Genomic DNA, 68,019 nt, shown 5'->3' with positions numbered 1-68,019 from the left:
AGACCTTTAAACAGGTCAACATTCACAAAACCATGGGGCCAGATGGATTACCAGGATGTGTACTCTGAGCATGCGCGGACCAACTGGTGTCTTCTGACATTTTCAACCTTTCCCTGACCAAGTCTGTAATATCTAAATTTTTCAAGCAGACCACCATAGTCCCTGTGCCCAAGGAAGCGAAGGTAACCTGCCTAAATGATTACCGCCCCGTAGCACTCACGTCTGTAGCCATGAAGTCCTTTGAAAGGCTGGTCATGGTTCACATCAACAGCATCCTCCTGAAAACCCTGGACCCACTGCAATTCACATACCGCCCCAACAGATCCACAGATGACGCAATCTCAATTGCACACCACACTGCCCTTTCTCAACTGAACAAAAGGAACACCTATGTGAGAATGCTGTTCATTGACTACAGCTCAGCATTCAACACCATAGTGCCCACGAAGCTCATCACTAAGCTAAGGACCCTGGGACTAAACACCTCCCTCTGCAACTGGATCCTGGACTTTCTAATGGGCAGCCCCCAGGTGGAAAGGGTAGGCAACAACATGTCTGCCAAGCTGATCCTCAACACTGGGGCCCCTCAGGGGTGTGTACTTAGTCCCCTCCTGTACTCCCTGTTCACCCACGACTGCGTGGCCAAACACGACTCCAACACCATCATTAAGTTTGCTGACAACACAACAGTGGTAGGCCTGATCACCGACAATGATGAGACAGCCTATAGGGAGGAGGTCAGAGACCTGGCAGTGTGGTGCCAGGAAAACAACCTCTCCCTCAATGTGAGCAAGACAACGGAGCTGATCGTGGACTACAGGAAAAGGCGGCCGAACTGGCCCCCATTTACATTGATGGGGCTGTAATAGAGCGGGTCGAGAGTTTCAAGTTCCTTGGTGTCCAAATCACCAACGAACTATCATGGTCTAACACACCAAGACAGTCGTGAAGAGGGCACGACGAGACCTTTTCCACCTCAGGAGACTGAAAAGATTTGGCATGGGTCCCCAGATCCTCAAAATGTTCTACAGCTGAACCATCGAGAGTATCGTGACCGGTTGCATCACCGCCTGGTATGGCAACTGCTTGACATCTGACCGTAAGGCAAAACAGAGAGGTAGTGCGTACGGCCCAGATTCCTGACAACCAGGACCTACATATATACTAGGCGGTGTCAGAGGAAAGCCCAAAAAATTGTTAGACTCCAGTCACCCAATTCATAGACTGCTTTCTCTGCTACCGATCGGCAAGCGGTACCGGAGCGCCAATACTAGGACCAAAAGGCTCCTTAACAGCTTCTACCCCCAAATCATAAGACTGCTGAACAATTAATCTAATGGCCACCAGACTATTTACATTGACCCCTCCCCCCCATTTATTTTGTACACTGCTGCTACTCACTGTTTATTATCTATGAATAGTCACTTCACTCCTACCTCCGTACAAATTACCTTGACTAACCTGTACCCCTGCACATTGACTCGGTACCGGTACCCCCTGTATATAGCCTCGATATTGTTATTTAATTGTGTTACTTTTTATAATTTTTTTCCTTTCGTTTTTTGGTAAATATCTTCCTAACTCTTTCTTGAACTGAACTGTTCGATAAGTGCTTGTAAGTAAGCATTTCACGGTAAGGTCTGCACCTGTTGTGTTCATCGCATGTGACAAAGTTTTATTTGATTTGATTTAGTTGGAGGCAGAATGCATCAGAGTAGGATTCTATTGCATTGACATGAACGACTCAGCCGGTACCTTCAGACCGGTGCGGCATAACCAATCTGAGCTTCAGAATTCCTACAGTATATGCAAATAGACCATTGCCATGTGTCATTTGGTCTGATCTGGATAGTGTTTACAGCTGTGGTTGTGAGTAGATGTGCTTGTTTTGAGATCAAAGCAAGAGCTGCATATAGCCACGTGTGCACATTTAGTTCATATCCTTTGCTAGTTAGTGAGTTATTAGCCCAGTCAAAGATCATTTGTAGTCAGCAATAGGGAAGGGACTGCGTCCTACAAGAGCACAAAATGTGTACATGTCTAGACATCTTTGAAAGCGAGTAAGGTAAAGAGGTTTTTTTATGTCTTATGTCTTAAAGAGGAAGTGTTGTATTTTGAGCCTGGCTTGAATAAAGTAAGTAGCCATTAGGCAGAGGGTAGCATCATTTGTCTGATTCTCTGTAATAGTGCTATGGGAAAAATAATACATTTTATTTTTTAAAGTGGTTTCGTTCATCAAACAACACAACATAATTTTCCGTCACCTCCGTGTCTGAAGGCCAAGTGGATAAACAGGATAATGTCAAGCCCTGCATGTTTTTTTCAAAAGTCTCATGGAATGTAGGCCTACATTAAACACCACACATTGGCTGCTACTGTAGCCTGAATGATAGAACAGCTATTTCCATGTTATATTGTTATGGGATGCATTTTCTCCATTGTTTTTTAGGGTAAACCACTCTGGTAGGACTACAGTGCCTTTGGAAAGTTTTCAGACCCCTTGACTTTTTCCACATTTTGTTACTATACAGCCTTACTCAAAAAAATGTTTTTTTCTTCAGCAATTTACACACAATACCCCATAATGACAAAGCGAAAACAGGTTTTTAGAAATGTTTGCATATTTACAATAAAAAAATGGATACCTTATTTACGTTCAGTACCAGTCAAACGTTTGGACACACCTACTCATTCAAGGATTTTGCAGAATTTTTTACTGTTTTCTACATTGTAGAATAATAGTGAAGACATCACACCTATGAAATAACACATATGGAACCATACATTAAACCAAAGAAGTGTTCAAAAAAATAAATACAATTATATTTGAGATTCTTCAAAGTAGCCACCCTTTGCCTTGATGACAGCTTTGCACACTCTTGGCATTCTCTCAACCAGCTTCATGAGGTAGTCACTTGGAATGCATTTAAATTAACAGGTGTGCCTTGTTAAAAGTCAATTTTTGGAATTCTTTCCTTAATGCATTTGAGCCCATCAGTTGTTGTGACAATGTAGGGGGGTATACAGAATATAGCCCTATTTGGAAAAAGACCAAGTCCATATTATGGCAAGAACAGCTCAAATATGCGATGAGAAATGACAGTCCATCATTACTTTAAGAAATGAAGGTCAGTCAATACGGAATAGTTTAAGAACTATGAACGTTTTTTCAAGTGCAGTCGCAAAAACCATCAAGCGCTATGATGAAACTGGCTCTCATGAGGACCGCCACAGGAAATGAAGACCCAGAGTTACCTCTGCTGCAGAGGATAAGTTCATTAGAGTTACAAGCCTCAGAAAATGCAGCCCAAATAAATGCTTCACAGAGTTAAAGTAACAGCCACATCTCAACATCAACTGTTCAGAGGAGACTGAGTGAATCAGGCCTTGGTGGTCGAATTGCTGCAAAGAAACCACTACTAAAGGACATCAATAAGAAGAAGAGACTTGCTTGTGCCAAGAAACACGAGCAATGGACATTAGACCGGTGGGAAATCTGTCCTTTGGTCTGATCTCCGCATGTGTGCTTCCCACCGTGAAGCATGGAGGAGGAGGTGTGATGGTGTGGGGGTGCTTTGCTGGTAACACTGTGAGTGATTTATTTAGAATTCAAGGCACACTTAACCAGCATGGCTACCACAGCATTCTGCAGCGACACACCGTCCCATCTGGTTTGCGCTTAGTGGGACTATCATTTGTTTTTCAACAGGACAATGACACAACACACCTCCAGGCCGTGTAAGGGCTATTTGACCAAGAAGTAGAGTGATGGAGTGCTGCATCAGATGACCTGGCCTCCACAATCACCAGATCTCAACCCAATTCGGGATAGTTTGGGATGAGTTGGAATGCAGAGTGAAGGAAAAGCAGCCAACAAGTGCTCAGCATAATGTGGGAACTTCTTCAAGACTATTGGAAAAGCATTCCAGGTGAAACTAATTGAGAGAATGCAAAGAGTGTGCAAAACTAATATCAAGGCAAAGGGTGGCTACATTGAAGAATCTAAAAGATAAAATATATTAGATTTTTTTTAAAGGTTTTTGGTTACTACATCATCTGTTATTTCATAGTTTTGATTACTAAACTATTATTAATTAAGAAAAACCCTTGAATGAGTAGATGTATCCAAACTTTTGACTGGTACTGTAAGATTTCAGACCCTTTGCTATGCGACTCAGGTGCATCCTGTTTCCATTGATCATTCTTGAGATCTTTCTACAACTTGATTGGAGTCCACCAGTGGTAAATTCAATTGATTCGACATGATTTGGAAAGGCACACATATGTCTATATAAAGTCCCACAGTTGACAGTGCATGTCAGAGTAAAAACCAAGCCATGAGGTCGAAGGAATTGTCCAAGACAGGATTGTGACAGGTGACCAAAAACCCAATGGTCACTCTGACAGAGCTCTAGAGTTTCTCTGTGTAGATGGGAGAACCTTCCAGAAGGACAACCATCTCTGCAGCACTCCACCAATCAGGCCTTAATGGTAGAGTGAACAGACAGAAGCCGCTCCTCAGTAAAAGGCACATGACCACCTGCTTGAGATTTGCCTAAAGGGACCTACAGACTGTCAGACCATGAGAAACAAGATTCTGATGAAACCAAGATTGAACTCTTTGGCTTGAATGCCAAGCGTCATGTCTGGAGGAAACCTGGCACCATCCCTACGGTGAAGCATTGTTTTGGCAGCATCATGCTGTGGGGATGTTTTTCAGGGGCAGGGACTGGGAGACTATTCTGGACTGAGGCAAAGATGAACAGAGCAAAGTACAGAGAGATCCTTGATGAAAACCTGCTCCAGAGCGCTCAGGACCTCAGACTGGGGCGAAGGTTCACCTTCCCACAGGACAATGACCCTAAGCACACAGTCAAGACAACGCAGGTGTGGCTAAGGGACAAGTCTCTGAATGTACTTGAGTGGCCTAGCCAGAGCCCAGACTTGAACATGATCTAACATCTCTGGACTGACCTGAAAATAGCTGTGCAGCAACGCTCCCCATCCAATCTGACAGACCTTGAGAAGATCTGCAGAGAAGAATGGGAGAAACTCTCCAAATACAGGTGACCCAAGGTTTTAGCGTCATACCCAAGAAGACTCTATGCTCTTATCGCTACCAATGTTGCTTCAACAAAGTACTGTGTAAAAGGTCTGAATAATTATGTAAAGGTTATTTTTCAGTTTTAATATTTGAGAAATTAGCAAACATTTCTCAAAACCAGTTTTTGCTTTTCATTTTGGGGTATTGTGTGTAGATTGATGAGAGAAAAAACGATTTAATCTATTTTAGAATAAGGCTGTAACGCAGCAAAATGTGGAAAAGGTCAAGGGGTCTGAATACTTTACGAAGGTACTGTACACTATTTTTTTACATTTATTTTTATTTATTTAACCTTTATTTAACCAGGTAGGCAAGTTGAGAACAAGTTCTCATTTACAATTGCGACCTGGCCAAGATAAAGGAAAGCAGTTTGACACATACAACAACACAGAGTTACACATGGAGTAAAACAAACTTACAGTCAATAATACAGTAGAAAAATAAGTCTATATACAATGTGAGCAAATGAGGTGAGATAAGGGAGGAAAAGGCAAAAAAGGCCATGGTGGCAAAGTAAATAATAGTATAGCAAGTAAAACACTGGAATGGTAGATTTGTAGTGGAAGAAAGTCATAGTAGAAATATAAATAATGGGGTGCAAAGGAGCAAAATAAATAAATACAGTAGGGGAAGCAGATGTTTGGGCTAAATTATAGATGGGCTATGTACAGGTGCAGTGATCTGTGAGTTGCTCTGACAGCTGGTGTTTAAAGCTAGTGAGGGAGATGTGTTTTGAGTTTCAGAGATTTTTGTAGTCCGTTCCAGTCATTGGCAGCAGAGAACTGGAAGGAGAGACGGCCAAAGGAGGAATTGGCTTTGGGGGTGACCAGAGAGATATACCTGTTGGAGCGCGTGCTACAGGTGGGTGCTGCTATGGTGACCAGTGAGCTGAGATAAGGGGGGACTTTACCTAGCAGGGTCTTGTAGATGACCTGGAGCCAGTGGGTTTGGCGGCGAGTATGAAGCGAGGGCCAGCCAACGAGAGCGTACAGGTCACAGTGGTGGGTAGTATATGGGGCTTTGGTGACAAAATGGATGGCACTGTGATAGACTGCATCTAGTTTATTGAGTAGGGTATTGGAGGCTATTTTGTAAATGACATCGCCAAAGTCGAGGATCGGTAGGATGGTCAGTTTTACGAGGGTATGTTTGGCAGCATGAGTGAAGGATGTGAAATAGGAAGCCAATTCTAGATTTAACTTTGGATTGGAGATGTTTGATGTGAGTCTGGAAGGAGAGCTTACAGTCTAACCAGACACCTAGGTATTTGTAGTTGTCCACATATTCAAAGTCAGAACCATCGAGAGTAGTGATGCTGGACGGGCGGGCAGGTGCGGGCAGCGATCGGTTGAAGAGCATACATTTAGTTTTACTTGTATTTAAGAGCAGTTGGAGGCCACGGAAGGAGAGTTGTATGGCATTGATGTTCGTCTGGAGGGTTGTTAACACAGTGTCCAAAGAAGGGCCAGAAGTATACAGAATGGTGTCGTGTGCGTAGAGGTGGATCACAGACTCACCAGCAGCAAGAGCGACATCATTGATGTATACAGAGAAGAGTGTTGGCCCAAGAATTGAACCCGGTGGCACCCCCATAGAGACTACCAGAGGCCCGGACAACAGGCCATCCAATTTGACACGTTGGACTCTGTCAGAGAAGTAGTTGGTGAACCAGGCGAGGCAATCATTTGAGAAACCAAGGCTATTGAGTCTGCCGATGAGGATGTGGTGATTGACAGAGTCGAAAGCCTTGGCCAGGTCAATGAATACGGCAGCACAGTATTGTTTCTTATCGATGGCGGTTACGATATCGTTTAGGACCTTGAGCGTGGCTGAGGTGCACCCATGACCAGCTCTGAAACCAGATTGCATAGCGGAAAAGGTGCGGTGGGATTCGAAATGGTCGGTAATCTGTTTGTTGACTTGGCTTTCGAAGACCTTAGAAAGGCAGGGTATGATAGATATAGGTCTGTAGCAGTTTGGGTCAAGAGTGTCCCCTCCTTTGAAGAGGGGGATGACAGCAGCTGCTTTCCAATCTTTTGGAATCTCAGACGACACGAAAGAGAGGTTGAACAGGCTAGTAATAGGGGTTGCAACAATTTCGGCAGATAATTTTAGAAAGAAAGGGTCCAGATTGTCTCGCCCGGCTGATTTGTAGGGGTCCAGATTTTGCAGCTCTTTCAGAACATCAGCTGACTGGATTTGGGAGAAGGAGAAATGGGGAAGGCTTGGGCGTGTAGCTATGGGGGGTGCAGTGCTGTTGACCGCGGTAGGGGTAGCCAGGTGGAAAGCATGGCCAGCTGTAGAAAAATGCTTATTGAAATTCTCAATTATAGTGGATTTATCGGAGGTGACAGAGTTTCCTATCCTCAGTGCAGTGGGCAGCTGGGAGGAGGTGTTCTTATTCTCCATGGACTTTACAGTGTCCCAGAACTTTTTTGAGTTTGTGTTGCAGGAAGCAAATTTCTGCTTGAAAAAGCTAGACTTGGCTTTTCTAACTGCCTGTGTATATTGGTTTCTAACTTCCTTGAAAAGTTGCATATCACGGGGGCTGTTCGATGCTAATGCAGAACGCCACAGGATGTTTCTGTTTTGGCAGTCAGGTCTGGAGAGAGCCAAGGGCTATATGTGTTCCTGGTTCTAAATTTCTTGAATGGGGCATGCTTATTTAAGATGGTGAGGAAGGCATTTAAAAAAAATAACCAGGCATCCTCTACTGACGGGATGAGGTCAATATCCTTCCAGGATACCCGGGCCAGGTCGATTAGAAAGGCTTGCTCGCGGAAATGTTTCAGGGAGCGTTTGACAGTGATGAGTGGAGTTCGTTTGACCGCTGACCCATTACGGATGCAGGCAATGAGGCAGTGATCGCTGAGATCTTGGTTGAAAACAGTAGAGATGTATTTAGAGGGCAAGTTGGTTAGGATGATATCTATGAGGGTGCCGGTGTTTACGGCTTTGGGGTGGTACCTGGTATGTTCATTGATAATTTGTGTGAGATTGAGGGCATCAAGCTTAGATTGTAGGATGGCTGGGGTGTTAAGCATGTCCCAGTTTAGGTCACCTAGCAGCATGAGCTCTGAAGATAGATGGGGGGCAATCAGTTCACATATGGTGCCCAGAGCACAGCTGGGGCAGAGGGTGGTCTATAGCAGGCGGCAACGGTGAGAGACTTGTTTTTAGAGAGATGGATTTTTAAAAGTAGAAGTTCAGATTGTTTGGGTACAGACCTGGATAGTAGGACAGAACTCTGCAGGCTATCTCTGCAGTAGATTGCAACACCGCCCCCTTTGGACGTTCTATCTTGTCTGAAAATGTTGTAGTTAGGGATGAAGATTTCAGAGTTTTTGGTAGACTTCCTAAGCCAGGATTCAGACACGGCTAGGACATCCGGGTTGGCAGAGTGTGCTAAAGCAGTGAATAAAACAAACTTAGGGAGAAGGCTTCTAATGTTAACATGCATGAAACCAAGGCTATTACGGTTACAGAAGTCATCAAAAGAGCCTGGGGAATAGGAGTGGAGCTAGGCACTGCGGGGCCTGGATTCACCTCTACATCACCAGAAGAGCAGAGGAGGAGTAGGATAAGGGTACGGCTAAAAACTATGAGAATTGGTCTTCTATGACGTCCAGAATAGAGAGTAAAAGGAGCAGGTTTCTGGGGGCGATAAAATAGCTTCAAGGTATAATGTACAGACAAAGTTATGGTAGGATGTGAATACAGTGGAGGCAAACCTAGGCATTTAGTGATGATGATGAGAGATATTGTCTCTAGAAACATCACTGAAACCAGAAGGTGTCATAGCATGTGTGGGTGGTGGAACTGAAAGGTTGGATAAGGTATAATGAGCAGGGCTAGAGGCTCTACAGTGAAATAAGCCAATAAACACTAACCAGAACAGCAATGGACAAGGCGTATTGACATTAAGGAGCGGCATGTTTAGTCAAGTGATCATAAGGGTCCCGTGAGATTCAGACAGCTAGCTGGGCCATAGGTAGCAGCTATCTGGCGGAAGATCGAGGGAGGTCTGTTTTTAGCCACCTTGTGCGTTTCCGTCGGTAGATTAGTGGGGTTCCGTGTGGTAGGAGGGACCAGTCCAATTGCCAAAATAGTTATAGTTATAGTAGCCCAAGAAAATTGTCCGATAGACCTATTCAGATAGCAGCCGATAGGATAGCTAACGATTAGCGGGCCGCTGATGGGCGTTCAGGTTACGTCGCAACGGAGGGGCCAGTTAGATAACTCCCTCGGGCAGATAACGTCGGTAGTCCAGCCGTGAAGGCCCGATGGGGCTCCGCATCGGCAGTAAAACGGGTCCGGATAGGTGACTGTAGCCCAGGAGTGGCTAATGGAACTCTTCAGCTGGCTAGCTCCGGAATAATTGATGTTAGCTCCGGGACCGACATTAGCCAATAGTCACTCGGGTTGCAGCTAGCTAGCTGCAACATCCAGGTGTAAATGTCCAGAGCCTGCGGTAGAAATTTGGGGATATGGAGAAAAAATAGGTCCGGTATGCTCTGGTCTGAGTCGCGCTGTACAAAACTGGCAATAGCTTTTCGAGCTAAAGGATAGCTGATGACCGCCAACTGTGGCTAGCTGAACTCCAACGTTAGCCAGTGAACTGGCTAACCTCTGGCTAGCTTCTGTTGTGGATTTCAGATTTGAGGTAAATAATATATTTTTTTTTAATTGGTGAGGCGGGTAGCAGGAGAGTGTTTTGAAGTTTAGTATTTTAGAATAAAATATATTAAAAGATATGCGAAGAAAATATGTATATATATACATGGGACACGACAAGACGAAAAGACAAAGACGTCTGACTGCTACGCCCTCTTGGATAAGATATTATGATAAAATAGCCACAGTAGCCTACTTCCCCACTGTTAAAACTGTAAGTTAAAGTATTTACAGCCTCAGTGTTCACAGTAAACGCGCTCTGGAAGTTGCATAGAATTTTCACAACGTTCAAGTTTGCGCTCAGCAGACCTGACATTTGCTCAGTGCCATGAAAAATTGGAGCGAACATTGCTCCATACACCACTTTTTCCCCGTACAAGATTGGGTAAATTTTTCATCCCTTAAAGAGGTCTGTTGTTTTGGAACGTTCTCCCAGACCACCTCAAGAACTGAAACTACGTCAACTCCTTCAAATACAAAATAAAACAAATATCAACTGGACACTCATACAATGACTCGTCCCAATAATTGTCTGCCTACAGTATCTGTCACTGTTGATTAAGCGTTTGACCTAAATCTTTTATTTGTACATGCAATTCTTTCTTTTTTCTTGCAGCATACACATGACATTGTTTTCTTGCTGCATAAACATAAGTGTTTTTGACTGAATACAGGCAGGGTTTGACCCTGATATACATAGGAATACATTCAGGTAGGATTAGAAATAACCTCTCAGTCCAGTGAAATACATCAATCACATACCCATAATCTGTAATATACACAATTATTGCCAAGAAGCCATTGATTTATGGTACCTACCTACTCACTAATTAAATCACAAACTAGGAAAACCTTTCTTTTTATAATATGTTGATTACTTTAATTACAGCAGCTCTTAAAAATAGATTAAATGAAAAAACATTTCCTTGAGCCCACAGGACCTTCAGCCAGACATGACAGTCATGAGGAATATAGGGCTGCAGCATATGTCACCAATTGAGGAATGTGGGCACGTCCTACAGGAGAAAGATATGGTTAAGATTCAATGAATAAATAATGTCTACTTCTGCTTAAAGCAAGATATGTAATCAGACCCTTTTGGCAACACGCATGAGCAGATACAAGTTACTTAAATTACTTTTAACCAACTTTCTTGGATGAAAATAATTTAGTCGGCCTGTGTGTTATTCTGTCAGCATGTTCCCAAAAATGACCATTCTGTTGGGTTTAGGCAATACATTTGGTTGATCCAGTGCTATCCGGGATCCTTGGGATATCCCTACCCTAAACCCTAACCTTAACCCCTGCCTTAACTTAACCATAACCCTTACCTAACCCTAAACATTTTACATTTGAACTTCAATGGGGGGTTGGGACATTCCGAGGATTCTGAGTAGCTGGGACCATTAAAATATGATTTCAAAGTGGCAATCAGCAGTTGAAACAATAACAAAGCATTTTCCCAGCCACTGTTTCGCTAAAAAGCTGAGGGATGGGCCTGGAGAAACCACTCTCAAATTCATAGACAGAGGACTGGCCATCCATGATATCACAATGATAGTTTTAATCATGTTTTGAGGCTATAAAGTGTTTGTTTACTTTTACTTTGTTTACAAACATGGTAAACAATCTTATATTTTGGGTTCTGATGGGGTACGACAGTTGAACCAATCTAATGAGGCATTTATAAGTTATATTCTTCAAGAATCAATGGGTACCTATCGTTAATTCTATATGTCAGAAAATGGATGTAGCAACTGCAGATTTCCCCTTAAAGTGCTACTAAAAGAGTTCCTTCACATTTGACTCATTAGAGGGAGGCTAATTCAAAGCCTGTTCACTAGCTCTCTCGTTAGCCTTGTTTACAAAATCAAATCATGAAGCTTTGCTATGATTCATTAAGAGTTCATGTTGAGTCTCCTGGCTTACACATTACTCACTTTGATCTTTAGGTGATTGTCTGGTGATTCCCGTCCCCCCTCTTGATGAAAGATCAAAATCCAACCGAAAGAAAAACACTGTGATTTTGAAGTGAAACACTGTGTGGCATTAAACATTGTCTGCAGATATCTGGCATTGCACATACTGTATAAACACAATTATTATGACATAAGTGGCAGGCCACCAGCTCCCTTGCTAGTTGTATTGCAGTCCCAGTCCCATACAGGGGGAGGCAGGGAGATGGTTGAGCAGAGATGGACAGGGACAGCTGTGATAAAGGAGAAATGTGGCACACTTAGGGGATTAGACTGACCTCCCAAGGTTTGCTTTCATTGGCTGGTCAGAAGTCAGACAGACAGGCCGGTTGGGCAGGGGAGACAGGCATACTAGCAGGCAGACAGTAACCCAGACCGACAGACAGACACATAGACACATAGACAGACAGACACATAGACACATAGACAGACAGACAGATAGACAGACAGACACATAGACACATAGACAGACAGACACATAGACACACAGACAGGCAGGGGAGGACACATAGAGGCCTAACCTACTCCCAAACCGAGAATGAACTTGTTTTAAGAGGCCTATCATATTGAGAATACTCAGTCAGGAGCACCAGTCTGCTGCTTCTATTTACTGTCAGGCTTCAGGCCGATTTGGCTTACTTCATGGGTAGATAAATAGGCCTGCTATCTGCTTAAATCTGGAAGAGCAGAGTCAGACAGGTATTTTAAAATGGGGGGGAAGTGGGATGTAAGGTGAGGCTTCTCCTCATACATACAGTCTGCAGCAATAGACCACAATAAATCACACTCCCTTGTGCATTCATTATTTAGTCAATAATGTGTTGAATGAAAACCCCCTTGTTTATTAGTCATCCGACAAATGTACAGTGCGTTCGGAAAATAATTCAGACCCCTTGACTTTTTCCACATTTTGTTACGTTACAGCCTTATTCTAAAATGGATGAAATTATATGCGCTCAGGACCTCAGAATGAAGCGAAGGTTCACCTACCAACAGGACAACGACCCTAAGCACACAGACAAGGCAATGCAGCACTGGCTTTGGGAAAAGTCTCTGAATGTCCTTGCGTGGCCCAGCCAGAGCCCAGACTTGAACCTGATCAAAAATCTCTGGAGAGACCTGAAAATAGCTATGCTCCCCATCCAACCTGACAGAGCTTGAGAGGATCTGCAGAGAATAATGGGAGAAGGCTTGTAGTTTCATACCCAAGAAGACTCAAGGCTGTAATTGCTGCCAAAGTTGCTTCAACAAAGTACAGGCAGGATACAACTGGTAGCCAGCCAGCCTGACAAAGATATTACCTCAGCTTTCTAATGTGCTCGCCTGAAGCACCATCAATCAGATCTGAATTACTAGCATTCCATTCCATTTAACTTGGTTATCTGCATGCTCAGACTACAACAACACAGTGGAAAGAAATGAATGCACCCTTCAACATACAGGACCAAGTGGATCATATACGATTTCAGTGGGTACAAATTGCACTGCAAAAGTGGCTACAGAAAGGTTGCTGTAGTAGCGACACCGCCATATTTGTCCATCAGCTTCAATGGTCCAGCCCTCGAAGGATGTCCGACAGGGGGGAGTTGTAGAGGAGCGTCAACTTCACACCATAGAAATAGAATGAATAGAATGGACGCCCCTGTTCAAGTCAATGATGGCATAAACGGTAGACCGGCAACCATTTTGAGTGTACCAATGTCAGGAATGAAAATCGGGAAGTGTACCGTTTGATCTGTGCTGTGATTTGTTGAGTCAACTCAACTGACATTACAAAAAATGTGTTTACCAGTCAAATTGCCAGGGTTAGAGATTCCAATTCTATTCCTTCTATTTCTATGCTTCACACATCTTCGCCAGACAGATGTCAACCACAAGGAGAATATGCAAGGACCCCTTTTCACTGGCCAGACAACACAGGAAGAGGGGGGCCACTCACAGCAAGTTCCTAGCAGAAGTCGTCTTCCCCCTTATGCCTATTTCACACCTACCAGCATAGGATAATGTCCAGGACAATCAGCCTTATTAAACCAAACGGTAGTCAGACAGGAGACACAAACAGTGCAGGGTCCTCGATGAAGATGACTACGGCTCAGCCAAGGAGATTCTCTATTGGAATCCATGGACTGCACACAAAGTGCCTAAAAAAAAATAAAAAATCCTCAGGCAAACAGTGTAAACGGACTGAAAATGACAGGGTTAAAAGTGTTGAGATATGTGTGCAATAAGACAGTTTTAGAATGTGTGTTGTGATGTTTTTCTGCCCTTAAAGAATTTATGAAAGTGTACAAAGTACTCTCGCTGTCACGTCCTGACCATAGTAAGATGTTATTTTCTATGGTAGAGTAGGTCAGGGCGTGACAGGGGGTGTTTTGTGTTTTTCTATGTTTTGTAGTTCTATGTTGTTTTCTTTTGGGATGATCTCCAATTAGAGGCAGCTGGTCCTCGTTGTCTCTAATTGGAGATCATACTTAAGTAGGTTTTTTTTCTCCACCTTTGTTAGGGGGTAGTTGTCTTATGTTTAGTTTCTGTACCTGACAGAACTGTTGGCTGTTTGTTATTTTTTCTTTTGTGTTCTGAGTTAAAATAAATATTCATCATGAGCAATCAACACACTGCGCTTTGGTCCCCTCTCTACGACTGCCGTTACACTCGCATTCATGTGAACATCTATGAACTCTAAAATGACACAGAACCATGCAGGCGATGAATGGTAGAGGACTCCGTCACTTGAACCAATCGCAGCTCTCCTGACCGGAGACCTCACCTCTTCCTGTCCCAGGACTATAAACTGAACGTGTGAACACCAGTCCTTGTGTTCAGGATCGGTGACCAGACGTGGTTGTGGTCATTAAGAACGATTTTTGGCTACCTACCAGAGAAGCCTTGGGGAAACTGGACTTCTGAATACCTTTGTTTTGGACTCTGCTTGCATGGCGAGTTCTCTGAAGACCATTGGTATACGCCGTCCAACAAAATACTTACTTGCAGGTTCCTTCTCAACAATGCGACAACAATAAAAAATAATGCAAGTTAACAATACGAACATAAAATAAATAGCGATTTGACTGCGATGTACCTGTTACTCTATTAGGCTATAATTTTTCTCTTAGAAATACCTGTCTTTGTTAGTTTTAGGACTTTCAAATAATCATCCTGCTTTTATCCTTTTAATCAAAATGCTGTAAAATAGGCAAAACCTTTTAACCTTCATCCTATTCCCTTTCTATTCTGAATTGTTTACACTACCATTTTGCAACAAAATCTTTGCTATTTATTCATCCTATAAGATTCATTGCTTTGTCCTGGTTATTTCTTAAATCTTTGTTTAATAAAGAATCTACTCTTCTCAGACTGCATCGCCCTTTCATTTAAATAACTCAATTGCCTTTGAAATGATAATTGTAGTTACAATTATAACTCTTTAGTTTTTTGTTGACTAAGAATTAACAAGTAGTTCCCCAAATTAGACTTTATCACATTAAGACCATTCCTCTACACCCCTCAAACTCAACTCTGGACCTCAAAGTCAGTTCCACTGCATTTTCATTGTTCCCCTCTAATCAGGGACTGATTTAGACCTGGGTCACCTGGTGTGTGCTATTAATTCAGGTAGAACAGAACCTCGTAGGGTAAGAGTTGAGTACCCCTGCTCTACACTATTCTTTGTGCAATTGTCTATGACTGTTTTAATGGGAACAGACTTACTGTATATATAACTGTGGGGAAGTGGGTGAAACATTTGTCTTTGGTCATCACTACACCTTCGGAGACCGCCGCTCCAGGGACCCCCTTGGACAAATTTGAATTGAGAGAAGAGCAAATACAATTGTGGCCATGCATTCCCGGGGGCACAGAGCACAGTTGCTAGCGATGGCATGATCATTATAGTTATCGGTGCCCTGCAGGCTGGATGCCGTCTGCAAGCTATTTGTGGCTTTGTGTGTCTATAAATGGAAGCCAGCGCTGCTCAGCACTTATCACAGGGTAATACATGTTAGGACTCCATATGGAAAAGTTGCCTTAACTGAATTATAGTGTGTAGCCGAATGGACCTCTGTAACCCTGAGAGCATTTCACCTTTACCTGGACATAAACAATGCCAAGATGTGGAGAAGAGTGACAGCTCAAATGACAGCCAGGGAAAGGTAAGAAGGGAATCAATATACTTCGGTAAAGAACAAAGGAAGTAGCAGCTTAGTCATATTGAAGAGGTTTTACATATTAAGGCTAGTATATGTAACACCTAGTAGTGTGTAAGGTGTTTCCCTTACAAAAAAGACTGCAGTTTTGAAACAGCAGTAAAAGTGCAGTAACTGCAATCGACTGTGGTATTTTGGGCGCAGTAATTGCAGCATACTGTAGTTATATTGCACTCTAACTGCACTTATACTGCACTGTGACTGCAATCTTTTTTCTTAAGGGTTGTGCTGCCAATGACCTTGGTTGAAACCCCCCCCCCCCCATGCACTTTCATTTGAACTCTCATTTGTGACACACAGCATACTGCTTTGTTTGGGGAAGACTTAAGTTCAAGTTTTATTGTCACATGCGAAGTACAGTGAAAGGCTTACCTTGAAAGCTCTAACCAACAGTGCAGTAATCAATATCAAAATAGTACAACTAATAAAAACCAAATATATATATATATATATAGTACCAGTCAAAAGTTTGAACACCTAATCATTCCAGTTTTTACATTTTTTTAAAACTATTTTCTACATTGTACACTGCTCAAAAAAATAAAGGGAACACTTAAACAACACAATGTAACTCCAAGTCAATCACACTTCTGTGAAATCAAACTGTCCACTTAGGAAGCAACACTGATTGACAATAAATTTCACATGCTGTTGTGCAAATGGAATAGACAACAGGTGGAAATTATAGGCAATTAGCAAGACACCCCCAATAAAGGAGTGGTTCTGCAGGTGGTGACCACAGACCACTTCTCAGTTCCTATGCTTCCTGGCTGATGTTTTGGTCACTTTTGAATGCTGGCGGTGCTTTCACTCTAGTGGTAGCATGAGACGGAGTCTACAACCCACACAAGTGGCTCAGGTAGTGCAGCCCATCCAGGATGGCACATCAATGCAAGCTGTGGCAAGAAGGTTTGCTGTGTCTGTCAGCGTAGTGTCCAGAGCATGGAGGCGCTACCAGGAGACAGGCCAATACATCAGGAGACGTGGAGGAGGCCGTAGGAGGGCAACAACCCAGCAGCAGGACCGCTACCTCCGCGTTTGTGCAAGGAGGAGCAGGAGGAGCACTGCCAGAGCCCTGCAAAATGACCTCCAGCAGGCTACAAACGTGCATGTGTCTGCTCAAACGGTCAGAAACAGACTCCATGAGGGTGGTATGAGGGCCCGACGTCCACAGGTGAGGGTTGTGCTTACAGCCCAACACCGTGCAGGACGTTTGGCATTTGCCAGAGAACACCAAGATTTGCAAATTCGCCACTGGCGCCCTGTGCTCTTCACAGATGAAAGCAGGTTCACACTGAGCACATGACAGACTTGACAGAGTCTGGAGATGCCGTGGAGAACGTTCTGCTGCCTGCAACATCCTCCAGCATGACCGGTTTGGCGGTGGGTCAGTCATGGTGTGGGGTGGCATTTCTTTAGGGGGCCTCACAGCCCTCCATGTGCTCGCCAGAGGTAGCCTGACTGCCATTAGGTACCGAGATCAGATCCTAAGACCCCTTGTGAGACCATATGCTGGTGTGGTTGGCCCTGGGTTCCTCCTAATGCAAGACAATGCTAGACCTCATGTGGTTGAAGTGTGTCAGCAGTTCCTGCAAGAGGAAGGCATTGATGCTATGGACTGGCCCGCCCGTTCCCCAGACCTGAATCCAATTGAGCACATCTGGGACATCATGTCTCGCTCCATCCACCAACGCCACGTTGCACCACAGACTGTCCAGGAGTTGGCGGATGCTTTAGTCCAGGTCTGGGAGGAGATCCCTCAGGAGACCATCTGCCACCTCATCAGGAGCATGCCCAGGCGTTGTAGGGAGGTCATACAGGCACGTGGAGGCCACACACACTACTGAGCCTCATTTTGACTTGTTTTAAGGACATTACATCAAAGTCGGATCAGCCTGTAGTGTGGTTTTCCACTTTAATTTTGAGTGTGACTCCAAATCCAGACCTCCATGGGTTGATAAATTGGATTTCCATTGATTATTTTTGTGTGATTTTGATGTCAGCACATTCAACTATGTAAAGAAAAAAGTATTTAATAAGATTATTTCTTTCATTCAAATCTAGGATGTGTTGTTTAAGTGTTCCCTTTATTTTTTTGAGCAGTGTAGATACTTTTGTACCTGTTTCCTCCAGTATCTTCACAAGGTCCTTTGCTGTTGTTCTGGGATTGATTTGCACTTTTCGCACCAAAGTACGTTCATCTCTAGGAGACAGAACGCGTCTCCTTCCTGAGCGGTATGACGGCTGCGTGGCCCCATGGTGTTTATACTTGCGTACTATTTTTTGTACAGATGAACGTGGTACCTTCAGGCAGTTGGAAATTGCCCCCAAGGATGAACCAGACTTGTGGAGGTCTACATTTTTTATTCCTGAGGTCTTGGCTGATTTATTTTGATTTTCCCATGATGTCAGGTAAAGTGATGTGGACAGCGAGGAACTTGAAACTCTTGACCCTCTCCACTCTGACGTGGAGGGAGAGGTTGTTGTCCTGGCACAACACTGCCAGGTCTCTGATCTCCTCCCTGTATGATGTCTCGCTGTTGGTGATCAGGCTTACCACCGTCCTCCGTCGTGTTGTCAGCAAACTTGATGGAGTTGGAATCACGCGTGGCCACACAGTCCTGGGTGAACAGGGAGTACAGGTGGTGACTAAGCACACACCCCTGAGGGGCCCCCGTGTTGAGGATCAGCGTGGCAGATGTGTTGTTACCTATTCTTACCACCTGGGGGCGGCCTGTCAGGAAGTCCAGGATCCAGTTGCAGAGGGAGGTGTTTTGTTCCAGAGTCCTTAACTTGATGAGCTTTTTAGGGCACTATAGTGTTGAACACTGAGCTGTAGTCGATGAACAGCATCATCACATTGGTAATCCTCTTTTCTAGGTGGAAGAGGGCAGAGTGGAGTGTGATTGAGATTGCGTCTTCTGTGGATCTGTTGGGGTGGTATACGAATTAGAGTAGGTCTAGGGTGTCTGAAATGAAGATGATATGTGCCATGACCAGCCTTACAAAGCACTTCATTATTACAGATGTGAGTGCTACAGGGCGGTAGTCATTGTGGCAGGATGCAATAGAGTTTTTGGGGACAGGAATGATGGTAGTCAGCTTGAAACGTGGGGATTACAGAGGAGAGGTTGAAAATGTCAGTGCATTTGTCAGCTCTGCGTGCACACAGGTTATTGCTGTATAGTACATTTTATGATACATTTCATCTAGTCTTCACTATCTAGTCGCCGTATCACAACAGAAAGAATCATGCTACACATTAGCAACTTCTTCAGTGATTTACTACTGCTACCGCTAACTTTTTTAACTACAAAACACAGAAACTGTCACGTTGGTATAAGGGATCGGGAGACAGGTGCAGGAATGCGTAAGTTATTTTTTATTTCTTTACCCAAACTACAGTGTGCCGTGTAAAGGCACAGGGACTAAGACCAAACAAACACGTATACAAAACACAGGGTTGAAACCCAAACAAAAGAGCGAGGAGTACCTCGAGTAAATAACACAAGCGCACAATGATACCACACGGGACGAGACCCAGAATCATCTGCGCAATACACACAGCACGAAATCCAAAACAACACAGCACAGGTACTCACACAACCAACGGACATTGGAACAATAATCGACAGGCAATGGTGAACAAAGGGCAGACTTATACAATTACTAATCAAATGGGAATAGGGACCAGGTGTGCGTAATGACAGTTCCGGAGGGATCCGTGACAGAAACACGCCATTTTCACATATGTTGATGTTGGGGTGATGCTGGAGATGATGTTAAGAGTTAGCATTTCATTAGCTGTCAGAAATTAAATACATGAATTACTTTTATATAATTGAATGGAATTCAACTGCTTGTGAATTTCATTAGCCTAACTGTTGTTCATTACTTTGCTTTAAATTAAAGTAGTACGGTCGGAATTCCTCTCTCAGCTGTGTACATTTGAGGCTACAGATCAGGAAGAATTGGTAGAACAATATTCGTACTCCTGTCAGCATGTGTCTACAGTAAGAGATATTGATTCAAACCAGATGGAACAATTTGTGCTGTAAAGAACTATACTTACTGAAGGCCTGTTCACTAGTAGATGCTGAATTGCGCTTTGAGAGAAACATGTCTCAAAAGTCCAAAAAAGATGATTGCCTTTACTTCTGCCTCACTTGAATATTGAATAGATCTTTATTGAGTTGTGCCTCCTATACCACAGTCTGCATGCTGGGGACAGCCAGTTTCTACTTGGCACAGATGCTGTATAGAAAGTAATTTATCTATTATGTTGGCATCACGTGTTGGGAGCTCAGCATTCTAATGTGTTTGGTCCATGTAATGTCTTACTATGTCACATCATAACTTTATGGGACCCTAAATGGAATGTCAACCAACGGTCTCCGTGACATTGAGAGGTAATCTAAATGTCTAGTGTGCTACTGCCTTACACACCAGATCACAGAGACGTTTTCTCTAAAATAGGAACGCTTTTTCTTGCCGAAGAAAGTGATTGTCTAGAGCGCATACAAACCCTATATCCACCATGTTATGACAGACAGACTGGTCTCAGCAGCGTATTTACGGAGCAGCTGGCAGATGGTTATATTTGTATATTTACTTTTGAAGGAGGGGCAGTGTTTGGATGTAATTAAACTCTTGACGAAGTGACACACCCACTTGTTTATGTTCTAGCCTCAATGGAGATGCCAAATCCCCTGAAACTAGAAATTGCTTAGCGGTCCATAATGTAGATCTACAATTCTGGGTTAAATAATCTCCAAGCAATTCCATGTAAGTACACTTTTCTCTGTGGTCTTGATCTTGAAATGTTTAGAGTAAAGTGAACATCCAGTCAATAGTGGGTGTATGTGTGACTCTATCTATAACGGACACCAACAGGGGTGGTCTGTTTCTGGGAATGATCTATTACTGTTTCTTGTTGGTGTTTGGTATTGGTCAGGGTATGTGCCATGAATTCTCTGGAGAAATACCTGTGTGAGCGCAGGCCCAGTGAAATGACTGGCTGTATTGCCCCACAGTGGGGGAAATATGATCTGTGAGGACGGTATGACCGTGGCAATACTCCCAGCAATTAAACCTTCAAGAGGAGCCCTAACTGGCAAGTAGGAAATGCCTGCCTTAACCTTTAAATCATTTATTTACCCGCTGTTGTGACTACAGAGGAAATAGAGAGACAGGGGCTAACATGTGAGAACACACAGTTAAAATAAAATGTAAGGTTCCTAGGATAAAGCATACATGCTTTTTGGCTGAGACTACTGTTTACATATTATTTGATACGATGTGAAGAAACTTAAACCCCGGAACAGACACATACACACACGATAACATACACACACGATAACACACACACACGATAACACACACACACGATAACACACACACACGATAACATACACACACGATAACACGCACACACGATAACACACACACGATAACACACACACACGATAACACACACACACGATAACATACACACTATAGATATTGATTTTGTGTTGTCGATATTTGGTAGTATAGTAGTGGCCTGAGGGCACACCCTTAGTGTCTTGTGAAATCTGTTGTGAATGTATTGTAATGTTTTTAAAATGGTACAACTGCCTTAATTTTGCTGGACCACAGGAAGAGTAGCTGCTGCCTTGCTATTGGCGATCCATAATAAATACAATACACATTCACCTGCTTTTGGTAAAAATCCATATGCGACCTGAATGGTTGGGATGAATCCAGACATGAAAACGTATTTAGCCATTCTCCATATGGACCTCAATGATAAAAGTTTAGTGGATTTGATGAATGTGGTGGCAAATGTTATTGTAGTGATTCAAATTGATAAAAATGGTGGGAAATGTAACTGAACATTTAAAATGTACTTTAAATATTCCAAGGTCATGAGACAAAAGAAACGATTGAATGGTTCTTCTTTTATATGATTTACACTGTTTTAATTAATTTGGTGCTGAATTTATCAATTCAGTTATCAATTAGTCCTCCGTTATCTATTTGATTCAATAATAATTTACACCACTCATAGAACAGTTGGCCAACAACATAAGAAGAAACCCTTACCACAGAGCTAGACATTAGGTTAGGGGGCTAGACATTAGATTAGGGGCCTAGACATTAGATTAAGGGCCTAGACATTAGATTAGGGGGCTAGATATTAGATTAGGGGCCTAGACATTAGATTAAGGGCCTAGACATTAGATTAGGGGCCTAGACATTAGATTAGGGGGCTAGACATTAGATTAGGGGCCTAGACATTAGATTAAGGGCCTAGACATTAGATTAGGGGCCTAGACATTAGATTAGGGGCCTAGACATTAAATTAAGGGCCTAGACATTAGATTAGGGGGCTAGATATTAGATTGGGGCAGTTACTAGCCATACAAATGTGTAATTAAAGTTAGCATTCAACGTGTCTTTTTTCAATAAAAGTTCTTCATTAGTATGACTTGCAGGCATTTGGCTGAAATGATAGGTGGCAGGAGTTCTGAGAAGCTTTGTTATTGTTTCTACTGCTGATTGCTCCTTTAAGGTTTGGGATAGGGTTAAAATCAGTGGAGGCTGCTGAAGGGAGGACGGCTCATAATAATGGCTGGACAGAGTGAATGGAATGGCAACAAACACATGGAAACCATATGTTTGATGTATTTGATACCATTCCACTTATTCCCCTCCAACCATTACCATGAGCCCGTTCTCCCCAATTAAGGTGCCAACCTCCTGTGGAACAACTCAACGGTTAAATTTAGGCATAAATTCTGATTGGTTAAGTTAAAGGGTAAGGTTTAGGGTAAGGTTAAAATGGTCCCTAGTACTGGTGATTAACCCCACGATCCTCGGAGGCTGCAGAGCCTTCTTGATGGCAGCCTACGTAATGGTGACAGCGCTCACCATTGCCCCTAGTGGCAGGTATTGAAGGCATCTCTCGACGTCCTGGGGAGCTGGATGAACGTTAAATACTGCATTGGATCTTGTGTGACCTGGCTGGTTGAAATGGCTGATTGTGGCTTTAAACCCCTAATTTTCTCTCCCTTTCTGACAGTGACTGAAGTGTAATCATCAAGTAATGCTACAAGTAATGGCCCCATTTAAGAGATGATAGCAACATGTCTTTTGACATCTGTATTTGCCACTCACACTCAGTTTTAAGTGCATTTGTGGAGCTAAGGCTTTTGATGGAGTAGCTGGCCTCTAGAATCTAGATTGCTGTAATAAAAGTGAGGTAGAAAACCATGATCATGAGCGTTACTATCAAGACCACGGCTTCTTTTCACAATCACAACAACTTATCTTTGTTTTTAAAAGGGGAATGATTGGGCCTCCCAAGTGGCGCAGCGGTCTAAGGCACTGCATCGCAGCACTAGAGGCATCACTACAGACCTGGGTTTGATCCTGGGCTGTATCACAACTGAGTCCCATAGGGCAGCGCACAATTGGCCCAGCGTCATCCGGGCTAGGGGAGGGTTTGGCAGGGGGGCTTTACTTGGCTCATTGCGCTCTTGCGACTCCTTGTGGCGGGCCGGGCGCCTGCAGGCTGCCACAGTCATCAGTTGAGCAGTGTTTCCTCGGACACATTGGTGCGGGCAGGTGTTAAGAAGCGTGGTTTGGCGGGTCATGTTTTGTAAGATGCATGACTCAACCTTCGCCTCCCGAGCACATTGGGGAGTTGCAGCGATGAGACAAGATTGAAAAATGGGGTAAAATATATAAAAAGGCGTGAGGTTCAATAAGTGTATGATATAGTACATCAAAACGTAAACACAATGCTGAGAACTTTTTCTGGGGGGGTGGACCCTAAGCAAAATGTTGTTTGATGCAGAGAGAAGAAAAATATGAATTTCCTGCAATTCTACACATTTTGCCATGTGGCGGAGAAAAAAAGTAGCAGTTTTACAGCAAATTTTACTGCTATTCCACACATTTTGTCATAGGGTGGAGAGATTTTCTTTGTAGTTTTAAAGCAAATTTCCTGCAATTCTACACATTTAACCATGATATACTGTATGCCATGTTAATATGATATCTGAGTGAGATTGACTAACAAAATCAATGGGGGTCCCCTGGAGGTCAGGGCCACTGGGCACGTGCCCTTCATGCTCGGTCAATAATTCAACCATGATTACTACAAGTTTAGATAGCTGGCTGGACTAACTTATCAATCTAAAAATATTTAGCTGACATGGGCTAATTGAGTGACTGTCAGGGACTACTAATGCACAACCAAATATCGAAATTTCACCTTGTGTATTCTACTGTTCTAACTCTCAACAGTAAGTTCAGACCCCAACTGAGTTCCTAAAACTCTGTTTTTTGAGGGGGTCAGTGGCCCCCTAGCAACCGGGGGCCCTAAGCGACCACTTATGTTGCTTTAGAAAACAGACAACATTTACCACATGCTCCTCACACCCTGTTCACAGCTAAGATCATAGTCACAGAAAGTAGGGGTACTGAGGGTGCTGCAGCACCCCCTGATAAATGACAATTAACAAATAATTAATACAAATAAATTAGTGGACTAGGCCTTTATTATTCCTGTATGAGCGGAGAAAAATACTTGACTGCAGAGCGGGGGAGAAAAACACCCCCGTAGACAACACCCCCACCCCAAAACATCTTCCTGCGGCCATGGCTAAGATGACTTTCAATGAGCAATAATGCCCACTTGCATTGTCGTATTGTATACAGTGACCTCTCAATGGCTACAAACCTTATGTTGCTGTACCATAATCAATAATAGCAATAGTCAAATACAGTACAGGCTTATACTGTATAGTATAAATCCATTATTTGGCAAGCATAAAAACAACATTCACACTCAATTTGAACCAGTTATAGTTGATAATTAATGATTTATAAAGTACATGTTAATCATTATTGTCTAAACTATCTATAAACCCTGTACTCTGCAGACATTTCAGATGCAATATCAGACAAAGGATAGTGGCATGGGCAAGGCGGCAATGGGTGATTACTGGGCTGGTCAACACTGATTGAACCCCAGCTACAGTGCCCTGATTTATCCTGTACCTCTTGTGCCTTTTGAAGTGGAAGGGCATTCTGAGCTGTCGTGTGATTCACTCAAACAGTCTTACAACAAACAAGACCCCCCCCCCCCCCCAGCTATGAACAACACAAATTCCCCTCACCTCAATGTTTTGACATGCTGACATGAATTGACCAGGTGGATGATTTCTTTCAAAGAATTCACACATTTTAATCTTCAAATTATTAGACAGCACCCTCTAGATTGGGAGTAATTAGCACTGTGACTACCAACCCTTGAGACAACCAACCCGTCTCTCATACCAATCGACTTCTGTGAAAATGTGTCTCCTCTTATCTCCAAGGGAGCAGATTCCTTTTTCTCAGGTATAACATTGCATGAATTATTCAAGGTAGGAATACAATTTTTCCAACTCTTGTATTTTGGGATGATCTCTTTGTTCATGGTGTCTGGGTAATCCACTTTTGATGTGGGTATAAAATGTCTTGCTGTGCGTAATTAACAAAATTCGTATCTAAAAGGACCTAGAAGCATTTACTGTATGTAACATAATATTAAAGTTATGGTCTGTCAGTCATATTGTGTCACTAATTGCTGTCAGCCTACTCTGTTTTCCACTATTTATAAGGACAGCTGGTGAGAGTGGACATTTCAAAGGCTGCTGATAGCACTCTTGTTAATTTTTTCGGAGTAAATCTCATTCAAATGGATTTATAACGGCATTTTGTTTTGGGGAGTATTTATTGTGGAACATATGAAAGCTTGGGAATGGGCAAGCAGTTTAGCCCTCTGCCAAGATATTAACTGAGGTTGGTATTCAATCATTTGCAGTGTATTTTCAGAAAGCATGTTTAATTTCCACAGCTGCTGTACCAATTAGCTACCCTGTGGCGCAGCGGTCTAAGGCACTGCATCTCAGTGCAAAAGGCGTCACTACAGACCCTGGTTTGAATCCAGGCTGTATCACATCCGGACGTGATTGGGAGTCCCATAGGGTGGTGCACAATTGGCCCAGCGTCGTCCGGGTTTGGCCGGGGTAGGCCGTCATTGTAAATAAGAATTTGTTATTAACTGACTTGCCTAGTTAAAGGTTAAATACAAAATAATAATAATAATAATGAAAATCAAACACAATTCTGAAAGCACTACAGATGTAGGATCTTCATTTGAGCCAGTGTGCTAAGGCAGGACAATAGTCCTGCAGCAGCAGTAAATGTTCATTATTATAATGAATGGATATCTTTGTAGGGGTTGATACACTTTTCGTAAGGGAAAATCAAGTCTAGAATTTTAAAGTGGAAACTTCAGATGCGTCAAGTGACATAATAAAAACATCCCCATCAAAATCCCTCAGTTTATACTTAATATACACTGCAATTTTTAAATTTCATGCATTTCAGGGAAGTTCTTCTACAACAGGTTGATCAAATTAAGATCTTATATCTGTATCACTTTTTCAAACTATGTTTGATTTTCATAGCTGCTGTGCCAATCAAACACAATTCTGAAAGCAATAACTGGAAACCCACTATCAACCATTGATTTAATACCTGTAGCCTTAGTAGTTGCGCTTTTGTTGTTGTAATTAAACACTCATACTTCAATGTCTTGGAGCAGTAGAGAAGGGAAAACAATGGAACAAGCTGAAGTTTAAGTTCAGTGTTTGTGGGGTTTCCACTAGTTACCACAGCCACAAAGTAAATGTTGGCTATAATATCGTAAAAATGGATGAAGACAAAAAAATGTGCTTTTCGGTCTTAATTTAATGTTAGGGTTAGGAATAACGTTAGCAGTGTGGTTACAGTTATGGTTAGGTTAAAATCACATTTTAGTACAGAAATTGTATGTGTTTATGACTTTGTGGCTGTGGTAACTAATGACAATCTTTGTTGAAGTCTTTTCTCTCAAGTTAGCTCTGGTCTCATGATAAACCCAGCGTCACTTCGCAATGGAAAAGATACGAGAGCATGAAATAAACAAGGCTATTTCTGTCTAGCGACATTAAATCGAGGACAAAACCTGAGCTGCCTGCCTACATTTACTGCCTGCCTACATTTACTGACTGTCAGTTCAGCTGTTGGCTCAACAAGAGAACACTCCAGTGATCCCAAAGACATATCTCATGCAGTTAACTGCAAGTTTGCAAAAACGTATTTTGTCAGCACTTATATGTAGCATAGAAAAATACAAAGTTGTGTCGATTCTGAAAAATTGCTAATTGCAACCAGGCTGCAATTAAAGGGACATTTAACCCTTTTTCAATTTCATATTCATCATCTCCAGCACCACTCAAACTTCAACATTGCAAATTGCGTGTTTCTATGTTTTGTAGTAAAAAAGATAGAAGATAAGTGTTTCATCAACCAATTAGTAGGCAATGCCTACTCAGAATTGGTTTAAATCACATGATGCACACCGATGATGTCATTTGAAACATTTATCTTTTTACTACAAAACAGAAACGCGCCATTTTCACATATGTTGATGTTGGGTGTTGTGCTGGAGATTTTGAATATGAAGTAGAAAAATGTTGACATTTCCCTTTAAGTGTCACTATATGTCACTCCTAATCTCTGGTGGACAGATCTACCTAAACATAACTGGTACAGTAGAATATGTCGGGAAGGAATGGGACGCATGGGCCAACGAGCAGCAGTTGTTCCCGTGTTTGCGTTTTTCGTCACTGTGTTTGGGTTTTTCGTTATTTGGACAAATCACGGTTTCGCAGGTGTTAAAACCTCTCTAGGGTATGTGGGACGAAATCGTCCCACCTACTCAACAGCCAGTGGAATCCCGTGGCGCGATATTCAAATACCTTAGAAATGCTATTACTTCAATTTCTCAAACATATGACTATTTTACACCATTTTAAAGACAAGACTCTCGTTAATCTAACCACACTGTCCGATTTCAAAAAGGCTTTACAACGAAAGCAAAACATTAGATTATGTCAGCAGAGTGCCCAGCCAGAAATAATCAGACACCCATTTTTCAAGCTAGCATATAATGTCACAAAAACCAAAACCACAGCTAAATGCAGCACTAACCTTTGATGATCTTCATCAGATGACACTCCTAGGACATTATGTTATACAATACATGCATGTTTTGTTCAATCAAGTTCATATTTATATCAAAAACCAGCTTTTTACATTAGCATGTGACGTTCAGAACTAGCATACCCACCGCAAACTTCCGGTGAATTTACTAAATTACTCACGATAAACGTTCACAAAAAACATAACAATTATTTTAAGAATTATAGATACAGAACTCCTTTATTCAATCGCGGTGTCCGATTTTAAAATAGCTTTTCGGCAAAAGCACATTTTGCAATATTCTGAGTAGATAGCTCGCCATCACGGGCTAGCTATTTTGACACCCACCAAGTTTGGCACTCACCAAACTCAGATTTACTATAAGAAAAATTGGATTACCTTTGCTGTTCTTCGTCAGAATGCACTCCCAGGACTTCTACTTCATCCACAAATGTTGTTTTGGTTCAAAAGAATCCATAATTATGTTCAAATATCCTCTGTTTTGTTCTTGCGTTCAAGACACTATCCGAAGGGTGACGCGCGGACGCGTATCGTGACAAAAAAATTCTAAATATTCCATTACCGTACTTCGAAGCATGTCAAACGCTGTTTAAAATCAATTTTTATGCGATTTTTCTCGTAAAAAAAGCGATAATATTCCGACCGGGAAACCCTGTTTTCGTTCAGACTCAAAATCTAAAATGGACTCTTCACGTGCATGCACGCCCCCGTCTCATTGTTCTCAGATTGACCACTATCCAAATGCGCTACTGTTTTTCAGCCATGGGCTGCAAAGTCATCATTCAACGTTCTGGCGCCTTCTGAGAGCCTATGGGAACATTACAAAGTGTCACGTTACAGCAGAAATCCTTTGTTTTCAATAAAGAGAGTGTAGAAGGCCAAGAAATGGTCAGAGAGGGCACATCCTGTACAGAATCTTCTCAGGTTTTTGCCTGCCATATGAGTTCTGTTATACTCACAGACACCATTCAAACAGTTTTAGAAACTTTAGGGTGTTTTCTATCCAAATCAAACAATTATATGCATATTCTAGTTTCTGGGCAGTAGTAATAACCAGATTAAATCGGGTAAGTTTTTTATCCGGATGTGAAAATACTGCCCCCTACCCAAGAGAGGTTAACATATTTCGAATTTCAGAAGGGGAGGGGAAATTCGTCCGCAACTCATTCCGGTTCCGCTCCTTGTTCTAGCATCTCTTCATCTCTTCTCTTAATACGTATGGACCCAGAACTTAATCAAGCAGCTGCTCAATTACGTAAACCTTTAGTTCTGGTTTAACCAACATTATGACACTCCCAATAAGCAAGTTAGTGGCATGGCATCACTGTGCTAGCTAAAGAAACGACCGTTGATTGCAGTGCCATTTATTTTTACCTGCATGATCCATCTCTCTAAACTGGTAGTAAGGGATTCTAAACGTTTACTTTATGTTCATTTCCTCAGGACTTTTAAATCCTATGTACAAAGTATGATCCAATACAAGCACGACGCTTCAATATTGAACACTCATAGTCTTGGTTGAGTTGTAATAAATACTGTAGTCTACATATACGAGCAGGTTGGTGAGGCAGAACTGGGCGATTTCCATTAGATGGGCCAGCTGAAAAGTCAAAATTGGCTATTATTGTAAAAATTCATGAAACAAGATTAATGATGAAAAATGCTAACCTGTCACATACTTCCTCATCATTGTGTAAACCTTTGTAGAATTAAGGTGTAAGTTAACAGATTCATTGAAATATTAATAGGGAGACCCACAGAATGTATATTCATTTATTTCAGTAGTATATACAGAATGTATATTAATTTATTTCAAGTAGTTAGATAATATTGATAGTACAAAACATGTTTTCTTTCCAAATGGAGGAGGGGAAAAATGCACTTGTCTGCCTATATTCTTTGTCTCTTGCTCAGTCAGCCAACAATCATTAACTGTGAGCTCTTAAAATGTGAACAGGGCCGGACTCATTTCTCCCTCCTACGTGTACATATTCATGTAGTCTGAATTGAGCTTCTGTTCTGACACATTCCATTTTGAGTACTACATCCCAAAACGAATTTGGAAAAACACTGCATTATTCTCTTGAGCAGCTTTGGGTTTATTTCATGCAACTCTGACCAGAATAACTAAAGCAAGCAGAAGGTAAACCACATCTCAGGGATTCTTTACAAACTTGCAACATCCTTTTAAATGGTAGAAATACATACTTTATAGCTAGAAATATTCACAAGATGTGTATCACTAGCGTGCGACAGTGCTTCAACAATGTAGTTTCATTACAAACTCAGATCACGTGATTTGAATAGTTTTTTCATGTGAAGATCACGGACATAAGATGATAATAACATGTGTAACCATCAAACAACTTGTTCCTTCCTGATTTACAGGTCTCAGAAGAAGAAGTGTCATCCAAGCTTCTTTTTTATACATTTGTGCCGGTGCTAAAGACATTGCCAATTAAAATCACGCTCACAGAGGCTGCGAAAACAGGACTACTCACAGGCAAACCAAATAAGGTACTTGGCACCAACTTCAATCAGACACTTTTGTGTGGTCTCAATTCTTACACTGTAAAAGAAAAATATGTTGATTCAACATAAAATTGTAAGGGAACCAGCTGCATCAGGATTGTGCATTTTCAACTGGTTGCATTACAATTGTATGTTGAATAAACATATTTTTTATTGTATTTTTTACAGTGTATGCATGAATACATGCATTTAAAAAAAAAAGTCTGATAATATTCCTGTCAAAACATTATTAATAATGCACCAACTGAACAAGATGAGATGATGTCTCTTCATTGATACAGCTATTTCAAATGTCATACGCTCATCAGATGAGAAAGAAAGAAAATATGTTTGACCAATCCATGTTTGCATCCATTTCCACAGTCTCAAACTTTGACTCTAGCTTTTGTTGGTTTTCAATGCACATGATTAGGAAATGATAATGTTTATATAACATTAGTTGTCAAATAGTCACTGTTGATATGGGAATCAGTTTTTCATTGAGCGAATCTTTCACACAACGCCCATGGGATTTTCAATGCGCTTCAATTCAAGCACTCAGTTAGCAAATCCATTTAGTTAAGGCAACCATGAAGCAAGTCTGTTGGCTCTGTAGTGTAGAATAATACTGCGTTTTCACATGGACAGAATTGCATCAGGCTTGTAGTACATGAGGTGTGGTTGTGAGTAATATCCAGAGGGACTGGCTCAATAGGTTACCATAGATACAAATGTGAAGAGTTCAAACACTCCAGGACTTTTTTCTTTACCATACAGAACACAGGAGAAACCAAATCTGCAAGTTATTTATTTAAAGTCAATCTTAGGTTGCCTTTCATGATGAATATGAAGGTCTGAGTTATGCACATGGATCTCTACGAGTCTGTTGTTCAGAAAACCAGCAGATGTCACAAGGAGGTTATTTCATAGGTGAATATAAACTGCAGGTGCACTCTGTGAGCAAACATTAAGTAGTATACAGTATATACTATAAATCAGGATAGATCAGGATACAAGTCTAGGTCCAAAAGGCTCCTTAACAGCTTCTACCCCCAAGCCATATGACTGCTGAACAATTAATGAAATGGACACCCAGACTATTTACATTTACACCCCCCCCCTTTTTATTTTTACGCTGCTGCTACTTGGCTGTTTATTATCTATGCATAGTTACTTCACACCTACCTACATTTACAAATTACCTCGACTAACCTGTAGCCCCGCACATTGACTTGGTACCGGTACCCCCTGTATATAGCCTCGTTATTATTATTTTATTGTGTTACTTTTTATTTTTTACTTTAGTTTATTTAGTAAATATTTTCGTAACTATTTCTTGAACTGCATTGTTGGTTAAAGGCTTGTAAGTAAGCATTTCACGGTAAGGTCAACACCTGTTGTATTCATCGCATGTGACAAATTCAATTCAATTTGATATAAAGCTGAGACGTAAAGGTGAGTTGATACTTATCTCAATGTTCTTTGCTATGTTCGCCTTAATATTCTCTCCATACCTAGCATGATTAGGACCAATAATAACATGTATACTGCTTACTAGCAATAACCATTTCCAGTACTTAATATTGTTTGGTACTTAATGCTGTTCAGAATTAAATTTTCCATTGAAAACTGCTGTGACATTGTTCTATTCAAATGCAGCTTTTCTAAGCAATATCCTGTAGTTTTGATAACTGTAGTACCTTTATAGACAACTGATTTTAAAATATATATGATTTTAGAGATATTATATATTAATTTGACAGTATTACTCATGTTCCCTCATTTCCCATTCAGATGTTCAATTTTGAACTGACATTGGTATAGGTTATATGCTAGCATGGAATGAATGAGATATATTATACAAGCCATTTTCACATACACAATGTTCAATTCAGCCAAGACGTATGAATGCTACAAAGAATAATCAGGATAAGCAGACTGAAACTAAAGGGGAGATGAGAGTACATTCTTGAAAGAGCTATTGTAGCAAATGTATGAAAAAGTCAAACCCATACAGACATTCCAAATGTCATTAGAGTGGTCTTACACCGTATTTCATCAATTCAACTTGAATTATCGAAGCTTCTATGCCTTATAGAATGAACTGGCATTGTGGATGAAAGGTTCTTATTATCATGGATTAGTCTCAATCTAGTCTATCACACTGTATGCCAAATGGTTTGGATTATGCAACAACTTGTTAAAAGAGCTTCTCTTACTGTAGAAGTCCAGCTTTACCTTTTTGAACATCCATTTTGAGTACAATTGAAAGAAAGACAGAATACATCATGTTTTCTCCGCATAATAATTACATTTTAAATGCAGTGTATCACACATCTAGTTAACATCTAGTGAATCTAGTGAATCTCTGAAAGAAAACACACTAACATTTATGAATGTTTCGTCTCATTTTATTTAGACAGTGAAGAAAGATTTCTAAATGAATTGTGACCGTATGGAGAACATTCTGTGTAATTCTGTAGTCAGTCATCCAGGACGGGTGTCCCTTCTCCCCTAGAGAAATGACTTACTATAATTATGAACAACAAATAGTATCAGTTAAGCTCTTACTCAACCAGTGGGGCATGTGGTAGTGCATGTGTACAGTTCATGTGGGACATGTGTTCTGGTAAAAGGAAACCCAGGAGAGAGACATAATTACACGTCCCGCTCTCGCTTAGGAGCTGGAAGTTATACACAGGGACTTGCCGAAGTTCACTTCAGGATTGCTCAGGTTACAGTAACTCATCTAAGTGGCTCATCAACGTTTCCTGATCCTCTGTCAGAATTTAGGAGTTCCCAAGCAGAAGGCGACTGAAGACACCATGTCAGACGGAGGGCTTTTCAAGGCGGAGGTGATCTATATCAGGGACTGTGAAAAACGTGAAGCAGGGGACATGGTCCAACAGGAGACATATACTCGGGTAAGTGCATGGGCTTATGTTCTACTCTTACTACCTCAATGTGATACTCACATTTACAGCAGAACCAACAACAACATTGATCACAAAGTGAATCTTAAAGCTTTGTATTCATTTTCTATATGTTGCACCTTCTCTGCTTGAGGCCTAGACATAGTAACTTTAATAGAAGTTGGGCAAAAATATTTTATAATAACAATGTTTTGTCAAGGCTTACAGCTTGACTCCCTTCCATATGTGACCATTTTAATGACATACTATAGCTTCTGAGATTAAATCTATACATAGTAATAAAAATGACACACAAATGGCAGATCGGAATTTTTGGTTCCAACCCTACTTGACATAATCTATACTGTTCCAATTGTTGTGACCTTTGCTTGTACCTTTTAAATGAGAGAACATGCCTTCTGAGATTCCATTTTTAAATAGTATAGCAAAAGACAAATAAATTGGATACATGAAGCTTTGGTTACAATCCTGATTTGAAGTTGGGTCTCAGATATGCAATGTATTAGTTATTATGTAAAAATCCAGTTTTGTTTACCCTTTTCTAAATTATATTTGCCTGAGACTGCTTTAATTACTTTGCAAATGAATGGCAAAATGTTTATCTATCATGGTTCAATAATTCTGAATTTGAAATAAAATCAAATAAAAAAAATCTACCTCATTGACAGTCATCTTCAGTTATCATTAGTCAACAATGTGTTAATTAATATTCATAGAACCTTTTCACCCTTATCTCATGTTTCTTTTCTTCTCAGTTGATATCTCCTCCTGATCACCCAACCCCACCCCAGACCCCTCCCCCTATAAATACCCAGCCAGAATATAGAGTCCACCATTTTGTATCCAGGCCCGCTACTATGGAAACAGCTGTTAACAAACACCAGGGCATTTCTCAGCAGCAGTGGCACAACACCCCTGTGGGTGCTGAGGCCAGCTTGGATCTCTTTTTAAATAGGGAGTCTGACTCAGACGAGAGACTAAGCCCCGCTAACTCCACAGACCTGTTTCCTGCTTCTTCAAAGAGTCAGAGTCAGGAGTCCATCCTCTCTGAGAGTTGGGACAAAGACAGGAGCTGGTCTGCACTGCAAATGTCCCCCGAGACGTCTCGCGCGGTGTCCCCGTGCTCCTCAGTGAGATCAGGCATGTTCACCCCCTCTGTTGTGCGAGTCAAGAGGCACTCCCTAGAACCTGGCTCCAGTTTAGTCCACATGCCGCCAACCTGCCTCTCACCAACTTGTTGTGCAAGTCCCTCCTCGCCCCCCTGTCCCCTGTCCCCCCGCCTCCGCTCCCGCCACAGGCCCCCTCCCACACGGCTCTCCCTGCTAACAGCTATCCTCCGAAAGGGCCGCCTGCCAGTCCTGTCCCCTACTCTGACTCTACAGAGACCCTACTCCCCCTGCTGGCCCATTCACCATGGGACTTCCTGTAATGCCTGCTCTGCAGCTTCCAGTGTGGCCTCTATTCCCCTGGAGGTGTCCTCATCCAGGGCCCAGTCCTCAGCCTCCATACACAGCCCAGCTCAGAGTTACCATCACAGGGATGGATGTGTGTTAGAGTCCCTTAGATCTGTCAATGCACCCCTGTCCATAGAGTCTAAGGAGCTTTCCACCTCATGGAGAATGGTTGGCCCTCACAGCCCACCATTAAGACACTCAGATGAACTGAAATCAAACAATGGAATTATCTCTGAGAGGGTCACCTCCCCCTCTTATCGAAGCCTTGTGGCGTCACCAGTCCCACCGTTGTCTCAACCGTTCCCTCAGAACCTCCCCAAACCAGTAGACCACACCAAAGTTCCAAGTCCACCTCTGTACTCATCACACTCAAGATTCAGACGTCTGTTTCCTGAGCCACTCAACAACTCAGTTAACTCAAGACTTAACTCACTGTCACCTGAGCCAAAACCAGTTAAGAACCAGGGGGCTTCTGTGCCCCACGATACAAATCAACCCCTGTATTCGTCACACTCAAGACTTAAATGTCTGTCTCCTAACCCAGCTCACAACCAGGGGACCTCTGCATGTCAACCTCTTTACTCATCCTTCTCAAAGATCAGCTCACCGTCTCCCGGACTAGTAAACACCTCATCAAACTCAACACTGGACTCACTGTCTGCCGGACCAGTAAACACCTCATCAAACTCAACACTGGACTCACTTTCTGCCGGACCAGTAAACACCTCATCAAACTCAACACTGGACTCACTGTCTGCTGAACCTAAACCAGTTAGCAAGAACTTTGTCCAAGCTCTGAATTCTCACCTACGATCAAAGCTCACCTTTCTGTCTTCTGCACCTGCTAATAACCAGGAGACCTTTAAGGCCCTCGATACGTCTACACCTGAAGTTTCCTCCATGGGAACCTCTAACAATCGGGGGATTTCTATGGCGACCCTTAACACCTGGGGGACCGCAAGGCCCCAAGTTTGGAGTCCACTGCCCAACTCATGTCTTTACAGGTCTCCTAAACCTCACTCTCTCTCCTGCTGTGTCCCAGAGGGCCATCTTTCTGCCTCATCCCACTCACCCAGTGGCACACTTTCCTCTGCACAGAGGTACACAGATACAATATCACCAACCCCATTACAGAATGGCCTGAAAACACCTCCACACTCGATGCTGCAACTCGGTGTCTCCCCAGCTCACAGAGCTTTCCACCTTACTCCCACCCTCTACACACCCCCAGGATGTCCATCACCTAAGCCCCCCACTCCGCCCTCAACACCCGACCGCTTCACCCTCTCCCCTTCTCCGGTGCCCCCGACCCGTGACCTTACTCCGTCTCCCTCTCTCTCCCTGCGCTCTACGCCCTCTCCATGCCTATGGAGGGAGATGTCAGACTCCCTTGATACAAAAAGAAAGGTAGCTACTCTGCATGCTGGCATGCAGTCCAATCGCACGCCACCTGCATGAGTCAAGTAAACAAGGACAAAGGAAACTATTAATGTCCTGTGACTGACATTGAGTACTGTAAGGATGATTGAGTATCTGGCAAGATGCCGCTCGGCTAAAAATTATCTTGTTAACTTACAACCTCTAACAGCAACTATATTGTCCTTGGTTCCCAACTGTCATACTTGCTTTTCAGAGTTAGACAGTTAGTCAAACGTTTTTTTCATGAAAATGTTGTAGGGTTCACGTGCATTATGTCTAAACAGAATTGTGTTGTTACATTGAGAAATGGAATCATTTTGAACATTTCTAGCAAAGCCCATCCTGGGAATAGCACTATAAATGAGATTTGTTTTGTATTTTTCATATCCCTCCACCCATCCCTCTCAACTCTAGCCACACAAGATCAAGTTAAGCTATAAAGCCCTCGCTGCAATTCCCACAAACACCGTTCTGTTGGACCAGCAGGTAAGCACAGTCTGCTGACGTTTCTGTTGAAATCCCAATATCTCTATCTCATTGCTAATTGACAATCAGCCAGAAACATTACAGTTAAACAGCTGCCAAATGATGGTTGCTACAGACACACCTGACCTGGATCAATCGGCAGTAGAAACAATAAACTATTTTTCCCGCCCCGGTTTTGTTAAAAAGCTGACAGATAGCGCTGGAGAAATGTAACCATTCAAAATTATAGACAGAGTTAGAGATGCAAGGACTGACCATCCATGATATAACAATAACAGTTTCAATCATGTTTTGAGGCTATATAGCGTTTGTTTACATTTACTTTGTTTACAAACAATGGAGTAAAACAAGCTGATATTTTGGGTTCTGATGGGGTAGACAGTTGAACTAAGCTCATGAGGCATTTCTAAGTTATATTCTTGAAGAATCAATGGGTACACATCATACATTTATAAGTCCAAATATGCATGTAGTAACTGTCCCTTTAAGTTCAACAGTGCAGTCCGACTTTGGGGCAACGAGTTGAGGAATGAAAAACGTATGTATTTTTAGTGACTGAAATGAGGTGGTTTATTCAGTCAAATGGAGGGATAACATGCTATAATAATAAAATGCTTATTGGAATGAGTCACTACAGTTCTCATTTAGTCAACTGAATTGGAATGAGTTTATTTTGTTAATACAGAAAATGAATTACCTTTGATTGTGCCTGTGACAGGGTTGACATGCTTCAGACTGAGGATAGAAGTGGAAGACAGGAACATTTACAAAATGCCTGACAGCCTTAATCGCTTTACCAATGTTGACTCAATAGAAAATACATTAAAACATGCTCCATTGAATATATATATAAAAAAAGTTGTCCTCCTTGTTCTACACATGACACATGACAAAGGAAGAGAACATATACTACAAAGAAAGAATTTCATACAGTATGTGCGGATCAGGAAAATTCTCACACAAAAGGGTGATCAAATTAAGATCCTACAACTGTACGTACTGTACTGTACGTTCTGTCCATTGATGTTTCCATCTCAATTTATATTGCTTTCACAGGCAATTGATGATCAAGTGGACAAAGAAGGAGATTCACAGGGCCCAGTGGACAGACGTAAGAAAGAGGACACACATGCAGAGGTACAGTACAGTGGAGTACAGTGCAGAACAGTGTGGCCTCTGATTCCTAAAACACTGTGTACTTGTAGCATCAATTATTTTGTAAATATATTCTATGAACCTTGAAATGTAGATGCTTGTTTGCCAGAACGTTTCTTTACACATCTCCATGTAGATGTACTTGACTTTGAGGCAGCTGAGCATCTGTACTGTAAAAAAGTCCAATACTTTCTCTGAAGTGTTTGGAAACCAATTTAGTCAGTTCAAAAGTAAAGTGCAAATTTCTATTTTAAAACCATATATTGCAGGACTGTTAGCTTGATGATAAAGGTCTTGTTAAGAATATTAACGTTACTGTAGCCTTGCCTATATGCTGCAAGAATGTCTATTTAACTGCTGATTCTCTCTACAGATGTGTTCCCCTGCACAGTTGCGAAAGCAGTCAGAAGATCTGTACGCTGTCATAGACGAAGTGTTAGAGGACCCCATTCCAATGGTGAGTTTTGTATTGACCTGCACTCACTTGAGCCAAAGTGGAAGAGATCAAATGAAGTGTTCTCCTTTATGATTACTTTTGGCATCTTTCAGCGCCAAGCATCACCTGCCTTCGCATACTCCAGGGAATCAATGGACAAATGTGCACCAAAGGTATGTAAGAAGCTGTTCAGGTGGGCCTTCGTGCTTCAGCAAACAAATGAAAGGAGGGCAGCTCAATAGCATTGTCAAAAATCATGAGAAGGGCTTACCAAGAAAAACTCCCAATGTAAGAAGCACTCACAGCAATATGTAGAATAGAATAGGAAACCTTTTTTTCCGAGAAGGAACTTCAGATGTGGCAAGTTGGATAAGATAAAGATATATATATATATAGTAAACATACAAACAACAACATTCACACATGACAGATACAAATGCTTACAAGGTATAATGTATACAAGATAAACATACTCCACACAAATACATTTCCATTTAAACGCCATACTGACGCTGGGAAAAAACTGTGTGTGGTTCTCTTGGTTTTAAGAGTGTATACGCCCTGATTGCGTTATTGCATATTTACTGTTCAGTGGATGTGTTATCCAAAATGATTTCTTTACCCCTCTTACGTGAGCGGTCTGTTTAAATGTCTCGTAGGTGGCTCGTCTCTTATGTCAGACTTTGTTCAGTTTCTCATAACTTATTAGAAAGCAATAATGTGATCCATTCATATCCACATTTCATACAGGTGCAGTAATCTCATTACATTGCATACAGTTACAGTAATGTCATTACATTGCATACAGTTACAGTAATGTCATTACATTGCATACAGGTACAGTAATCTCATTACATTGCATACAGTTACAGTAATGTCATTACATTGCATACAGTTACAGTAATGTCATTACATTGCATACAGGTACAGTAATGTCATTACATTGCATACAGGTACAGTAATCTCATTACAATGCATACAGGTACAGTAATCTCATTACAATGCATACAGGTACAGTAATCTCATTACAATGCATACAGGTACAGTAATCTCATTACAATGCATACAGGTACAGTAATCTCATTACATTGCATACAGGTACAGTAATCTCATTACAATGCATACAGGTATAGTAATCTCATTACATTGCATACAGGTACAGTAATCTCATTACATTGCATACAGGTACAGTAATCTCATTACAATGCATACAGGTACAGTAATCTCATTACATTGCATACAGGTACAGTAATCTCATTACATTGCATACAGGTACAGTAGCATAACATCCCTTTCTACATCCATTATTCCAACTGTCTTTGTATGTTGGAGTGTGTGTGTGTGTTCGTGTGTGTTCGTGTGTGTGTGTGTGTGTGTGTGTGTGTGTGTGTGTGTGTGTGTGTGTGTGTGTGTGTGTGTGTGTGTGTGTGTGTGTGTGTGTGTGTGTGTGTGTGTGTGTGTGTGTGTGTGTGTGTGTGTGTGTGTGTGTTCGTGTGTGTGCGTGTGGTCAGATACTGATCATGTGAAATTAGATGATCCTCTAACTGGCTGATAATTATGCTGGTAATATCCCCTTCCATAGGGCTACACAATGTGTTACACAAAGTGGATTGAAAAGACAGTCCAGATATATAAAGGTGACATTCAGGGTCATAACAGTCTACTTATACAATCACCACCACAAACAGCCCAGGAAGTAGATAAACTGCCTTTACCAGGAATAGTCTTCTCATGAAGTTCTCATTATTTGTGTTTCTCTGTTTGCTTTCTCCCACATGTAGAGGTACACCTCATTGCCAAGGTCATTGGGACGTGAAACGAAATATGTGAGTATATACATATGTATGTTTGTTTTGTCCCCTAAGCAAGATCCACTATACATTCCAAAATAACTGAGAATGCTTATTATTGTGCATCTGGAAATGCAAACTTGCTCACTAAAGGAAAAAAACAAACATTTTCAGGCTCTTCAAAAAGATGAATCTGATGTCTACATTGGAAAGCACAATAACTTTGATGACTAATTACTGTGTCTGTAATTAAATGACTACACAATGTGCTATTTGATCAATCCATGAGGTGTTCTTTGTTGTGTTGTTTTCATTTCTCATATGTGTTTGTAAGAAAATAAATGAATAGAATATCCTGAAAAAGATTGTCCTCATGAGATTTAGAGATACTCTGTGTATGAAAGCAGGTTACATACATTGCATAGGGAACATCAACATTTTGTTGCTTAGAGAAGTGGGTATGTTTGAGAAGGGGATTTTCTGAGTGAAAACTTGTGGTGGACTTTGGCTTTCATAATATCATTACGGTGGGGATGTTCTACCCCTCTAAGTCTCAATGGCTCTTCAGATCTCAAGCTGGAAATGTAATCCGTTATAGTTAATAGACTATATCTGGAAATATTTAGATTAATACAACAACTTACTGAAGTATCTCAGCATGCAAACAACATGACAGCTTTGTCTAGGGAACGAGACTGCATGATAAGATAGGATTCAAAACAAAACCAGTCATGAATGTTTCATTAAGTTGCATTTATATTCACTGAACTTTACGAATCTTTCATCAAGAGACACATCATTCTTTTCAAGATTTTGACTTCAGTAGTTTACAGAAGTCTGAGAGTCCATTGTCATCGACGCCAAAGAAAGACTCTTTCTAATCAAAGGAAGACTAGTTCTTTGTGCAGCAAGTTGACACTTGGATGATTATATACTGCATGTGGGATCTTAATTTGATCATCCTGTTGCAGGATAACAGGAAACGTAAAGCTTGTAGTGTATTTAAGGTTTAAAAAGGCTTCTGAAGTTTATTTCCACTTTGAAATTGTAGATTTGATTTTCCCTTTACAAAAAATGTATTAACCCATACTAAAATGTCCATTTAATTATAATCAAAATGATAATTCACCTGTTCTTACAGGATCATTTTTCTGCTGTAGCAAACTGGGTCAAATTAAGATCCTACGTTTGTAGTAAAAATCCAAAATACATCAACTTTATATACAGTATGTGCTGATATTTTATTTTTTACAGGCAACCTTCAACCTACAACCGTCTGTTGAGAGAAATCTGGCAGACACCTATAAGGTATTTATTCTATTGCAAATCTGTTTAAACTATGTTATGCTAATGAATGGCCATCCCATATGCTTTGCTATTTCTTTATTAAGTGTATATTTTCCATGATCTTATGTTTTCGTTATCTACAAAAGCAAATTAATCAAGACATATTTTCAAACATTACAGACTAAGCCTGGCGTAATTCGACCTGCCAATATTATCCCAAAATTACCAGAGGAAAATTATGATGAAGCGTTTCATCCAAACCCCTTCAAGAAATATCTGGACGAGTTGACTGTCAATGACCAGAACAAGGTAGGTATAGTTTAACCCACAATACCTTGGTATTAGGTTACCTCAGAACACGTATGTGTTGAAAACAACTAAGTTTATCTTATGGGATTGCCTGATTCATTTAGAGTGTGCATATTAACCAGCACTTAGACATCACTGTTTCCAAATAGCATACTTGACATATAAAAATGGGAAAGTGGGTTTAGTGTAGAACTTCTGCTTATTAAGTCTTTGTTTACTTGTAAAGGTTACTTTAGAGGCTTTCCTTTTTTTCTTCTTTTTTTTTTATTTGTAGATTTTCAGACATGGGAACAGAGACATTGAAACTGTACCAACACACCCAGTGCTTTAAAACCCCACCCACCCCACCCCTTCCGTCCCTCCCTCCCTCCCACCCACTCCGTCCCTCCCTCCCACCCACTCACCCACTCCGTCCCTCCCTCCCTCCCACCCACTCCGTCCGTCCCTCCCTCCCACCCACTCACCCACTCCGTCCCTCCCTCCCACCCACCCACCCACTCCGTCCCTCCCTCCCTCCCTCCCACCCACTCCGTCCCTCCCTCCCTCCCACCCACCCCGTCTCTCCCTCCCTCCCACCCACCCCGTCTCTCCCTCCCTCCCCACCAAGGCATCATACCAAGACATCATAGAACAAAAATTCTAAATAGACAAATAAAAACAAACATTGAGAAAAACAAAGACAAAAACAATAGCAATAATTTGTAACAATAATAGTAATAATTGGTCATACAGCAGCACTACTGTGCTTTATTAGGAGCTCCAACACATCTGACTCCAATCAAGGGCTTGGTAATGAGTTGTTTTGTTGAATCGAGAGAGCTAGCACCGTGGCAAGAACAAAGATGCAGAGGTTATTGTATTTGCTGTTTAGTCAAATGGAACTAGGATTAGTTAAATTCAAGAGCACTTTAATTATATTCATTAGGTTTTGAGATGTTTTGTAAAAACATAGTTTGTAGATTTTGGTCTGGCAGTTTTCCAAGAACATGAAGGTAGATTGGCTACATTTGCCATGACTGAAAGGCACTGCAGTCGCTTCAATCTTGACCTTGTTGACCTGAAATGATTTCTCCTTTGCTCTAAAACCTGATTTTGTGAAAGATGGGAGCGATCATTCAAGACAATTTTAGGCGATATGTTAAAGTCGGAATCCTTAATACTGAAACTGCCACGTCCGTTTTGGATAACAAAAAAGTTACTGCAAACAAAGGTTTGGACACACCTACTCATTCAAGGGTTTCTGTAAACTATGAAATAACACATATGGAATCATGTAGTATCCAAAAAAAGTGTTAAACAAATCAAAATATATTTTAGATTCTTCAAAGTAGCCATCTTGACTGAGATGGTTTGGGATGAGTTAGACTGCAGAGTGAAGGAAAAGCAGCCAACAAGTGCTCAGCATATGTGGGAACTCCTTCAAGACTGTTGGAAAAGCATTCCTCATGAAGCTGGTTGAGAGAATGCCAATAATGTGCAAAGCTGTCATCAAGGCAAAGGGTGGCTACTTTGAAGAATCTCAAATGGAAAATAAATGTTGATATGTTTAACACTTTTTTGGTTACTACATGATTCCATATGTGTTATTTCATAGTTTTGATGTCGTCACTATTATTCTACAATGTTTAATTATATTTTTATTTAACCAGGTAAGCTAGTTGAGAACAAGTTCTCATTTACAACTGCGACCTGGCCAAAATAAAGCAAAGCAGTGCGACACAAACAACAACACAGAGTTACACATGGAATAAACAAGCATACAGTCAATAACACAATAGAAAAAAAGAAGTTCTATATACAGTACAGTGTGTGCAAATGGCGTGAGGAGGTAAGGCAACAAATAGGCCATAGTAGCGAAGTAATTACAATTTAGCAAATTAACACTGGAGTGATAGATGAGCAGATGGTGATGTGCAAGTACAAATACTGGTGTTGTAAAGAGCAGAAAAGTAAATAAAAACAATATGGGGATGAGGTAGGAAGATTGGGTGGGCTATTTACAGATGGGCTATGTACAGCTGCAGCAATCGGTTAGCTGCTCAGATAGCTGATGTTTAAAGTTAGTGAGGGAAATATAAGTCTCCAGCTTCAGCGATTTTTGGAATTCGTTCCAGTCATTCGCAGAACTGGAAGGAAAGGCGGCCAAAGGAGGTGTTGGCTTTGGGGATGACCAGTGAGATATACCTGTAGAAAATAGTAAAAATAAAGAAATACCCTTGAATGTGTAGGTGTGTCCAAATTTTTGACTGGTACTGTATCTTTAATTTGACTCAAAAGAAAAGTGAGTTTGTGGGTGATTCTCCAATACAATGTCACATTATGTAAGCTCCTACTGACAAACTCATTATGCTCCTATTAAGTACATATGAAGAGTTTATTTACAAAACACTATACAGTGCCAACAGGACAATGACCCTAAGCACACAGCCAAGATAATGCACGAGTGGCTTTGGGACAAGTCTCCGAATGTCGTTGAGTGGCCCAGCCAGAGCCCGGATTTTAACCCGATTGAATATCTCTGGAGAGACCTGAAAATAGCTGTGCAGCAATGCTCCCCATCCAACCTGACAGAGCTTGAGAGGATCTGCAGTGAAGAATGGGAGAAACCCCCCAAATACAGGTGTGCCAAGCTTGTAGCTTCATACCCAAGAAGACTCAAGACTGTAATCACTGCCAAAGGTGCATCAACAAAGTACTGAGTAAAGGGTCTGAATACTTATGTAAATGTGATATTTCAGTTGTTTATTTTTAATAAATTAGCAAACATTTATAAAACGTGTTTTTCCTTTGTCATTATGGGTTATTGTGTGTAGATTGATGAGGGGGAAAAAACGATTTAATCCATTTTAGAACAAGGCTGTAACCTAACAAAATGTGGGGAAAAATCAAGGGGTCTGAATACTTTCCAAAAGCACTGTATATCCATTTTCAAACTTGATGTTGGTAATTTAGCTTTTTTTAAAGAAATTATGAAAGAGATTGGTTTGTTTTTTTCACTATCTAATTATGGCATGGTGTTCAATGACAGACATGTATTTTTTTTTAAATATATCACTTGATGGTTTCATTTCAGAGAGAAAAATAATCATATTTATTTGCAAAATATCCACCTTACTCTCTGTAAGGATCTGGGTGTAGCTGGTGCAGAGGAGTCAGGCGCAGGACAGCAGAGATGAGTAACAAAAGGAACTTTACTCAAAATATCCAAATACATGAAGTCATACCAAGCCCAAAAACATCGGACCGAACTTACAAAAAACAATCACGCACAAAAACCATGGGGAAAACAGAGGGTTAAATAATGAACATGTAATTGGGGAATTGAAACCAGGTGTGTAAAACAAAGACTAAACAAATAGAAAATGAAAAGTGGATCGGCGATGGTTAGAAGGCCGGTGACGTCGACCGCCGAACGCCGCCCGAACAAGAAGAGGGACCGACTTCGGCGGAAGTCGTGACACTCTCAGAGGGATAAATAGCGCTGCTAGGTTTTACACAGTCAAATGTAACAAAATCATTTGTTTTTTTTATAAAGAACTGTACAAATGATACATCAACATTTAAAAAATAGTCACACAAAAAATGTAATGCGTTTAATATGAGATCTGTATGTAAAACATTTACATTTTACATTTTAGTCATTTAGCAGATGGTCTTATTTTCAAGTTTTAATGTCACATACACAAGTACAGTGAAATGCCTTTCTTGCAAGCTCTAACCCCAACAATGCATTAATCAATATCAATGTAATGTTAAAAATAACATAAGGTAGAACAAAAAACATACAATAAATTAAATTAAGAAATAAGAAGAACACGAGAAATGTACAGGGATACTGGAGTAATACTGGGAGATATGTATAGGGCTAAGGTGACTAGGCAACAGGATATACTGTGTGGTAAACAGAGTAGCAGCAATGTACAGTTGAAGTCTGAAATTTAAATACACCTTAGCCAAATACATTTAAACTCAGTTTTATTCCTGACAATTAATCCTAGTAAAAATTCCATGTCTTAGGTCAGTTAGGATCACCACTTTATTTTAAGAATGTGAAATGTCAGAATAATAGTAGAGAGAATGTTTTATTTCAGCTTTTATTTCTTTCATCACATTCCCAGTGGGTCAGAAGTTAACATACACTCAATTAGTATTTGGTAGCATTGCCTTTAAATTGCTTAACTTGGGTCAAACGTTTCGGGTAGCCTCCCACAAACTTCCCACAATAAGTTGCGTGAATTTTGGCCCATTCCTCCTGACAGAGCTGGTGTAACTGAGTCAGGTTTGTAGGCCTCCTTGCTCGCACACACTTTTTCAGTTCTGCCCACAAATTGTCTATAGGATTGAGGTCAGGGCTTTGTGATGGCCACTTGTCCTTAAGCCATTTTGCCGCAATTTTGGAAGTATGCTTGGGGTCATTGTCCATTTGGAAGACCCATTTGCGACCAAGATTTAACTTCCTGACTGATGTCTTGAGATGTTGCTTCAATTTATCCACATCATTTTCTTACCTCATGATGCCATCTATTTTGCAAAGTGCACCAGTGCCAGCTGTAGCAAAGCACCCCCACAACATGATGCTGCCACCCCCGTGCTTCACGGTTGGGATGGTGTTCTTCGGCTTGCAAGCATCCCCCTTTTTCCTCCAAACATAACGATGGTAATTATGGCCAAACAGTTCTATTTTTGTTTCATCAGACCAGAGGACATTTCTCCAAAAAGTACGATCTTTGTCCCCATGTACAGTTGCAAACCGCAGTCTGGCATTTTTATGACGGTTTTGGAGCAGTGGCTTCTTCATTGCTGAGCGGCCTATCAGGTGATGTCGATATAGAAGTTGTTTTACTGTGGATATAGATATTTTTGTACCTGTTTCCTCCAGCATCTTCACAAGGTCCTTTGCTGTTGTTCTGGGATTGATTTGCACTTTTTGCAACAAAGTACGTTCATCTCTAGGAGGCAGAACGCATCTCCTTCCTGAGTGGTATGACGGCTGCGTGTTTATACCTGCGTACTATTGTTTGTACAGATGTATGTGGTATCTTCAGGCGTTTGGAAATTGCTCCCAGGGATGAATCAGACTTGTGGAGGTCTACAATTTATTTTCTGAGGCACTGAGTTTGAAGGTAGGCTTTGAAATACATCCACAGGTACACCTCCAATTGACTCAAATGATGTCAATTAGCTTATCAGAAGCTTCTAAAGCCATGACATAATTTTCTGGAATTTTCCAAGCTGTTTAAAGGCACAGTCAACTTAGTGTATGTAAACTTCTGACCCACTGGAATTGCGATACAGTGAATTATATGTGAAATAATCTGTCTGTAAACAATTGTTGGAAAGATTACTTGTGTCATGCACAAATTAGATGTCCTAACCTACTTGCCAAAACTATAGTTTGGTAACAAGAAATTTGTGGAGTGTTTGAAAAACAAGGTTTAATGACTCCAACCTAAGTTTATGTAAACTTCCGACTTCAACTGTGTATGATTGTATGTGTGCGTGTGCTTGTGTAAGGGGGGGGGATTACGATACGCCGGGCACTGCAATCCGGCCCACGAGACATTTTTTTACTTTTTACCACTTTTTTCTCCCCAATTTCTTGGTATCCAATTGGTAGTTACAGTCTTGTCCCATCGCTGCAACTCCAGTACGGACTCGGGAGAGGCGAAGGTCGAGAGCCGTACATTTTTTTAAATTTTATTTTTATTTCACCTTTATTTAACCAGGTAGGCAATTTGAGAACAAGTTCTCATTTACAATTGCGACCTGGTCAAGATAAAGCAAACCCAAGGTTTTAGCGTCATACCCAAGAAGACTCTATGCTGTCATCGCTACCAAAGGTGCTTCAACAAAGTACTGTGTAAAAGGTCTGAATAAATATGTAAATGTTATTTTTCAGTTTTAATATTTTAGAAATTAGCAAACATTTCTCAAAACCAGTTTTTTCTTTTCATTTTGGGTTATTGTGTGTAGATTGATGAGAAAAAAAACGATTTAATCTATTTTAGAATAAGGCTGTAACGTCGCAAAATGTGGAAAAGGTCAAGGGGTCTGAATACTTTACGAAGGTACTGTACACTATTTTTTACATTTTTTAAAATGTATTTAACCTTTATTTAACCAGGTAGGCAAGTTCTCATTTACAATTGCGACCTGGCCAAGATAAAGGAAAGCAGTTCGACACATAACAACACAGAGTTACACATGGAGTAAAACAAACTTACAGTCAATAATACAGTAGAAAAACAAGTCTATAAACAATGTGAGCAAATGAGGTGAGATAAGGGAGGTAAAGGCAAAAAAGCCCATGGTGGCAAAGTAAATACAATATAGCAAGTAAAACACTGGAATGGTAGATTTGTAGTGAAAGAAAGTGCAAAGTAGAAATAGAAATAATGGGGTGCAAAGGAGCAAAATAAATAAATAAATAAATAAATACAGTAAGGGAAGAGGTAGTTGTTTGGGCTAAATTATAGATGGGCTATGTACAGGTGCAGTGATCTGTGAGCTGCTCTGACAGCTGGTGTTTAAAGCTAGTGAGGGAGATAAGTGTTTCGAGTTTCAGAGATTTTTGTAGTTTGTTCCAGTCATTGGCAGCAGAGAACTGGAAGGAGAGACGGCCAAAAGAGGAATTGGCTTTGGGGGTGACCAGAGAGATATACCTGCTGGAGCACGTGCTACAGGTGGGTGCTGCTATGGTGACCAGTGAGCTGAGATAAGGGGGGACTTTACCTAGCAGGGTCTTGTAGATGACCTGGAGCCAGTGGGTTTGGCGACGAGTATGAAGCGAGGGCCAGCCAACGAAAGCGTACAGGTCGCAATGGGGCTTTGGTGACAAAATGGATGGCACTGTGATAGACTGCATCTAGTTTATTGAGTAGGTTATTGGAGGCTATTTTGTAAATGACATCGCCGAAGTCGAGGATCGGTAGGATGGTCAGTTTTACGAGGGTATGTTTGGCAGCATGAGTGAAGGATGCAAAATAGGAAGCCAATTCTAGATTTAACTTTGGATTGGAGATGTTTGATGTGAGTCTGGAAGGAGAGCTTACAGTCTAACCAGACACCTAGGTATTTGTAGTTGTCCACATATTCAAAGTCAGAACCATCGAGAGTAGTGATGCTGGACGGGCGGGCAGGTGCGGGCAGCGATCGGTTGAAGAGCATACATTTAGTTTTACTTGTATTTAAGAGCAGTTGGAGGCCACGGAAGCAGAGTTGTATGGCATTGAAGCTCGTCTGGAGGGTTGTTAACACAGTGTCCAAAGAAGGGCCAGAAGTATACAGAATGGTGTCGTGTGCGTAGAGGTGGATCAGAGACTCACCAGCAGCAAGAACGACATCATTTATATATACAGAGAAAAAGAGTTGGCCCAAGAATTGAACCCTGTGGCACCCCCATAGAGACTACCAGAGGCCCGGACAACAGGCCATCCGATTTGACACATTGAACTCTGTCAGAGAAGTAATTGGTCAACCAGGCGAGGCAATCATTTGAGAAACCAAGGCTATTGAGTCTGCCGATGAGGATGTGGTGATTGACAGAGTCGAAAGCCTTGGCCAGGTCAATGAATACGGCAGCACAGTATTGTTTCTTATCGATGGCAGTTACGATATCGTTTAGGACCTTGAGCGTGGCTGAGGTGCACCCACGACCAGCTCTGAAACCAGATTGCATAGCGGAGAAGGTGCGGTGGGATTCGAAATGGTCGGTAATCTGTTTGTTGACTTGGCATTAGAAGACCTTAGAAAGGCAGGGCATGATAGATATAGGTCTGTAGCAGTTTGGGTCAAGACTGTCCCCTCCTTTGAAGACGGGGATGACAGCAGCTGCTTTCCAATCTTTTGAAATCTCAGACGACACGAAAGGGAGGTTGAACATTCTAGTAATAGGGGTTGCAACAATTTCGGCAGATAATTTTAGAAAGAAAGGGTCCAGATTGTCTCGCCCAGCTGATTTGTAGGGGTCCAGATTTTGCAGCTCTTTCAGAACATCAGCTGACTGGATTTGGGAGAAGGAGAAATGGGGAAGGCTTGGGCTAGTAGCTGTGGGGGGTGCAGTGCTGTTGACTGCGGTAGCGGTAGCCAGATGGAAAGCATGGCCAGCCGTAGAAAAATGCTTATTGAAATTCTCAATTATAGTGGATTTATCGGAGGTGACAGAGTTTTCTATCCTCAGTGCAGTGGGCAGCTGGGAGGAGGTGCCCTTATTCTCCATGGAATTTACAGTGTCCCAGAACTTTTTTGAGTTTGTGTTGCAGGAAGCAAATTTCTGCTTGAAAAAGCGAGCCTTGGCTTTTCTAACTGCCTGTGTATATTGGTTTCTAACTTCCCTGAAAAGTTGCATATCACGGGGGCTGTTCGATGCTAATGCTGAACGCCACAGGATGTTTCTGTGTTGGTTAAGGGCAGTCAGGTCTGGAGAGAACCAAGGGCTATATCTGTTCCTGGTTCTAAATTTCTTGAATGGGGCATGCTTATTTAAGATGGTGAGGAAGGCATTTAAAAAAAATAACCAGGCATCCTCTACTGACGGGATGAGGTCAATAATCCTTCCAGGATACCCGGGCCAGGTCGATTAGAAAGGGTTGCTTGCTGAAATGTTTCAGGGAGTGTTTGACAGTGATGAGTGGAGGTTGTTTGACCGCTGACCCATTACGGATGCAGTGATTGCTGAGATCTTGGCTGAAAAAAGCAGAGGTGTATTTAGAGGGCAAGTTGGTTAGGATGATATCTATGAGGGTGCCCGTGTTTACGGCTTTGGGGTGGTACCTGGTAGGTTTATTGATAATTTGTGTGAGATTGAGGGCATCAAGCTTAGATTGTAGGATGGCTGAGGTGTTAAGCATGTCCCAGTTTATGTCACCTAGCAGCACAAGCTCTGAAGATAGATGGGGGGCAATCAGTTCACATATGGTGTCCAGAGGACATCTGGGGCAGAGGGTGGTCTATAGCAGGCGGCAACAGTGAGAGACTTGTTTTTAGAGAGATGGATTTTTAAAAGTAGAAGTTCAAATTGTTAGGGTACAGACCTGGATAGTAGGACAGAACTCTGCAGGCTAACACCGCCCCCTTTGGATGTTCTATCTTGTCTGAAAATGTTGTAGGTAGGGATGAAGATTTCAGAGTTTTTGGTGGACTTCCTAAGCCAGGATTCAGACACGGCTAGGACATCCGGGTTGGCAGAGTGTGCTAAAGCAGTGAATAAAACAAACTTAGGGAGAAGGCTTCTAATGTTAACATGCATGAATCCAAGGCTATTACGGTTACAGAAGTCATCAAAAGAGAGCGCCTGGGGAATAGGAGTGGAGCTAGGCACTGCAGGGCCTGGATTCACCTCGACATCACCAGAGGAACAGAGGAGGACTAGGATAAGGGTATGGCTAAAAGCTATGAGAATTGGTCGTCTATGACGTCCAGAATAGAGAGTAAAAGGAGCAGGTTTCTGGGGGCGATAAAATAGCTTCAAGGTATAATGTACAGACAAAGTTATGGTAGGATGTGAATACAGTGGAGGCAAACCTAGGCATTTAGTCATGATGAGAGAGATATTGTCTCTAGAAACATCATTGAAACCTGAAGATGTCATAGCATGTGTGGGTGGTGGATCTGAAAGGTTGGATAAGGTATAATGAGCAGGGCTAAGGCTCTACAGTGAAATAAGCCAATAAACACTAACCAGAACAGCAATGGACAAGGCATATTGACATTAAGGAGAGGCATTCTTAGCCGAGTGATCATAGGGTCCCGTGAGATTCAGACAGCTAGCCGGGCCATAGGTAGCAGCTAGCTGGTGGAAGATGAAGGGAGGTCATCCTCCGAAATAAAACCAAGCCAAGCTGCACTGCTTCTTGACACATTGCCCGCTTAACCCAGAAGACAGCCTCACCAATGTGTCAGAGGAAACACTGAACTCCTGGCGACTGTGTCAGCGCATGCCCCTTGCCCGCCACAGGAGTCGCTAGAGTGCGATGGGATAAGGACATTTCTGTATTGACGCCTCAAGCACTGCGATGCAGGGCCTTAGACCGCTGCGCCACTCGGGAGGCCCCCGCAAATTGATATTAACAAACAATTGGTCCCCCAAAATATGCGGCCCACCGTTGAATTTCAAAATCTCGATGTGGCCCTCAAGCCAAAAACTTTTCCCACCACTGTCAGTATAAATGTTTGTGCATGTTATGTGTGTGGATGCAAATTAAGTGTATGTGTGTGTTTGTGTGCGTGTGTTGGAGTATCAGTGTGCGTGAGTGTGTAGAGTATTGTGGGTGTACATAGAGATAAATACAAGGGTCAACCCAGAGTGACTTACAGTAAGTGCATTCATCTTAAGATAGCTAGGTGAGAACCACATATCACAGTCAAATATACAGAGTACCAACATTCCATTCCAGCTAAACAATGGATACTTGGTGTTTGCAACAAACAAAAAAAATCTTACACATCCAGAATCTATGAATAAAAAATCAGAGGATAGTCATATTTTACACACCCATAACCCATAAGCAACCATTTCTGATGAAAAAACACAAATGGGAAAAATGTAGTAATATAGCGTTTTGGATATAAACTCAAAGTCCTAACACCGGCTTCGAGGTCCAAACACCGGCTTCGAGGGCATTATCACTTTTATACAATGGGTTACCAACATATTCAAATAATGATTTACATATTTTCATTAAAAACGTTATTTTGATGAATTTATTCATACTATTTCATCCTTCCACAAGATATAGTCCCAACACAAATCTAGCGTAGCTACCCAAGCCGGCTGGTCGTTTGTTCTATCGATTCGATTGTTAAAGACGCGACCCAGTCGTTCAGTCTTTTTGTTCTGTATCTATTGACGCGACCCAGTCGTTCGTTCTAAATGTTCCATTGCCATATTGGCTGGCAACATTCTTATCTCTTGCTTGCTAGCTAGCCAACTATGGCTAACTTACAGTCACATCAAACAGTGCAGCCAGAATAAAAACGAAGTAGCTGCATTTGTTTAATCTGTTTTCTAGTGACATTTATTTGTATACATCCATAACAATGAGCTGATGATGCAGATTTCACCTGGCATAGAAAATGTCCTCTCTCATCAGGACACTGTTGTTCAAGAGCTAGCCAACAACACAGCTAACAAAATCACTTCAAAACTGAAGCTGGAAAACTAGCTGCGCTTTGTTTCATTTGACTTGTTTTCTATTGACAGTTCTTTGTATATATACTTAAAAATGATGGAGAAAAGCTGCCTACCTGTCTGTCTCATCCCGACTTCCGACACGTTCATTACTATGGGACAGCTGGAGATCAAAGTTGAATATTGAAACAATGTTGAAAATGTCGGCGAGACAGACAGTAATATTTATACAAATCTCCGCTGTTGAAAACTTAATGTTAGTCTACAAGAACTGTGACATAATTTCTAGATGCTTTTTATAATGGAAATCAAGTTCATAAATTGCCTGGCTGGGCTAATGAGATATTGGATTGCGCAGTCAGACGGAACAGAGTAAATAGGCATTTCAATGTCATGGATTTAGCCGGTGGTAACTTGTGTAATTGACACCGGCTAGAATGCATTCGGGATTAGACCCATACGTTGTGTAAATATATATATATATCGATATTAATGCCAATCAAAGATGGATGGATTTAAGTCCTCTATTCACAGCCTTTAATCCAGTCAAGACTTACTGACAACAAAGTCAGGAAACGTTCTGTTTCATGTCTAATTATGCATAGCACTCCCATTGGGAGACACTTTGTAGATCTGCTGTGAGACAATAGGTATCTGCTTGGGGAAATTATAGAACCTCAAACTTTCTTGGCTCAACTCCCAACACAAACAGCAGGTATTCACATCACAACAGGCATCATTATGGTGCAACGTTTGAGCTTCATCCAGATTAAAATCAAACCATATTCAGTCAAACCATCCTCTTGTAATGTAGAGCTTGTCATTCAGTCATCAGGACAACTTGGTTGGTGTCGGTCTATTACAAAGCTTGTATAAGAGGGATAAAACCAAACGATAGGGATATAGATTTATCACCGGAGAAGTGAGTGGATGGAGAAGGGGACCAAACGCTATCCATCTCTGTCATTGGGAAAACCACACCTACAGATATAGGATCTTAATTTGATCACTCTTTTTTTTGCTGAGATATCCAAACTTTTAGTGCAGTCCAGCATTAAAAAGGCTTTTTAAGTTTGTAATTTCCACTTTAAAATTGCAGAGTTGATTTGCCCTAACGGGAAAAGGTATCAACCCCTACACTTTTTTTTTTTACAATTAGCTATAATCCACATAACAATTCATATTTCCTGTTGCTGCAGGATTATTTTCCTGCTGTAGCGAACTGGCTCAAATTAAGATCTTACATCTGTAATGTACTCAATCGTAGGCAGCTGGCAGACACAACTAACCACTTGAAACAGGGGCCGTGCCATAATTACAGATGATTGCTTCAGAAACCGGACCTTAAGTGGGTACAGTAGCTAGGCAAAAGCAATTTCACACTCGCCTCATGGCTTTCCTTCACGCAGGGGGACAACCACACGTATATGTTTGGGCGGTATACTTCCGGTTGACTATGAATGATTGCCAACTGAACAATACAAAGGAAACCAACTACTGGTATGACATAACCAAATGTATACATCATCTCTTCTTCAGTCATTTTGGCACATACATGAAGAAGGTTTTGGAACACTTGCCAGCTGTTTACCAGATCTAATAAAGTGACCGGTGTCTGCATCAGTCCATCTTAATAACTTTACATTCCTTCATTTTGATCCCCCAATGTTCAGTACCCACTGTTGTTACCTTGAGAATTCCTGTCAGAACCACTCTCTCACATTCAATTTTTAATCCCCAGTGTGTCCAATCTCTTCTCCCATCCCATCTACATCTAATTCAAAGCACTAAAAGCTTTCAAACACTCAACTCGTAGTTAAGGTTAACATATAACATGGTCTTATTTTACACTTTGTTTCACATTAAATGGTAGCGTAGCAACAAGATGGAAGTCAGAACACAAGGTTAGAGTGTATAAATGCAAGAAGGAAGGACCATACTTTATAGTTATTAGCAATTAAGAGTAATTATTTCATTTCTTGTTTATGAGCCGTGACTATATGTATAGGAAGCCACAAGTACAACTAGGTCTTCCTACCATGTATATCTAAAATTATAATGTTAAAACTAATAGAACCAACTATTTTATAAAGCTGACTAAAATGTCTGATGCAGATATTTGTTTTGATCTGAGTAATGTGGTATCAAAGTCAGCATGAAAACCCACAAAATCTAATCAAATCAAATGATGTACCTTACAGTGAAATGCTTACTTACAAGCCCAAACCAACAATGCAGTTTTAAGAAAGTCCCTAAAAAAGTTAGAGAGAAGAATAACAAATAATTAAAGAGCAGCAGTAAATAACAATAGTGGGGCTATATACAGGGTGTACCGGTTCAGTGCCAATGTGTCAATGTGCGGGGGGCACCGGTGTCGAGGTAATTGAGGTAATTATGTACATGTAGGTAGAGTTATTAAAGTGGCTATGCATAGATAATAACAGAGAGTAAGGGCAGCGTGGGGGGGGGGGCAATGCAAATAGTCTGGGGGCAATGCAAATAGTCTGGGTAGCCATTTGATTAGCTGTTCAGGAGTCTTATGGCTTAGGGATAGAATTTGTTTAGACGCCTCTTGGACCTAGACTTGGCGCTCCGGTACTGCTTGCTGTGCGGTAGCAAAGAGAACAGTATATGACTAGAGTGGCAGGAGTCTTTGACAATTTTTAGGATCTTCCTCTGACACCACCTGCTATAGAGGTCCTGGATGGCAGGAAGCTTGGCCCCGGTGATGTACTGGGTCGTACGAACTACCCTCTGTAGTGCCTTGCGGTCGGAGGCCGAGCAGTTGCCATACCAGGCAACCTGTCAGGATGCTCTTGATGGTGCAGCTGGAAAACCTTTTGAGGATCTGGGGACCCATGCAGGGGCGGAAATCCCGGGGGGGACGGGGGGGACACGACCCATCCTGGGAAAAATATGATTTGTCCCCCCCAATATATCACTGAAACATAACTATGTAATTTAAATAATATTAATAATACGCAATGAAAGCAATTGTGCTGATTATAGACACTTAATAGCGCGTTTTTAAGTTTCAAAAGATTGCGACCCCCCCACCCTTTGCCTCACAATGGTTTGATCCACTGCCAGTTCCTTAGTTGGCAAGGTAACAGAGGGGTCGTATCCACTGTCTGAAAGGTACTCAATGAACGTAACTGACGTGAGGTTAATCCAGTCAATCGCGCGCACACACTAGCTGAATATGCAGAGCTAGCGTGCAAATATGAACTATTAAGCTAGCTAGTACCTATTCCATTTATGTGGCCTCGTCAAAGATGGAATCTTTGCTATCGTCAATTTATTCCAAGATCAGCATGCAGATGATGTAAATTAGTGCTTCAAAGTCCCTGTGATAAGGTTAGCGATAAACTGAAGTCCAAACTGAACAGAACTACACTCTCTTCTACCATTGTCTTAAATATATTTAATGGTCTCGTTGCAAAAGCTAAATTGTCGCAAGGGAACTTTTATTTATTTATTTTATTTCACCTTTCTTTAACCTGGGTAGCAAAGATTATAGCAAACGCCACTGAAACGGAATTGGTGCTCGCTAGCTTTGCAAATTCAGCTATTGTTGGAAGCCAGTCAATATGAAACAAACTATTAAAATTACAAAAGGTTGCAGCATATGTTGTGTAAATGGTGAACTCATACAGCTGTCAACTCTTGTCATTTTAATCCGTTTCACATTTGCTAGCTACCTTTTAGATCGAAGCCCAACTAGAATGATAAAAGATAAGATGATAGAAGCCCATCTCCTACTGTAAATAACCTACACACTGTGTGTGTGTGTAGCCAGCCAGCCAGCCAGCCAGGTAGAAAAATGCAGAAAAATAAAAGACGGACATCAGAGTATTTTTCAGTACTCCAAAACGCAAAGTAAGAACCCTAGTAGCCTAATATCTCAAAGACTAGTTGATAAAATGTTCATAAGAAAGAAATGAAATTCTAATGGAAATGTTTCACAATGATGTCATTAGGCAGAGCAGGCAACAGATGGCACACAGACAGCAGAGTTGGGGACAGATATGCAGGGACAGACTGGCAGAGACAGGGAGTCTCAGGTAAGTTTGTTGAGTCTTTGTTTGGCAACATTATGAAAGGTTCTCAATTTTTTTTACTTGTAAAATAGGAACATAATTGGAAAATGCCATGGATACCCCCACTCTCAACTTAAACTGGTGACTGAACTAAGATTTGTTAAAGGCAATGGTATTGCTGTTGTGATTAGTTGTGTAGTTTTGGGTACCGGTAGTTAGGAGTACGGCAAACACCTTATTTCTTTGGTTCCTCAATATACATTTACCATATTACAATGTAGGCTATGTGTTACAGCACTACTTTTGGTGTCCCTCTCAGGAATTGCTCTTGAGAAAATTTCATGTAATTGTCCCCTCCAAAGTTGATATCAGATTTTCGCCCCTGGACCCATGCCAAATCTTTTCAGCCTCCAGACAGTGAGAAAACAATCACAATATCAGAGGGTGATGTCATGACAGTGAGCACTTACAAGTATATTTTGTCTCTATGAAAACATCAGGGATGGTTTTGAAATGTCAATGACTGACACAATAAACACTTTTCAATCTGGGAGGCTCGGACACAAAGCAAGACTGTATAAGTCATCAAGAAATGCCAACTGCAAACAAAGTCTAAACAGACTGGATCATTTCAGAGATGCAGTCTAACACAAAACATGAAACGTAGTATGGAGTTTATATACAGTGCCTTCAGACCCCTTGACTTTTTCCAATTTTTTTTAGGCTACAGCCTTATTCTAAAATGGATTAAATTGTTATCTACACAAAAAAAACAATAATGACAAAGCAAAAATAAAAACACTGAAATATCACATTTACATAAGTATTGAGACCCTTTACTCAGTACTTTGTTGAAGCACAGTCTTCTTGGGTATGACGCTACAAGCTTGGTACACCTGTAATTGGGGAGTTTCTCCCATGCTTCACATCAAATCAAATCAAATTGTATATGTCACATACACATGGTCAGCAGATGTTAATGCGAGTGTAGCGAAATGCTTGTGCTTCTGGTTCCCGATAGTACAGTAGCATCTAACAAGTAATCTAACAGTTCCCCAACAACTACCTAATACACACAAATCTAAAAGCCTAATAATCTCTTCAGATCCTCTCTAGCTCTGTTAGGTTGGATGGGGTGCTTTCCTGCACAGCTATTTTCAGATCTTTAGAGATGTTAAACCAGGTTCAAATCCGAGCTCTGGCTGGGCCACTCTAGGACATTAAAATAATTGTTCCGAAGCCACTCCGGCATTGTCTTGGCTGTGATCTTAGAGTCGTTGTGCTGTTGGAAGGTGAACCTTCGCCCCCAGTCTGAGGACCTGAGCTCTCTGGAGCAGATTTTCATAAAGGATCTCTCTGAACTTTGCTTCATTCTTCTTTGCCTCTATCCTGACTAGTCTCCCAGTCCCTGCCGCTGAAAAAAAATCCCCACAGCATGATGCTGCCACCACCATGCTTCACTGTAGGGATGGTGTCAGGTTTCCTCCAGACGTGACGCTTGGCATTCAGGCATTCAAGTTCCATCAGATCAGATAATCTTGTTTCTCATCGTCTGAGAGACTTTAGGTGCCTTTTGACAAACTCAAAGCGGGCTGTTATGTGCCTTTTACTGACGATTGTCTTTCATCTGGCCACAATAAAGGCCTAATTGGTGGAGCGCTGCAGAGACGGTTGTCTTTCTGGAAAGTTCTCCCATCTCCACAGATGAAGTCTTGAGCTCCTCCCTGACCAAGCCCTTCTCCCCCAGTTGCTCAGTTTGGCCTGGAGGACAGCTCTAGAACGAGTCTTGGTGGTTCCAAACTTCTTCCATTTAAGAATGATGGAGGCCAACGTGTCCTTGGGGACCTTCAATGTTGCAGAAATGTTTTGCTACCCTTCCCCAGATCTGTGCCTGACTCAATCCTGTCTTGTAACTCTACGGACAATTCTTTCGACCTCTGACATGCACTGTCAACTGTGGGTCCTTATATAGACAGGTGTATGCCTTTCCAAATCCTGTCCAATCAATTGAATTTACCACAGGTGGACTCCAATGTAGTTGTAGAAACATCTGAAGGATGATCAATGGAAACAGGATGCACCTGAGGTCAATGTGGAGTCCCATAGCAAAGGGTCTGAATTCTTATGTAAATAGGTATTTCAGTTTTTTTTTTTTTTTAAATACATGTTTTCACTTTGTCATTACAGGGTATTGTGGGTAGATTGGCTGTAATGTAACAACATTTGGAAAAAGTCAAGGGGTCAGAAAACTTTCCGAATGTACTGTATATAGACATTGAGAGGGTTCTGTCACAAAAGTCTCTCCTCTGATTTGACATTTCAAGGTTGTCACTTATGGTTTTGACGTTCATATACCATTTTTTCTCCCCTTTGTTTCGTTTGGGTTTGAGTGTTCCATGGCACACACCCAGTTTTCCCATTTGTCACAAAATACAATTTGTGAGTCTCTTTGGATCAAGCAGCAGGCAGAGTGATGCAAACACAAAGAGTCGGTTTTTCATGTTTGATATCAATTCAAGTATTGTTTTCCACATTTTGCCCACTGGGTCTGGTAATATTTTTGGTCTTTCTTATAGACCAGTCACACTGAGATCCTTTTTGTCATGGGTTGTGTTCATTGTGGCACGCTTTTGTTTTAATTTATTGAATAAATCTTGTTTTATACATCATGCAGCAAAATAGCCACGTATTCATTACACTAGCGAGCACTAAACCGTTACAGTCAATCTGCAGGTACATTAACTGTTCTTAAGGTAATTATCCACTCTAAGTACAGGCACAGGTAAACAGAATATACAACTGGAGGCCAATGTTTTGATACGGCTGTAATGCGATGCTACTGGTGGCAGAGAAGTCAGGCGCAGGAGAGCGAAAACTGATTTACAACTGTCATTTAATATCCATAAACCACCGTCAACAGAACAATACAACAAATGGGTCAAACAAAGCCCGGTACATACCAGCATACCGTGCATAAGCACTCCAAGAAACAATCACCGACAAGGACATGAGGGAGAACAGAGGGTTAAATACACAACATGTAATTGATGGAATTGGAACAAGGTGTGATGGAAGACAAGACAAAATCAATGGAAAATGAAAAGTGGATCAGCGATGGCTAGAAGGTTGGTGACTTCGACCGCCGAATGCCGCCCGAACAAGGAGAGGGACCAACTTCGGCGGAATTCGTGACAACGGCGAACGTCTCTTGTAGGGTATTTGTGCTCTTAACAATTCCCCAATTCGTAGTGGTGTTCTAGTTTGCGTAGTGTCCACTGTCCTAGTCACCCCAAGGCAGAAACATCAGCAGTGACAATACAAGTATGACTCAAGCTGCAAACAAGGGTATGGATCCAATTTCTAGGTCACAGACAGGTGTTTCCAACATACTCATGGAGCATGTATTTCATATTTGAGAGTACCTTGTTACTTTTTCTTTGTAACCATTATAATTATTTCTGTTGGGTAACAATGGAGAGAGTACTGTGTTTGAATATTTCGAGATTCAATTTGGATGAAGCCCTTATTCATTTTTTTTTCTTTGTCTTGTTGTTCTGTTCTTGGTCCGTGGTTCTACTCTGGATGCCAAAACTGAAAGTCTACTCACCCGTTTGTGACAATCCATGAGAACGAGGCGCTGATGTCCAAAAAGGTAACATATAACATCTATTGAGACTATGTTGAGACGCTGCATTAAACAACCCATTCTGCAATAATAGTGGGGAGTCTGACATTTTTTTATGGTTTGTATTATTATGACATAATAGCCTTGTATTTAGAATGCACTACTAAATATATTAAGATCATTATACTAATTCAACGCTAATGGCATTACTAATGTCAGTGCTTTGTCCAATAATTGCTCCTTTATCCAGCTGTATGCTCAGGGCCAAGGATGTTTGGGTTACTTTTCTTGCACCTCAATTAATAGACTATTTCACAGAGACAGACTTGAACAGACACTTAACAGACACCTTACTTAATACTTTAACAAAGGGCCTTCAGCCTTGTCCCCATTGACTTTGCATAGCCATTACTTCCTTTTGTCATCTGATGTTTGCTTCCTGAAGTTGTCACCTACTGTTTCTAGGATATAGCATCATGAAAGTTGGAAGTGCTTCTTCCCTCACTTAAAGATGCATTGCAGATGTTTTTGTTTACTTTTATGGGGTGGCTGCTTGGCCGAATTCTCTGGACATCTCTTCCCCATAGCTAAACAACCGAACCTTCTGCACATGTGAGGGATTCTCTACTTGATGCAAAAAAATGTAGGTAGCTGCTGCTCCCTGTTTCCTGTTCTCACTTCCCCTCAGTGGCAGATTGGCCATCTGGCAAATATTTGTACGCAATTTCTCTATTATACTAATCAATCATTTTTGGGATCAAATTTTTATTTAATCATATGCATAGGGTTGCAGATGTAGTTGCAGTGTACAGTGAAACTCTGAAGCTCTGCGCTCCAACAGTGCGCAGGGGGGTTGGGAGCTATTCAGCAGCCTGATGTTTCGAAGCTATTGGCCAGTCTGTTAGTTTTAGCCATGATGCTCCTGTGTGATTGAAGCGGGGAGAACAGGCCATGGCTCAGTAGCAGGCCCAATTTCTTCAGCCTCCTGAGGTTAAAGAGTTGCTGTTGTACATTCTTCACCGTGATGTCTGTTTGGTTTGACCATTTCAGCTCCTCAGAGATGTGTACGCTGAGGAACTTGAACTTTTTGACCGTCTCCACGGCGATCCCGTTGATTGAGATGGGGCATGCTCAGCCTGGTTCCTCCTGAAGTCCATAATCAGCTTCTTTGTTTTGCTGACATTGGGGGAGAGGTTGTTTCCTTGTTTCCACACTGTCAGAGAGCCTACCTCCTCCCTGGTGTCTGTCTCGTCATTGTTGGTAATCAGGCCTACTACTGTCGTGACGTCAGCAAACTTGATAATGGAGTTGGACCTGTGTGAGGCCACACAGGGAGTAGAGGAGCGGACGCACCCTCATGGGGCCCCCATATTGAGGATCAGTGTGGAGGAGGTAATGTTGCCTAACTGTACCACCTGGGGTGGTGTGTCAGGAAATCTTTTGGCTGATCAGTAGGCAACGGCCCCCCTACCAAGATGGGCCGGCCCGGTTCTCTGATAGGCTGAGCTGAGGTCATGCATGCTCAAATTCAAAGTAAAACGCGGCATCAGTAAAGAGACCTGCTCTGACTGTCATCAGGTAGACAGCCAAGATCATGGATCTTAAAAAACAGAAAGGTTGCCTATGAACGTAGAAAGAGCTCATTCTACATTGTTACCTCACTTAAAACGTAACATTTTGGGGTGCTAAAACCATGATTTGGTCACAGAGTTGGTGGCACGCGCAGTGCTGTGGGTTGGTGTGGATAAAATGCCGGGCCGAATTCTTGTCCCAGTCCACCCATGCTCCCCCTGTACATGACCGGACGTCTTTGTCTGTCGTACAAACTGTTGTAACTATAAACAACCTTTCTCTGTTGGACCTATAATAAAACCGAATTTACGGCCCACAAACATTGTAACCTATGTGCGACAAACTGATCACTTCAATTGACAGGCATGTTGTTTTTGTCAAACTCTGGCTCATAGCCTACCGCCTACACGGCACGGGAACATTTAGCTCAGAAATTGCTCACAAAACGACACTGTACATCATTCAAGAAGATCTTAATGCATATTCCAATGAAACTGATTGAGATCAAATGGTTGGCATGCAGATGCTGAATGGATGTATCACCGGCAAAATGTGAAGAATTATCATTCACGATGGATAAAGTGAGAAACGTAAAGTGAGGGGAGGGTGATCAGCAGCTATGCAAAACAATGTGTACATAAAGTCAAGTTTAAGTAACACATGCGCAGAATGTGATCCGGCTGTTTAGCTCTGGGGAAAGAGCCTTCCAGGGGTGCTGGAAAGGGAGGGAACGTTTTAGCCAGTGGTTTTGAAAATAGCACTCAAAAGCCTAGAGGGGTCCCAAAACATGTTTTACAACATCACATATGTATATCATGTCAATCTTATAAGAATTCAATGAAATGCCCATATGGACCATATATTGACACGTCAAGTTCAAAACAACAAAAAAATGACAGAAGTATTTTTCAGTCCTCTGTAACAAATGTTTCAGTAGCTCTCACCGCAGATTGGAGTTAATAGATTAAATGGTTATATAACGTCTAAACAACATTTTGCTAACAAAACTGCAATTCTGGATGTCCTTGCTTATTTTCTGTGGATGCTTTTCCATTTGCAATGGATTTGGCTTTGTGAGAGCAGGTGAATTGGTGCTCTGTCCAATCAATGACTATAATTGTCAATTACCGTAGGTCTGTGCCAGTAAATACCACCACACATTGCAGTGTCCTAAGATGCTGGTTGTGAGGATAAAACACATTCAACTGCAGACGTAAACTGTAACAAGAATGTTACTAATCAATAATAACATCTTCAGTAGTTTTGCAGAGTAACTGAATTCACAGCTCATAATTATTTGCTCATTGGCACAGACACTGACATCTCTTTTTCAACAGTAACATCATATTTCTTGTCTGTAGCCTGAAAACACACTTTTTGGAAAGATGGGGGCAGATGGCAGCATAAGCTCTGGCAACCTGGCCTTGAACACAGAGAAGAACAGTGAGAATAACTCAACAACAGAAGAGGAAGACAACATCTCAATCCCCTCACTGCTGATTACTGAATCTGAGGAGCCAAACGCTAACCCTGCAAAAGATGGATCCTGGCAAGGTGGTGCGACCTCTTTCAACCTTACCAAGGTAAAGATGGAAGCCTTTGAGACGCACATTTAATTTTCTGTGACATAAATGGATGACAAAACAGAACAGGGTAGAGATTAAGGCAACACTTTATTTTAAGTGTCCGTAATAAACCAATTATAAGGCATTTATGAAGTGTGTTCACCATTTATTAATCGTTACTCCCACATTTCTAAAACTTTTACAAATCATTAGTTATTAAGTCTTTTTGCAGCCCCTAATCTAAAGTGAGTGCTATTTCAGCTTTACAAATACCTTCTAAATGTTTTGAGTGACCAGTGTAATTTCTCACTAAAAGATGGGCATGCCATTGGTAGACATTCCAGCAGTACCAGGTAAAATAATAAGCACACAACACAGGATATTTGCTAACATTTATGAATGTGGGAGTAATGATTAATAAATGGTGAGTACTGTTTGTAATCGCATTATAAATAGTTTATGAAAGCCTTATTAATGGTTTATTACGGACCTTTCAAAAGAAAGTGTTACAGAGAGTCATTCCCTATAGTATTGACAAAGAGTACTTCTGATCATTATAAGCAGATGTGACAGCATGCAATAAATTCAACTGATTTTGCTATTGTATAAACATTTATGAAATGCAACATTTTTCTGGAGATTGTGAAACTACATGCTCCACTTGGATGAAAGAGAATACTTTTTGAAGTGATTGATATAATTACTTAATCATTCTGACTTGTATTTTGGGATAAATTAATTTGTTCCAACATTGAATCAAACATTTTGTCATCTTTTCAAAAAGTTGGTTTGATTACTGATCTTGTTAATACATGCGAATAAACATTTTATTATACATAATGCAAGTACATCTATGCGGTGTTGGTGTTGTCCCTGTGATTTCTTTGTACTGACTCAGAACAGAACTAATTGAAACATTTCTCATTTTGACAAATTGTATATGTTATTCTACTTTTCAGCATCTCTCTACCCATTTCAACTTCAGAGTTGTCAATACGATGCACTACATACAATTAACTAAATTACAGTTAATTACAGTTTTAATTACATTACAGTGGACACGTTTCTCCAGACAAGAAGCCTGGATCAAGTTAATTACAGTGGTGACCATAGTTGTTACTATATTTAGTTCTGATTACACCATGCATGTTAAATAGACTTTTTCCTCTTTTATTTTTCCGCCAATCCTCGATTATTCCTGAACGAACCTGCGCACATCCACAGAGAATTTCATTCTCTAAAGCAGGGATCATCAACTAGATTCAGCCGCTGGCCATTTTGTTTCTTGAGTGGATAGTCGTGGGCCAAAAATTAAAGCAGATAATTTGTAGACGGCAAATTGACTGCAAGAAGCCCAAACAGATATAATATTTGACAAAAATATAATCATTTAAAACTTGCTTACATTTGTATGCTATTACATCTACACTACATGACCAAAAGTATGTGGACACCTGCTCGGCGAACATCTCATTCCAAAATCATGGCCATTTAATATGGAGTTGGTCCCCCCTTTGCAGTTATAACAGCCTCCACTCTTCTGGGAAGGCTTTCCACTAGATGTTGGAACATTGCTGCAGGGACTTGCTTCCATTCAGCCACGTGCAGTATTGAGATCGGGCACTGATGTTGGGTGATTAGGCCGGGCTCGCCGTCGGCGTTCCAATTCATCCCCAAGGTGTTCGATGGGGTTGAGGTCAGGGCTCTGTTCCAATTCATCTGATCTCGACAACCCATTTCTGTATGGACCTCACCTTGTGCACGGGGGAATTGTCATGCTGAAACAGGAAATGGCCTTCCCTATCAGGTATCAAGGTAAGACCCAGATGCAGACCATGTCGAAGTAACATTGTTTATTACAGCAACAGGGGCAAAGGTACAGGACGGCAGGCAGGCTCAGGGTCAGGGGCAGGCAGAGTGGTCAGGTGGGCGGGTACAGGGTCAGGACAGGCAAGGGTCAAAAACCAGGAGAACGAGAAAAGAGAGACTGGGGAAAAGCAGGAGCTGACACAAAAACGTTGGTTGACTTGACAAACAAGACGAACTGGCAACGGACAAACAGAGAACACAGGTATAAATACACAGGGGATAATGGGGAAGATGGGTGACACTTGGAGGGGGGTGGAGTCAATCACAAAGACAGGTGAAACAGATCAGGGTTTTACACTTCCCCAAACTGTTGCCACAAAGTTGGAAGCCCAGAATCGTCTAGAATGTCATTGTATGCTGTAGCGTTAAAATTTCCCTTCCCTGGAACTAAGGGACTTAGCCCAAACCATGAAAAACAGCCCCACACCATTGTTCCTGTTCCACCAAACTTTACAGTTGGCACTATGCATTGGGGCAGGTGGCATTTTCCTGGCATCAGCCAAATCCAGATTTGTCTGTTGGATGACCAGATGATGAAGCATGATTCATCACTCCAGAGAATGCGTTTCCACTTCTCCTGAAGTGTGGTCCTGCTCTGTGAGCTTGTGTGGCCTACCACTTCGCGGCTGAGCTGTTGTTGCTCCTAGACGTTTCCAATTCACAATAACAGTACTTACAGTTGACTAGGGCAGCTCTAACAGGGAAGAAATTTTAAGAACTGACTTGTTGAAAAGGTAGCATCCTATGACGGTGCCACATTGAAAGTCACAGCTCTTCAGTAAGTCCCATTCTATTGCCAATGTTTGTCTATAGAGATTGCATGGCTGTGTGCTCAATTTTATACACCTTTCAGCAACGGGTGTGGCTGAAATAGCCGATTCCACTACTTTTGCATATATAGTGTATCTCTCTATTATGCGTGAGAATACTTTGGAATAGATTTCCAAAATTAAAATCACCTGGAGATGATTTGCTGGTGTTTTTACAGTCATATGTCCAACAATAAAAAACATTTTTTGGGGGGGTTAAATAAAATCACCTGTGGGCCATCAGTTGGGGAACCCTGCTCTAAAGGCTTATCGAGCAGCTCTCCAATCCATTCAGCAGTTTTATTTAACAACGATAGGCCTAAAAAATGTGCATTCTACTATAGAGAACCACTAACCAGACATTGAAGAAATCCAATAGAGTTGTCAACATCCGTTTGAATATTTAAGAAATGTGTTGTTGATATGATTAAAAACAATCTTTTAGTTTGGACTGCTACATTCAAAATGATGGACAGCTACAATTGCACATGTTAAAGGTAGACTCAGCGAAATGACGTTGCCACAAACAGCACCTCAGATATTGAGATGAGCGAGATGCAAGACTTCACACGCAGTATCAAATAGTTCCACGCAGTATCTGTGCTTGTGCACTGGTTCACTTCTGTAACGGGTGTCGTAATGATTGGACCAAGGTGCAGCGGGAAAATGTATACTCATCTTCTTTAATTGTGAAAAGAAGGAAAAACAAACAAAACACGTATACAAACACAACGAACGACACCAACAGTCCTATCAGGTGCATAGACACTAAACAGGAGACAACTACCCACAATTCCCATTACCAAAACACCCCTATACATAAGACCTTCAATCAGAGGCAACGAGGAACAGCTGCCTCCAATTGAAGGCCAAATCAATAAACTAAACATAGAACTAGAAAGACTAGACTAGAACATAGAAATATACTAACATAGAACATAAACCAAAACCCCGGAACACTCTAATCAAACACCCCTCTACAAAAGACATAGCCCAACAAACCCCGAAACACTAAACAAATACCCCCTGCCACGTCCTGACCAAACTAATATAACAAACAATCCCTTCACTGGTCAGAACGTGACAACTTCACACTGTTCCCAGCGTGGTAGCCGTGGCACCAAAACAGAGGAGTGGTTGAGCCTCGCGCTTCAACACTCTTAGTTGTTACGGAAATTGACCCACTATGCTGTTTAACTGCACAAAGTAAAGGCCTTAAGCATTACTTTTTGGTTGTGTAATTAAAACATCTGAATAAAGGAATTATTACCTGCAACTTGGCGTGTACTGAAATTTCCAATTTTGAAATGTGCACCAAAGTTTTACAGCAAACTCAGCTTACTACACCTGCTACAGCTATTGATGTTCATAGGGCAAATTTGGAATATCCTGTCAACACTAAATATGACAGTTAAAATGTAGTTTTTGTGTTTAATTGTACATATAAAACTTAAAACATATGCATTGTATCAATCCGGAGCATCCTGGACGAGCCCTCATATATTACGAAACCATCTAGCTTGCCTAATGATATTGCTGCTCACGCTAAGTCTAGCGGTCCTAGGCCTAGCTAAATGGTCTGGAGCCAAGT

The 68,019-nt window shown here is 41.4% G+C and overlaps 1 protein-coding gene across 6 annotated transcripts; it reads left to right on the top strand.

Annotated features, from left to right (window-relative positions):
- Nucleotides 1-15,735: 15,735 nt before the first annotated feature.
- On the top strand, nt 15,736-64,600 carry mlip (muscular LMNA-interacting protein). 6 transcript variants are annotated; one of them, XM_029765371.1, is made up of 13 exons: nt 15,741-15,902; nt 30,429-30,557; nt 33,338-33,475; nt 34,240-36,345; nt 36,772-36,843; nt 37,900-37,980; nt 38,372-38,455; nt 38,548-38,607; nt 40,216-40,260; nt 41,479-41,532; nt 41,692-41,820; nt 60,587-60,640; nt 63,547-64,600. In XM_029765371.1, exons 1-13 carry the CDS (start codon nt 15,804-15,806, stop codon nt 63,799-63,801), a joined length of 3,306 nt encoding a protein of 1,101 aa, XP_029621231.1. In that variant the 5' UTR covers nt 15,741-15,803; the 3' UTR covers nt 63,802-64,600. The 6 variants fall into 6 exon arrangements, with proteins under 6 accessions (XP_029621236.1, XP_029621231.1, XP_029621233.1 ...); XM_029765375.1 differs by lacking the exon at nt 15,741-15,902 and adding an exon at nt 20,653-20,741; XM_029765374.1 differs by lacking the exon at nt 15,741-15,902 and adding an exon at nt 30,076-30,183.
- Nucleotides 64,601-68,019: the final 3,419 nt, after the last annotated feature.

The sequence above is a fragment of the Salmo trutta genome, chromosome 10 (assembly GCF_901001165.1).
Source record: "Salmo trutta chromosome 10, fSalTru1.1, whole genome shotgun sequence".
NCBI lineage: Eukaryota > Metazoa > Chordata > Actinopteri > Salmoniformes > Salmonidae > Salmo > Salmo trutta.
Note: the sequence above shows the minus strand (reverse complement) of the source record. Positions and strands in the feature narration are given on the sequence as shown.

Bases quoted from the DNA above. Each gene is read 5' to 3' on its own strand.
- mlip (XM_029765371.1), top strand. From the start codon at position 15,804: ATGGACCTCTGTAACCCTGAGAGCATTTCACCTTTACCTGGACATAAA. The intron at 40,261-41,478 runs GTGAGTATATAC...TATTTTTTACAG, and splicing joins TGGGACGTGAAACGAAATAT to GCAACCTTCAACCTACAACC. The intron at 41,533-41,691 runs GTATTTATTCTA...CAAACATTACAG, and splicing joins ATCTGGCAGACACCTATAAG to ACTAAGCCTGGCGTAATTCG.